Source organism: Chamaea fasciata, unplaced genomic scaffold, assembly GCF_029207755.1.
Source record: "Chamaea fasciata isolate MVZ Bird 193981 ecotype frontalis unplaced genomic scaffold, bChaFas1.0.hap1 SCAF_5, whole genome shotgun sequence".
Lineage (NCBI taxonomy): Eukaryota > Metazoa > Chordata > Aves > Passeriformes > Sylviidae > Chamaea > Chamaea fasciata.
The window spans coordinates 60,014,148-60,086,236 of NW_027094090.1; the positions used below are offsets into that span (position 1 = coordinate 60,014,148).

General features: G+C 36.7%; 1 protein-coding gene and 1 long non-coding RNA gene across 3 annotated transcripts; one reads left to right on the forward strand and one right to left on the reverse strand.

The window, feature by feature from the left end:
- Positions 1–931: 931 nt before the first annotated feature.
- Positions 932–48,674, reverse strand: IGF1 (insulin like growth factor 1). 2 transcript variants are annotated; one of them, XM_066183928.1, is made up of 5 exons: positions 48,450–48,492; positions 46,003–46,073; positions 44,091–44,247; positions 8,680–8,861; positions 932–1,867 (listed from the first exon to the last, which is right to left on the reverse strand). In XM_066183928.1, the coding sequence occupies exons 3-5, from the start codon at positions 44,239–44,241 to the stop codon at positions 1,808–1,810; spliced, it is 393 nt and encodes a 130-aa protein (XP_066040025.1). In that variant the 5' UTR covers positions 44,242–44,247; positions 46,003–46,073; positions 48,450–48,492; the 3' UTR covers positions 932–1,807. The 2 variants fall into 2 exon arrangements, with proteins under 2 accessions (XP_066040025.1, XP_066040024.1); XM_066183927.1 differs by lacking the exon at positions 46,003–46,073 and having other exon boundaries at positions 48,450–48,674.
- LOC136289791 (uncharacterized) lies at positions 7,175–21,989 on the forward strand. Its single transcript, XR_010720874.1, has 3 exons — positions 7,175–7,321; positions 9,753–9,860; positions 21,928–21,989. It is a non-coding gene; the product is annotated as an uncharacterized lncRNA (long non-coding RNA).
- Positions 48,675–72,089: the final 23,415 nt, after the last annotated feature.

Here is a 72,089-nt window from a genome sequence, read left to right on the forward strand (position 1 = left end):
ATAGATATCCTTTATAGATATAATCTACCACCCCCTAACTGCTCCCTTCATACACTATTTTGCAGGCCCCCTTTGGAGCTGAGCAAGAGTTGCTTCATCCCTTGCCTGAGCCTACCACATGCAGCATGGTGAGGGGAAGAAGTTGAATGGGACCACATTGGAGTTCTTGGACAGGGTGGAACAGTGTGTTCTCCTCTGCCTTCTCTCACACACAAGTTTAATGCTCACTTTGGGACACTGTTGGCTGCTTATCCCCCTTCGCTGCTTGGCCAACCTACACTGGGCTGATTTACAAAAATGCAGCAGAGGACACTGCATTATTCAAGGTAGAACCACTGCAGGGCCTGTCAAAGTTACATGGCAGGGGTTGTCTGGGGATCTTTGTCTCCCACAGGAGCGCATGAATGGCTATTGTCATTAAGAGTGTAAGGGTGCTGTGGTTAATCGCTTCTCGAGGACTCATTCTACACTATTGGTGTAATTTGGTGATTAGATTAACTTTTCTGATTTACAGAGAAATGCAGCAGTCCAACTCACAGTTAGGTAAGCCACATCTGATTGTGGGAAGAATTAAAATGGAGGAGAACTTGAGTACCCCTTTATGACTGAAGAGAATGCTGATATTTCAGGAGCATTTAGGCCCTGGTGGACTACTCTTTGAAGTCACCTGAGGGTTGTTTTTCAAATTGTCTTCTCTGGGCCTAGACATCTATGAGTTTGTGTTCCACATAATCAGATGTCAAAACACCATCTTTCAAATATCTAAAAGTATCAGAATTTTCTTTTGAAGATGATAAAATTACGTTTATGTTGAAATCTGAAGTCATTTTAGTTGATTTCAGCTGAATATTTTTGAAAGTATTTTGTTATTTAATCTTTGGCTCGGTCTTTCCATATTTGCTTTTACCTATTACCGTTTTGGCCAGACCCTTTCATGTAACAAACTATAAAATAGCACCGTTGTACTATAAAACAGATTTTTTACATACTGTTTGATATATGTGTATTGTTGATATGCTAAATTTTACATACTGCATTATATGGAGGAAGAAAGAAGTTACCTATACTGTTGCAAAATAATTACCTGGAAGAATCATTACTGGATCGAGAGCCTATGTATGCTTTAATTGCTTTTAAAAATCTTTTGTCTCACAAATTGCAAAAAATTGCATGTTTGCAAGAGAAGGAAGAATAAAACTGTCTTAAAACAAATGCATCTATAACCCATATTTTGTCAAAATGCCACAGATGGAATTAATTGATGTTTAAAACTGTATATGTTACCTTACTGCTGCTGTTACTGGGAATGTCAAACTGTGCAAATATGAAGGGGTAGACAAACAATGTTTTCAGACACTGTAAAACAAACAGCCTGTTGCTTGTAAAGAAGTGCAAATAAAAAAACACCACTTAGACAAGGCTGATGAATGACTCCAGCAGCCAGTGTTCATAGGTTAATTTAGTGCAATTGGATCCATCAAAGGCCCATAAATTTGTAGGCTTTTGAGGGGCACAAGACTTTAAGAGTTTTCGTGCAGGACATTTAAAACAGGTTAACAAACAGCAATATATCAACCACAGAATTTTTTAGCTCTGGGCTGGTTAAAATGTTCTGTTCTCTAAAGACTTAATATTGGAATGTTTAGTTGCATTGTTCACTGAGAGAATGCCCATTGGTTGAAATTGCATCAAGCTTTTTAAAACAAAGGGTTTTTTTAAGTCTTCCAATGTTTAACAAATAATTTATTTACAGCAAAGTATCCTGCAGATGGCACATTCATTCTTCATTCTTGTGGATGGCATGTTCTTACATTCTGTAGTTTCTGTTTCCTGTGTTCCCTCTACTTGTGTTCTTCAAATGCAGTTCCTGAAAGTTTAGAAAGAAACATTTATTACAGGTAGGCTTAGATACATTTTATGATCACAAAACTTATAAGAGTGGGAAAACAGTTGTCCAGTTTTGTTTTAATCAATAATTCAGTTATCTATAGAGAACTTAACTATGCAGAACTTCTGTACTTGAAATTCCCTGTTCTCCTAGACATAAACACTTTGACTGCTGTCATTCTTGATCTTGGCAGAGATGTCTGCTTCTAAAACCTGGATGGGCTTAGGTACCACAGATTTCCTTTCTTTCCCGAAGACATTTGCAAAAGCAGGATGTATAGGGGCCAGGGAACTTTCAAGTTGTAACCGCAGGATTTATAGAATCTCTTGGGCTTTGATACCACGTATTTTCAAAATTGCTCTGCTAACTATGTATTGCATAGATGGCATATTAGATGTGTTGGATAAGGCCTTGAGGAGGAAAAAACCTGTGGGTTAGCTGTAGGAGCTGCAGCCATATGATTTGTATTTTCCAAACAGACAAGGTGATGTGCCAGGCAAATCAAGAGAGCTTTGGAATGAATAACGCCCTTAGTTCTCTGTCATCCCAGGCACAGGCCAGTCTTCTTCAGCAGCAGTGATGGGGGTGGTATATACATTTCAGTATGATTTCCTTGTTTGCCACTCTAGTAAATATTAGCCAGACCCAAGACTGCATATTCTCTCTCAGACTAAAGCCAGAATTTTTAAGTTGACTCTTTGTGTATATAATACTCATTAGAAGCCAAATTCATAGTAAAGTGAAATTATGGGTTTTTTTTCCAGGGGAAACAAGAAATAAAATTTAAAAAACCTCTGTAAAAGGTGAAGCATGTGTACAAAGCTCTACCACTGCATTAGCTGTTATTTCAGCCCTAAGAATAAGGAGCCTCTAAAATTTGAAAGGTATTAACATTTTCTTGCTTTTCTAATGGACAAAAATAAAATGGAAGCTAATTTGGTGCATTGGTTTTGTGGGGTTTTTTAGTGATTTCCCATAGAAAATACTATTTTACAGATAACCTTTCCATTTCCCTCCAGTATCCATTAAAAATAAAATCAGAAATTAAATTAAAAAGAAAAATCAGAAACTTTCAAATTATCACAAAACTTGAACTCATAGAGAGCTTATTAATTTTCCCTGGATTTTTATTGGCTTCTGATGGATATGAGAGGAATTATTATTTAACTATGTAAAATAAAAATTAGGCAGTAATTGCTAAATTAATTATACCACCTTCAAGTATAAAACATTAGGTCAGACTGGGATTTATCATCACTGACAAGCCAAAGTTGTTAACAGCAAAAAAGTCATAATGAAGAGATGTTTTTTGTTAGGAACATGCCATTATAGACTAGATTAATCATCTAGTCACTGTTCCTGTGAACAATTCAAAAGGATACTGGTTGTCCTAATCCAGTTTTGCTAATATTGCTGTAGAATAGCATCAGTCAAATATAGAATCAGAAATATAATCAGAATTCTGCTCATCCTTAAATTATAAAATATATTTTGCTTTTCATTGCCTGTTTCTCTTTTCCAAAGCTACCTTTGCTGTCTTTACTTTTTTCTAAGTTATACCCTAGTTTTCACCCTGAAGAGCTCATTCTGAGTGAGCACCTAAATTTTCACTGATTTTCATTAAAATCGTCATTGCAGCATTTCACAGGAGCCTGCCAACACTAAGGATCCTGCCTTAGTCTACAAGTGCTTATATTGGTTACAATGAGCTAAGAAAATAGGAATTTCTTTACTCATTTGCCCAGTTTTTTTCTTTCTACACAGCAACAAAACAAAATATTCTCCTCAGTGCTAACCCTAGGTGTTTCTCCTTGAAGCGAGTTTACCAGCATATAGCAAAAGCTATAGGCTACATTTTATTTGCCAAAAGTCCTATATTAAAGATTACAAACTCTTGATCTAAAAAATGGACAGTGAGAGCCTTTAAATGAAACAACAGCCATTTTTCGTTGCAGTGACTTTCAAAGTATATTTAGCTTGAAAATTAGCTGTATGTTTCCCAAATGACAATATAAATTTTGTCTGCTACTGTTGTTGTCTGACTTTAAAATGGCTTTATCATTCAACTAAAGCAGGTACCAAGATGCAGGAGTGTTTATCTTACAGATTCTAATACTGACATGTAGGTGGAAGAAGATTTGTCATGATATAGACTAGCTTTGAAATTGAAGGAAGATGGCAGGTTGCTTTTAGAACACTTCCTTCTCCAGAATCAGCATTTTGATAAATAACTACCAATAAGTCTACTGGTAGTAGCATGCATGCCAGAAAATGCTTTGACCCCCATAACACATTTTTTTTCAAGTATGAAATGCTGAGAGCACTGGGGGAAAAGCAACAGACCCCAAAACCACATGTGAATGCCTGGATTAGATTCTCAGACCTGCATTTGTACTGGTATAGAAAAGTTTGGTTTGTTTCTCAACTCACTGAGAAGAAGATAGTTAGAAATAAAACTGCTCTGAGGTGGTATTCAGACCCAGACAAAGACAATCATAATTTTTAGATTAGAGATGTGCAATGTACAAGTCAGCTAAAGAACAGCAAAACAGACTTCTAGCCCATCACCTTCAGCATGGATCTTTGGAGATAAGGCATCATTCCCAGTAGGTTAACAACTACCTTGGTGATGGTCATTTGACTGAGATGGAAGAGTATTGGGAAGCCCGCAGCAGGATTCTTATCCTGTTAGGGCAGACATTCAAACCTCATATTGGCATTGAAAGTTCTCTTGATCTACTGGTAATAAATGGAAATTCTAATGTTTGTAGTAACAGGCAGGATACCTTAGCTATGAATTCTCTGGGGTCTCTTTGAAATCTTTCTAGTTCTGTGGGCAGTGTGATCACTGACGTAAAAACAGGGCTTCAAAGTAAACAATGGGAGAAAATAATTCTCTGAAAAGGCCAAGTCTTTCTATCTGTTACACCTAAAAGTTCACTCATTGGCTTGGTAATGTGGCGTGGCTTCCATAGAAATTAGGATTGGTGCCATGGTGCATATTTTGGCCTATGAATGTATCTGAGTTGATAATAAGCCAATTGCAAAAGAATCTGCCAGTCTTAGAAAAATTAATGAGAAATAATGCAATACTTTTTCTGTTTTCTTAATGGCATTTTCTTAAACTAAAAATACTAATGTCTTTTCCCTTTCTCTTAGTCCCACTCAGCGTTTATTTAAATTTTGAAGATTAGATAAAACATGAACAGTATTTTTGAGAAAATCCACTTCCTATTCATACTTTGTTGGTGTATATATGTATGTGCATTTTTCACACATGAGGCCTAAAGAAGAAAAAGGACTCTAAATCTGAGGAAGAGAAAAATTTTATCTAGTTCTGCACCTCTCTTGCCCTTTTGCTCAGGTTGCAAGGACATGGCATGGCACTATGTCCATGGACATGTTCAAGTTGTGCCAAGGTTGGTGTAGCTTGGATGGCAGGAAAACATTTCACAGAAAACATTGTCAAGCACTGAAAAAGGCTTCCTAAGGAAGTTGTGGAGTCGTTATCCCTGGAGTTATTTAAAATATATGAAGATGTGGCACTTATGACAGGGTTTACTATTGGACTTGGCAGTGCTGAGTTAATGGCTGGACTCAATGTTCTTAGAGTTCTTTTCCAGCCTAACTGATTGTATGATTCTTTTTTACTGGATTTCAAAATCAGCCTTACCAGCCTTCACATTCAGTAGTAATTTTCAAGGTACCTTGTAATCTTGAACTTATAAGAACATTGTGACATTGTTTGTGATGCTTCTTCATTTGAAAAGGCCACAATCTTCCCTCATGTGTAGTTTTGGAAATTGCTTAGTTGTTTCCCCTGGTAAGGCAATTGTTTTTCAAAGAGATACTTAATAGTTTTCCAAATTGCTCTTAAAATTTAATTCACTGAAGGGTAATTGACTAAACTTTTAGCATTTTTCAGAAAAGAAAGAAACAAAAAGAAAAGCTAGATCATACCATGATGCCAAAGACAGGATTTAAACTCCCCTTCTTGCTCTTGTTTTGCACTTTAAAACTCTAAATATAGTGTAAAACTAGGAGAAACAATTACTTTGTTTTCCAGCAAAAAATACTGAAACTGTAAATAAGAGAAGATTCCTACTCCACTGAACTAAGATAATCTACCAAATTGTGCTTGGCAGGAACCATCTGCCCAAGGAACTGGGGAAATAGACCACTTACTTAAGCCCTAGAAACACTGAGACAGACCCCCAAATCCTGGATTTGTCATTTGAAAAGAGTATGAGGAGATGCTGAACGAAGACTATCAGATGTCTTAATGCATAAGAAACTGATTCTCTATGAAATCTGAGAGGAAGAGATCTGTACAACATCTTATATATTGCACCTAGATCTACCTTACACCTTGCATCTAAATATGAAAATGAAGAGATGGTATAAATATAACCATAGGTCTATATATTCACACCTTCTATGAATAGGATATAGATCTCATATATAACATACCATATTGAGAGAAACAAATTGTTTAACAAAAATAATTTAAGTGCATCTATTATTCTTTTTTAAATCAGTGACATATCAACACTATGAAGTATCTAGATACATTCATCTTAGGAGAGTTTGTCCAAAAAAAGTTTGAACATAGTTTTCTTTCTTAATGGTGGCATGTACAACAGACTGCAAAAAGAAAAGAGAAAAAAAATTAAATGAGAATATGGACCAGTTTTTCCTACTGAATTCCGCTTCTCTTCCCTCCAGTGTACTTTCCTTTTATCTGTCAAAAATCCGAATAATTGTTTCTCCTACACATTCTGTATTTTCATTTCCTCAATCTAATTTTCTCCATCCACAGATAAAAATGAATATTTGTTTGTATTTCCCATCAGATCTGTTATTTTCTTACCAAGTTCCTATTGAGAAGCATTTATTCTTCTATTCTGTTCAACATGCTCCTTTTCACATTTCTTTAAAGGTGTTTCTTTAATATTAGTTTGTCTCTAATTTAATTTTCTCTCCCATTTTCTAAAAATTCCATCATTTATTTGTGATGCATGTTGTTTCGTTCAGTTTTGCAATATTTTACATCTTCTTGACCTCTTTGATCTGATTGCCTCACCCCTTTTTTTTTCTTTTTCTTTTTTTCTTTTTTTTTTTTTTTTTGTGCTCCTCATTGTCCTTTTACTGTCCTTTTCACTTCTTGACTTTTTTCCCTTTTTAATTTCTGGGATGATTTTTTCAGCAGCTATGCTCTCTCAATTACTTCTTCTATTTTTTTTCCTTCTTCCAGCACCCCTCCTGAGTGCTACCTCCCCTGATGCTGCAGAAAGACACAAGGTCTTTCAGTCTGCAAAAAACAGTGCTCTCCTGCCTGTGTTTTGAACTGGGAAGAGGACAGCTGCCTAAAGATGACATCATTCCTTAGTCCTCCAAGGAAAGTGGTGTGGAGATCCATCAAAGAGCTGGCAGGTATCTTGTCTCCTTTACTCCAGTGTTTTATCCATTGCCTTAGCAACAAGCATGGGAAGGAGAGCACGAATTCCTGGCCAAGCCTGTTTTCTTCTTTTCCAGCAAGCCTTAAGTTTGTGTTCCCAGATAGGAAAGAACCCAAAGCAGGGGTTTCTTGTCTGCAGTTGAGCTCCACCTGAAGAAGTCTTCACTTGCTGCCCTGTGTGCCCTTTGAGGTCTCAAGGTGGTACTTCCCTGGAAGGATCATACAGACACTGATTTTTGGAAAACTCTTGAGGAAGAAGGGGGAAAGGATTCCATTCTATGGATTGACTTATGTAAAAGAATGGATGCTGGAATGATTACAATAGTTCTTTTCATAAAGTTGATATTAAGGAGTTTAATATACAGCACTGGTTTCCTGACTTCCTATGAAATCTTAGGTTCCAGGTCTTGTAAGCAAAAGTTTTCAGATAACTGCAGGAGTGGTGCCAACATGTGTGTAGGACAGACAGGGTCAACAGCAATAAAATAAATCACAAGAGACTTACAGCAGAAGACAGATAATATGTAAAACAGATGTCCAGACCTCAAATGGCAGAGACAGTTGAACATGAGATTAATTGTAGCCTAGTCTAAGACAGGTTTTCTGAACTATAGGCTCTGTTGATACATTTATGTACAGTATATCTGGTATAAGAGGAACAAAAATCTGGACACTCAGAACTCCGCAACTATATAAATATTATCAATCAGTATTGGAAGTGGCTTGGAGAAATAAATATTGAACTTTAAATAGTTAAAATGAAGTATGCAATGATTGCAGTAACTATCCATTTAATTTAGTTCTGACTAAAAAAGGGCAAAAAAATGAAGAAAAATAATTTGTTCATTTAAATATTAAAAGAATACCAGAATGTCTGATTTCCTTCTTAAGCACTCACTCTATCTCTGCCTTAAAGGGGAGGATGAGTAAAGGGATTCTGGATAGATGACTTGTTAAACATTCAGTGTTTAGTTTCTCTTTTGAAAGAAATCTTAGATGGTATTTATCATTGGATGATGTGGGTACTTATCACTTACTACCCTATGGCAGGACAAGACCTCACAACTACTAGTTAAGCAATTCCATATTTTATTCAGTGTTCTAAGAGAAGAGATGGAACACCCCACTTCCCACTTATTTCCTACCTTGGCAACTATTTTCCAAAGTTCCGCTAAATCTAATAGGCAGAACACATCAATTGTTTTCTGTGTTACCAGCCTTGATAGAATTTCCCTTCCCTAAAATATGTCAGGTTTGTTTGGTTGGTTCTTTTTTTGTTGATCTGGTTTGGTTGGTTTGTTGGTCGTCGTGAACTTTTCCCAGCCTGGCCTACCTTTTGTGCTTTTGGCATGTCAGTGTGGCGCTGGGCGCGTACGGACCGTGCGGATTTAGGCGGTTTTATTGGAGCACAATACATCTCCAGCCTCCTCAGGTCGCAACTCTGGAAGCAGCATTCATCCACTATTCCCTTGTGGTGTAAGCGTCTACTGCTGGATCCATACCCTGTGGGCTTACCTATTCAAAACACAAAGGGAAAGATTTTATGTTAGAAAGGAAATGCAAAGATCTCAGTAGCAGTCGTATTATTAAGACGTATTATGTTAACTGAATCACCAATGACCATTGAAGAGGCTGCCTGTGTGTATCTATTCTATGACCCTGTTCTCAGATATACCTTTGAATATTCCTTTCCAGATATTCCTGGAAATGGACAGCTTTGGTCTCTGTCTCTGTGTGGTTGCTATTTAAGCATTTGAACAAATTCATGACTTCTTAGAAAAGTATTATTAAAATATTTTCTTGAGCTGCATTAGCCTGAAAAATGGAGAATGAGGAAGCTGAAATCTGACATTTAGGCACCTTACAAAGGAAATTTGCCTTTTAGCTTTTGTACAAAAACTGATTGTTGATCCAACTGAGGTAGCTAGTGCATATAAACCATTGATCATGACTGTATTGTAGACAAATATTTCCTAATAAAAAAGGATACACAGAGGTACTGTGTGAAGTCAGAGTGTGTTCCAAAAGGGAAAATAGATACTGTGTACCACTGCACAGGCTGTAAGATCTGGAACCTCAAAAGTGGGAAACAGGAATCAAAGTAACAAAGCAACTGATGAAATAGGAAGGTAGAAGGAACAGATAAAAGTGGAAGATTTCTATATTCCATAGATCTGCACAAGATAAGAAATGGGACTGATATAGCATGGCTTTCCTGTGCTTTGCATTTGCACCAGGCATCTATGGAAAATACTCAATTGGCAAATATTTTGCAGTTTTCACTCAGCTCCAGTAAAGGCCAATATTTTCATTCACACAACTCTTACACACTTATATTTTTGTATTTTTCCCCCTGTAGTTTATGACTTCCTTAGTAACTGCTGAATTCTCTGCTGTCCTTCACAGAGATTAAAGGCCCATTATTTCCTGGGATTGTTTGTAGACAACTAAGTCAGATGTGCAGTTGCCCTGTTATGACTAACGAGAAATGACGGAACAATAAATTCACAAAAAGTAAGTAGTTGCTTACTTACTAAATCTATTTTAAAATTCTGGTAGAATTTTATTTTAGACAATAAAATTCTGAAAAGATTAAATGTTTTGTTTTGACATTTTCAGCATTAAATATTTCCATTTACAGAATGATCCACATTGGTTAAGAACTGAAAAATATGGAAAAAAAGACAAATATGCAAAGAGCCAAAAAGTGAAGTAACTCAATTCAGTCAGCTCTACCAATTTCTTTTCTTGCCTTTTTTTTTCTTTTTTCCTTCTCAGTTATATCACTGAAACAAAAAATCTGTTATTCATAGTTTGGCAGGAGTTTACATTTTAAGAATTAATCAAGTTAAATAAAGGTTAAGGATATCAAAAAAGATTAATATTCAATTTCTCTTTGAGAAATTATTGCCCCAATGCTTTTACATCAAGTGTAGGTTGATATCCATGTGTTTGTCCTGCAGTTGTCAACTTGAAAAGACAGCACTATGTTTTACCGTTCCCTGTGATTAAAACATGTATCCACCGATGAAGAACCCTTGAGGGCTTAGAACATCAGTAAATGAAAAGACCCCTAGTGGTACAGTATTTAGCAAGCAATTCAGCCAGTTAAGAACTAACTATCCCTATGAGGTTTGTAACTCAGAAAACAGGTTTTTTAATAACCCTCCCTCCCCCCCTCCCCCGGGACTATAAATTAAACAAAAAGAAAAAATGCTTACTTAGGATATTGCAATCCACTTGGGGTCTCTATATTGCCTGGTAAATTATTTGTTTCATAAGACTAAGCAGTACAGCAAGCCAGCAGTAGATTACAGTAATATTTTGGTTTGTCTGTTTGTATGTGTGTGTGGGTTTTTTTATGTGTATCACTGAAAAGTATTACAAATACTAAGATGTGGAGTTTGGTTTGGTTTTTTTCCCCAGACTATTTTCCCTCATTGAGTTGCATGAAATGCAAGCTTTTCTTTGGAGATTTTTCCTGAAATATGTTAATCTGGTTGTTTTAGCCTAATACTTTTAAAATTTAGCACTCCTGATAAAGTGTGGAGTGTCATTACTTTGCAGTATACCCATGCCTGTGCCACATTTTGTCTTGCTCCTGTTTAAAGCATGGAAGGGCAAATTCTGTTCCTGGATATGCAGGTGTGACTCTTCATAAAAGATCCAGCTGAACTGTAGGTACAAGAACTGATTAGTTAACCTTCATTTTCTTTTATCAGTCTGTCAATTTTTCGTAAGCAAGTATACTTTAAAAGCTTCTGCTTATTTTATGCTTCAGCATCCGAATTTAATCATTTATAAAGTTGATAAAATACCTTTACTAACCTATGTCTGCTGTCTGTTTTACTTAGTATTCAGAAGCAGCATTTTTCCACACTGTCATAAATATGCATAAATAATTAATACAAATCCTGAGTCCTAGAATCTTTCTGGTGAAAATCTCAGAGTACTTCAAAATCATATTTAGTGTAGCCAAACCAAAGATATCTATGTGTTATTTTTCTTTCTTAGAGAATAATAGTTTTATGAAGGAATATATAATGCCTAATAACTCTTTAAAAAGCCTTCATGGTACATGTAACAAGATGGGAATGGAATCTATCATATCAGTGATGGTGTCAGCTATGAAACATGACATTAACTTATTTGTAGGCTTAAATATTTGTGCATTATATATCACATGGCATAATAAATGCTCATCCTTTATATAAAGATAACATTAGTATTGACAAGTCAGAATTTTTTCTTTCAAGAAATGTTTTCCCAAGGCTTTCAAAAAGACCTAAGCAATCAAGTATACTTAAAATTTGTGTGATGTAGAAAGTAATATTGCCTAAAGTGCTGTACAACAGAGAGAGCAAATTAACAGAAAAAAATATTTCTTTTCAGTAATCATGATCCACAGTCACAATTGAGAAGTATCTGATGACTGAAGTAATTTTAAAGCAATAGATTTTAAATTGCTGCTGACCTCTTAAGTGCTGCAGTATACAAAAATGCTATCACAGAGAAGATGAGATAAAGAATTACAAGGGGATATCACCACTTCTACAGATGTTATCACTGTTTGGCCCATCTGTTCTGGCAGGACTGCAGGATCAGATGGTCCCAGTTCATCAAGTTACCAAAGTATGCACTTAGATCTAGGCAAATGTTCAAGCTCCTATGTGGTGTGTTGGATTAAATCACACATTAAACAGTGAGCGCATGCCTGAGTGCTCTCCTACGTAGGGACTGATGTAATTAAGCACTTCAGTTACTTTCTAGACAAAAATCCATATTGGCAAATTAATGGCTGGTAGTTCTGCATTTTTAATATAATTTCTCCTTCTTCTTCTTCTTTTTTTTTAATACTGTTGCCTTCAGTGTGGACTGCACCTTCTGTGTCCCTGTACTGGAAACCCATAAAGTTCTTTCTCATCTTTCTGACATAATTTGAGTGCTGCCTTCCAGCTGTTATCAAAAGTTTCTCATATTTACTCAACCTTCAAAGTGCTGCCTGTGGACATACAACAGTCAAGGAATTCCTTTTTGGTGATGTACACTGAATTCCTTGGAGGTTTCTTTCCTTTTTTGTCAGTTGCTAGCTCAACAGAATTTCATATCATGTAGGTCAGAGTTTACTTAATAGAATATTTGGCACTTAATTAATCTATCAAATCTGCGGATGTTTCTTTCAGTGTGCGACAAGCAGGTATAAAGTCTAGTCACAGTGATGTCCCCTGGAAGCAGGCCAATGTATAGGATTTCAGGAGTTAAACAGATGGCTTCTGCACTAACAGCTCTTCCCCTTAAATGATGCAAAGTCAGTGGAGTAATTCAGCAGGACTTGTTTATACTTGGTTTCTTTCTGTTCTTCCTCATGCCTCCAAAATATCCCACTGTTACTGCCGCTGGTTCTGCTCTACCAGTGGTTTCAGTGTGAGAAGAACTGGTGTAGGTGGATTGCAGGAGTTGCAGCTGTCAAGTTATCTAGGCATTCTGTGTAGAATCATAACCTACTGTAGTAGTATTAAAATTAGAAATTACATGAGAAATAGCCCAGGATAAATGCAAAGCTCATCTGCTCTAGGACTCTAGGAAAGAACTGGGGTTATGTGTCCTGGGACCTTAATGTGACTTTTTGTATTTGCTGTTGTGTCTTTTTTAGCCAAGAAGTAGAACTCAATAGTGTCCTGTAGACTCTAATTTAGAAATATATCATAAATCTGAAAAACAGTGGACTTCATCCTAATCTAGTATTAGAGTCAAATTTTCAGCTACAACTGCAACTTTTAAAGTATGGTGAAAGGCCATTGACCTATTAGAGTGCTGTCGTCTTGTAGCGAGAAACTCAAAATGTTTCCATCAAAACATCGGGGTAAGGTACAGTTTGGAAGCATTGACAACAGCTCGCAGTATCAGGATGTATGGGAACATCCTGTAAAGCAGCAGGTCAGTCAGACAGGATTTTCCTGTAGCCTGCACAACAGGCTGAGAGTTTGTGGTGCTATATTTCAGGACAGTAATTGAACAAGCACATCCTGTGTGCTAAATCCAGGCTGGGAGTTAGTGGTTGGAGAGGTTTTGAGTTGCATGTCCTGTGTGCCTTATGGTGGCACAGAAGGCTAGGGATGCTGAGTTTGAGATTCATCTTGGTCTCTGAAAATTAGGGATCTAGTTTAAGACAGTGAAGTCAACAGACAGGTGTATATGGAGGGTGAATTATTCCTGGTTGAATGCTTTGCTTAAATTTATTCTTGCCCTCTGAAGGAAACCGTGTTCTTTCATCAAGTACAGATAAAACTAGTTGATCTAGTCTTAGCATATAAGCACAGCTGCTCCTAGGAAACTGAACTCAAGGAAAATGAATTAAATTAAAAACTATTTGTCCTAGATTACAGAATATATGTCTCTGGTGGAGTACAAAGCTGTTCCCTTTCATTTCCAGTTTAACAATTAAATATAATGACAAATTGTTCTAAAGGACATGCCAGACAGTGTGCTGTTTAATTATGTACCTCAACTACATTCTGTATGTTACTCTAGTGCTGTCTGTTTTTGCATTATAAATGTCTGCATATGCAAAATAAAAGACTGTTGATATCACTTTTCATCTCCTTGTAATCAAAGAAATGGATTAGTGTTATATTGATAATACTTTGTGAGGGTGCTCTGGAATTTCTCATCTGTATTTGAAAAATTATGAGTCAATGTTCCATCAGCAGGAAATGCCTGGGTTTTGATACTCCTATGAAGTGTTAAACAAGCAAGCAAATAAACAAACAAGCAAATAACAAGTCTAGGAGATTGTTGTTAAGTTCCTTACCAGAAATACCTCAAGGTTTAAATGTGCAAAGTAGGCAATTTGATTTTCATGTAAATAAGTTGCATGCATTTTGAAGTGACAATATTTAATATTTAGTTTCCATTTTCCTTCAATGTTTTGTCAATGCAAAAAAATTATTATGCTTAGACTGATTTTTGTTTGTATTCATCAAATGAGCATATATTAGCATTTATAAATGCTCAATGAATGGATGCCCTAGCTCTGAAATCTAATTTAATATGCATGAGAATGAAGGATAAGCTTTATCAGTATGCACAAGTAAAATCTTTCTGAAGGCATCTGCATTTGTTAATATTGAGATACTGCACTACAGTTACTGCTTTGTGGAATACTAGATTGTATTAACTACTGAGTCCAAAGCAAGAGGATGTTTGCCCTTGGCTCTGAAATCCTGAGCAAGTAAGACTGTGAAAACATGGACACACTGTTAGTATTGATCTATAAGAGAAATCTCTCAAGACTTCACATAGTGTCTTGCCTGAATAAGTGAGATTTATAAACTTCATCTTTTGAAAAGAAGATAGCTCTTTGATATTTCAAATGTAGAGTAAAATAACTATTTCACTTCTTTAAGATCAGTGAGATAAGTGTAGCTTTATTCCAGATGATCTTGATTTGTAATTTGTATGACTGTTCATTTAGTCTGTCACATAGTTGAATTTTTTTTTTTCTTCGAGAAATATCCTTTCAGAAACATTTTTTTCCTTCATCGTAGAATTGGGAAGGAATTCTTCTCTTCCCATAAACTTGTTTCCAAAGTACAGCACTTGTAACATTTTCCTCTCACATACAGGACTGCAGTACTCTGCCCTTGCTATGGAATAACTGTTTTGGAGGCCACCAAGTATATTAAGCATGTGATAGAGCCATTATGCTTCACACAGTAATTCCCAAGCTATTTGCAATGTGTGAAGAGAAAGCGCTATAGTTTTGAGTGTTGTGCTGGGATATGAAGCGAGAATTTCAGTGTTTAGATATTTTTGAGGAAAAAAAAATGGAAAAAGAATGGGAAACAATTTTCTTATTTTCACACCAGTTCAGTGCTCTGGAGGGTGAAAACCTTGCCGACCTAGCACAATTTGCAAGCCTACATCAGATTCCAGGTCTGGAAAGTGCCAGATGCTGCCAAAAAATATATACTTTGGCAAGGGAAATGCTTTGCTGAAGAGAAATTCACTCTTGTAAGAATAGCCAGGTTGATCAGGGTTTAGGACAAGATAATTAGAAGCCAGTAGGTCATTGTTACATCTGAATATTGCCCCTTAAAGCCCATTGAGTAGGGCAATGATAATACAGATATCCATCCTTAATGAAAATATATCCTCTCCCCTTCTTATACATGCTCTCACAGGAAATAATTGCTGCTTACCCTTGTGTGTGATGGAGGTAGGCACAGTCATGATAGAACTTTTCATTTCCTTCTTATCTCAAGCCAAAGTAAAACTGCATTTTATTTCGATTACCAAACTAATAACAATGAAATCCTGTAACTGGGTGAAATTGTAGCATTGCTGAAGTCACTGGTAAATATTTTAGTGCAGCCAGGATTATGTCTTGATGAATCAGATTCCAGAAGTTACTTATATATAACCTGATCCAAGGTCTACTAAAATCAATGAAAAATTATCTGTTGTCCTTAGTAGGCTTTTCAACATGCTGGTGTTGAACACTTGCTTTTTCTTCCAACCTTACAGTTCAATAAATAAATATTGTCTTAGAGACATCTAAAGAGATTGCAAGGAATGGACGTGATGAGATTCCTTGAAGGACGTAAGAAGAAGAGGATACTGATGGATAGTGTGAAGCAGAATGACAGATATGTGGTTAATGCCACTGACCACATAACAAGCAGTACATTGCTTTGTACTTTGTAATCAGAAATTTCAGCTGTATGCTGAGAAATGAAAGCTAATAGCAAATGACAAACATGGCACTCTTGCTCTTGCATTTTGGTATCATCATCTGATTAGAGGTAGATGGTGGGAATGGCTGTTCCAAGTCCCATCTAATACATTTGCCATTCTCCAGGAGTGCATGTATTGACACACATTACAATTTTTATTTTTACGGAATAGTTGTTATAGGAGGATAAGTAGGTGAGCGCAGGCCAATGTCACATACCAGAGAGGTAGACAATTTTCATTCCCTTATTAGAAACAAGTACTGGTTGACAGCAGCTGAACATGAGCCAGCAGTGGGCCCAGGTGGCCAAGAGGGCCAATGGCATCCTGGCTTGTATCAGCAGCAGTGTGGCCAGCAGGACCAGGGCAGTGATGGTCCCTCTGTTCTTGGTTCTGGTGAGGTCACACTTTGAGTGCTGTGTTCAGTTTGGGGCCCCTCACAACAAGGAAGACATTGAGGTGGTGTCCAGAGAAGGAGTTGGTGAAGGGTCTGGAGCACAAGTCTGATGAGGAGTAGCTGAGGGAGCTGGGAATGTTTAGCCTGGAGAAAACGAGGCTCAGGGGAGACCTTATGACTCTCTACAACCACCTGAAATGAGGCTGTTTTGAGATGAGGGTTGGTTGATTTTTACTTCTTCCAAGTAAAAAGTGATAGGAAAAGGGGAAATGGTCTCAAGTAGTGCCAAGGGAGGTTCAGGTGGGATATCAGGAAAAATTTCTTCGCTAAAAGGGTGGTCAAGTGTTGTAACAGGCTGATCAGGGGAGTGGTTGAGTCACCACCCCTGGAAGTGCTCAAAAAAACCTGTCAGCACTTTGTGATATGGTTTAGTGGGCAAGGTGGTGTTCAATCAAACGCTGGACTCAATGGTCTTGTGTCGCCCTGATTTTTCAGCCTTCTGATGTTTTTACATTTCTACACTGGAGTTCTCACGCTTGTAACATAAACAAAGACTGATGTTTAGTAAATAATACATTCATTTCCAAGGAAGAAAACAAATTAATAAACTTCTAATTTGACCAGTGGGGTCACAAAAGTGTCAACCTCATCTCCCAGTCGCTAGTCAAAGTCCAAATCCTATTTAAACCCCAAACAAAAATAAACAACCTTCTTTTCTCGTCTCACAACCTTAACTGTAAGTGTAATCTTTTCATATCCATCTAGTAACAATCTTGTAGTTCTTTTCCTACCTTGATGGTTCTGTAGGTGTGGCAATAGAAGAGAAAGTAGGAGGGGGAAAGAAGGTAAGGCCGGTAAGGGTCTGACTCACTCCTCATTGACACCATTAACTTTAGTGGGTTTGCTCTAAACTCTGTCTAGTAAGATCTCATATCATTGCCAAGGGCTTTGCCAGTGAAAAGCATCCAGCCTTGTACAATGATGCAGAAGCAGAGCCTAAAGAATAAACAAGATTCAGTTTTGTACCTATGAAGTGCTGAATCTTCTTTAGACTTTCAGTTATTGAACCTTTCTGTACAATGACATTAGTCCAAAAGTTACTTTAAGCACGGTCAGATGACTTTATGCTTTTGGTGAAAGTCCAGCATGTAGCTTTCCTTACAGCCAACACTTTAGATGTGAATCATTTCCCAGAAAAATTATTTTTTGTTGTCTGCTACTTTTGCCATATTGGGATGCTTTTACTTGTGAAGATTGACCTGCAAGGTTCCTGATTAGAAAGTACAAATTAACCACTACATTCAGAAGGGAAATTAAGACAGAAAGATTAGGAGACAGACTCTTTTATCTTTTCTGATGCGAAACAGTACTGTATCCTAAATTACAAGAGCTCTTTGCAGAGAAAGATAAGAACTTAGTTTGAGTAATATTTATGGATTCTAACTATCAATTATTAGCACAGGAGAAGGGATCTGTGTTAGTGTTGGGATCTGAACCTACATGAACAGAAGCACCAGGCTTTAGCTATATACCTGTCTTTTTTTAACTGTATTTTTGAGTCAGTAGGACATGTAAAAATATAATCTTGAAATGAAACATTCATTTGAGGTCATGATGCTCTTGTTAAATTTGTCAAAGGAGATAAAAGAAAAGTGAAACTTTCCAGAGGAGTACAAAGTCATTAGGGAGTGAGGATGAGATCACTGGGATGAGAAAGGGACAGTGCGTTGTGGCTGGAAACAAAACCAGAACTAAAACTAGCTAAAATATTGTTACTTTTGATTCACCTTTCACTCACACTGGTTTTCTACCAGTTGTAGCTCCATCCTTTAGTGATTCAGTTTTGCAAGTAGGAGCTAGGAGAATCAATTCTAGTTAAAGGAACATAAAGAAAAAGAAGTCAGTGATGAATAACAGATGAAACTATGGTTGCTCTCCTTGTCCTTCCAGCTCACCTTATTATTGGTGAAGACATTCAGGGAGATTATAAGGGAACACTGGTATTGTGCAGGGAGAAATTAGTTCCAATATAACACCTTAAATACCAAACTACAGTTTCTGTAGAATCCTTGAAAATGGAAGTGCTTGTAAGCAGTGAAGCTGTTTTATGAAACAAAGAGGATGCAATCCTTCTTTTATGGGGCTGACAATGCCCTCTGCGGTCACGGTTTTTGAAACAGAATGTAATTTGAGTAAATTTTTTTTTAAGTTCTCACTTGCTAAATTTCAGTGGCCTTTTCAGGGAAGTTCAAAGGTTTTAAAGGTTAATTTCCATTAAAGGAGAAGTTTTTCTAAGTAACCAGAATTATTCCTTTCTTTTATTATTTCCTTTTCAACTTGTTTAAGTTTGATTAATGATTGAAACTTTTGCATCACTTAAAGATGTTTTTGAATGGCTTCTCTTATTTTTCAATCCTGCTGTCCTTTTGCTTCATTAGGCTTCTCTGGGTCATGTGGGAATACTATAAACTTTGAAAGGGCTGTGGCAATGTTGATCTGGCCTTCAAATTTTAGGTACTCACTGACTTTTTTTGAGCCACAGCATCCACAATTATTCAAGCAAGTGAATCCAATTCAGCAGAAAAACAGAAGGATGAATAAATATTCTTAAAATTCTGTAGAGTTTTAATTTTTTTCCATGGGTGCAAGCTTAATTGTGACTCTAAAAATCCTGTTAGATGCACTTTGCAAAATCATTCTTCCCTGTGCTGGGTGAATGTTTTTCACATCCTGTCATCCATTTCATCAGTTTGAGCCTTGCCCTGCTCAGGATCTATGGTGATTATTTTAAAAAAAAAAAAAAATTGTGGAAAAAATACTTGTCTTAGGCATCATTAGCCAGTGGAGGGCTTACATGGTATCAGACCAAATGAGAAAGTAGTACCAAGTCGTTCCAATAAAATGCGTTTCTAAAGGATCTCTTTTTATTGCCATGTTGGTTATTAAAAATCACAGCCCTTTTTAATTCTCAGATCTTTAACACCTATCACTCACTTTTTATTCCTTTACACGCTAATAAATCTCAGAACTTGGAGGACTTTGAAGAAATCTTTTGATCATCTGAAAGCAGAGATTCTTGGTTTTGTCTTGGACATAGGCATCGGTATGAATATCTTCGGTGTGAGTCTTTAGATATTTAGTTCTGTGGTTACAAGTTACTTAGCTGTATTTCAGATTAAGAACCTAGTATTCCAATTAAAAGTTAAGATGCAGAAAGGAAAATTATGTTCAGGCATATCCTGTTGGAACCCAGAATTTGACTTAATAAGATCATAAATATTTTCAAATAACTAGCCTTAAGTAGTTAATTGTAGTTAATCCTACAGTTATATCTAGTACTATTTGATTCAGTACATAAACTAAATCAAATAGCATAGAAAACAAAGTTTCCACACAAGAAAGTCGCCTAAACACCAAAATCCTTGTAATTTTTCATCTTTGCTTCTTCTATCTGATTTAGTACGACTAAAGGAGTTGGAGAATGTCCAGGTGAGGTTAAATAATTTTTCAGATATTTTAGATATGTAGTTGAAGAGATTTTCATTTAATAATATATCCAAATCAGCTTTTTCATTATCCATTCAAATGTCATTGAAAAAATGAAAAAAAAAAATACTTGCAACCTCCTGCACTATTAGTATTTATACAGTTTTAGTGAGGCTATAGATGCCAGCAGTTCAATGTTTCTTTCTTTTAGGTCTTCTGTAGCAAAACCTTTTAGAGTTCTTTCCATCAAGAGTGATTTTTTGGATAAAATATGACCAATGCTCTCACTGAAACTTTGGGCAAAATGTATCCCTAATTAAATTGAATTTTTTGTGGTTTGGGAAAGTTGGATTAATTTTTTCCCTTGTTTTTTTTTCTTTTAAATTCCTCTTAACTCCTCATTGCTTGCCAGAAAAGGAGGTGCAAAAATAACCCAAGAAGGCTGTGCAGCCTCTCCAGAAGTGAGAAGTACAGCAAGTTTAGTGAGAGTGCCTGTCCACTTTTTTTTCCCATTTGTGAAATTTAGAAAAGTTTCATGTCTGCATCCAGGATAAAATCCTAAATGGAAGTACAATGAAGTCACTTTCACAATTCTTCTTGTCTAAAATGGGTCTGAGTTTTCCCTTCTTTTTTTCTAAATGATTACCTAAACTGAATCTCTTGTGATTTGGCTTAATTGTTTGCAATTTCTCATCATCTGTTAGTTGCTTATGTCTCTCGTATGTTCCTTCTTGACTTTTTCTGATACCACTTCATAACTTTTCTAGTGAATTTCCTAAACTCATTCCAGCATTCTAGGTGTTCTTTGTTTATCCCTCTAGCAGTTAGACAGCAGGGCATTAAATACATTGCTATCAATTTAAACTTCATAGTTGTTTTGACTTTCCATTCAGCATCATAAAACTATGCAATGATTGCTATGCAATCAACTGTGATCACTCTAAAGTCAAAACCCACAAAAAATAAATTATTACATATGGTTTTCTCTATGCAACTTCAGAACAGTGTTGCTTTAAACCAGATATATTTAATGTACGTCTCATTTAGAATTGGTGACAATAAAATAAACAACGTCCTTGATGGTTTTCTTTTTTCTAACCTTAGTGATACAAAGCATAAACCAAAAGGTTTTTATGCAGAAATAGCTGCATATTATGGACCTGTGTGGGACTGAATATCTTTCTCTCTTTGTGTCTTTCTCTCTCTACTTGCATGGCTGTGATCTTTTGCCATACTACCACTTGCAAATAGATCTGACCGCTGGAATCTCCTGGATATGGTTCTATTATAGTGCAAACTGGCTATGTCTCTGGAAGATCTGAATGATTCTGTGATAACTGATAAATTTTATCCTAGTACATAAGGTTTAAGAAAAGGCTTTCTGTCCTTTAAATGGCTCATATCAACTGTTCTTAAAGTCACGGTCTATTGAAATATTTAAACAAAATATTTATCTGACAAGGGTCAAAGTTTATTTCTACATTACTCTCAAGTTTTTGAGATTTTTTTTTCAATTAAGATGGTCTTTATGGTCAGTCATACATTAGCCCTGAAATTGCAATATGACACGTATGTTTGTTTGTTTGACTTCAGTGTTGAGATCCAGGAGGCTTTGTAATTGTTGAATCTCCTGGGCAGTGTGTGTGCTGTTGAAGTGCCTGAAGACTGGCAGTGACATTGTTTGTAGTCATTATTCTCCTGTGTCATTTGCGTGCAAGTTATGGTCTGTAGGTCCATTTCTTATTCACACTAGAGGGCTCCTTCACACTTGCTTAGCAGTGTGGAAGCAGCTACAAGTCAGAGCATGGGAAACACACTGCAGTGCAAAGGTTTGCCTGCATTTCAGGACATAACAGGCTCCTGTGTCTTTCTCACAGAAATTGCTTCTGCATATTGTAACACTGTCACCTCATAAGTGGTGTCAGAATGGCCTGTGATAATTTTCTCTCCTTCTTACCACATAAGGTGGGAAGAACAGAAATACTACAGAACTATTTCTGAATGAAGAGAAGTTGAGATTTTCTCCCCGTTGAGCCTAAAGGTACTCATGAGAGTAATAAATGTCACAATCAAGCCAGCTGATAAACGGGAAATTTTACCTTGAATGTTTCCTAAAACTGGGTAAGATTGTTGGAGACTATTGAAAATCATGTGGCCTTGTCCTTCTGCCTTTGGAGTGGAGGAGTTGATTTAATTTCAGTACTGGGGACCAGTGTTTTTACAGGTCGGGGAAAATGCTTGTGCTAACTCTGCATGTAGCAGTACTCTTTACTGTCAGTATTTGTATCTTGGACTACAGTAGGTCAGATAACAGAAAAAAGTAGAAAATTAGAAGAAAGCTTAACTGTTGGAAGAAGGCACCCCCATGTGATAGCTACTCTTGACCTTTTTTTAGACTAGAATTTCAGATCATTTTGGCCTATAAATACAGTTCTAAAATTTGAAAACTAACTTGGTAGAGAAGATGTGTAAATCAGGAAGCAAATAACTTCTCAAATAGCTGTCCTGTTTTCTGTTATCTGTCCTCTTTTTCACAATAGTAATAGTTTTCTTAATTTTCTGAACAGAAATTTCTTAGTATTAATCAGATTGGGCTTTCTTAATGTCTTATTAAATGGAGTATTATGGCAGAAAAACCTGAAATTTACTGACAAAATAGTTGTGTGCTATAGTCCAGTAACCTTTTAATTTTCTAAAATAACTGAATTCTCTCCAGTGTGAGAGGCTATGTAGTAAACAGTGTCTATTCAAGTAACAATATTGGAAATTGTTCCCAAAACACTGAGTTGTATGGTATTTTAAAACATTGCTACTGTTTTCCACAGCTTCGGCACTTAAGCTCTGCCCTGCTCTTTGTCAGCATCATGCTTGGGAAATGTCACTGGAGTGACAGCTGGTGAGTGAAGGCAAAGAGCGGAGAAGAAGCACAGAAAAAGGCAAAGAGCGAAGAAGAAGCACAGTAAAAGGCAAAGAGCAGAGACAAAGCACTGAAAAAACGCTTGGAACGTGTTCCTGTGTTGTAGGTAGAAAGGATGCCAGAAATAAAGAAAGCAGCACATGGGTTTTAATATGCACAACATGTTCCATGCTATGTAAAAGACTGTTCAGTGATGGTTGCATTTAAACATCCATGCAGCACGTTTGTCAGGACTCCTTGCTGTTCTTCAATAATGCAGCAACTAGGAAGATTATCTTTCTCCTACTCCAGGATGACGTCACTGCACCGCTAAGTAGGACTTAGAAAAGGTTTATGTTCTTAGCACTAGATTTAAAGAATATAATGCTCCTTTTAATATAGTAATTTCTAGCTCTACTAATTTTCAATGTTTATCTTGCAAGATCATTAGGAAATTCAGAAATCATTTCTCTGGTTGGAAAGGAAAAGAGTGGGGTGATCTAAGGATAAATAACCTCTCTGCTGTAGAGTTCCTTTACCACTGTATCACATCTGGCAAGTATCCACAAGGTCTTTCAAAGTGATATGCTGTAGAATTGCTAAAAATGAAGTCTTTAAAATCTCAAAATATTGTTAATTTTTTTTGTTGAAGTTGGAAGTAGTTATTGAGTACTTGTTTCCTAATAGAACAGACATTTTAATTTATTTTTTCACATTTAAAACTTTCACATGAGACACCATACTGTATCAAGAGAAAGTATCAGTGACAAAACACTTGTTCTTTCCTTTTAATCAAAAGAAAATAGATATTATTTGACTATATCATGCATCATGCTCAGGTTCATTTTGACTCATTTCCTTACAGAAATTGCTGAAAACTCTCCAGAGTTCTTCATGGACAATTCATTCATTATTGTCTCATTGTTCTGGCACAATTACATTAAGTTGTATTTAGTGGACGAATAAAAAGAAAGATGAAGAGTTAGCTCTTCTGGATGGGCTATATGGCGTCTGCTATAGCTCAAACTAGAGTCAGTGGGGGGCAGCCCAGTCCCTAAAGAACAATTCATCCTGAGTTATTGCACAAAGTGCATATAAGTGTTTGAGAATGAAATACTTCTGCAAAAGCAAACTAAATATCCATTATCATCAACTGAGCAACAGAACACAAAGTTTGGTAATCATACACATAAATTCTGATTGTTTGGCATGGTGATGTTGCCACTAATTGTTGAAGCAGGTAATGACACATAATCTTCAGATTGTCTGACATTTTCTAATTTTAATCTCTGCCTTAATGTTTTTATAACTTAACCAAACCTTAAGTGTCTGAGTTTCAGGTTTTATGAGTTGTGCATATCCTATAGGTTTGTGAGGCATTCTGTTTTCCTCTTGTAGAGGAGTTGGAAAGAAAAAGGTGCAACTAAAACTATTGAGTCATTTTTGACAGTAAGATTGGAAGATATATGATTTTACCCCTGTTAAAAAGTAACCTACTTTTCCCTGAAGTGTAGGCTTGTTTTACTGAATAACTTTTGTGCTTCCACCATGTGAAGGTGGAATTTGGGGAAGAGGCAAAAAGGAATCATCGTTTGGGTTGGAAGGGACCTTAAAGATCATCTAGTTCCAACCCCCCTGGAGATTACTTTGGTTCAGATGTTTTTCTTGTTATACTCCCCTCATGAGAATTTCAAGGAGTTGTCGTTTAGGAACTTTCCTGCTGTTTAGCATGTCTGCTATAATTTGTTACTGCTGCCATAGGTGAACCTGCTGTCTGATATTGACATTTCCCCATCTGTACATTGCCGTGAGGTTTCTCTTAAAGACATTTTTCTTGGAATCAACTGATATTGAAGTTAAACAAGGTGGCTGCTTTGTGGTCAGGTGGGTTGGTGTGGGTGTTTCTGTAGAAATGCTTCACAGTCTGCAATAACCAGGACTGCAAAATCGATATTCATGTACATGTCCAGTGACATGCAATGGCTACTACACGGGGCAGTCACTGCCCAACCCAGATCTGGTAAGAAAAATGTGACAAGGTTGCATGTGCTGCGCGTTTGTCAGAGGAGAACTGTCCTTGAAACCTGGTTCAAACATGATTCACCCTCAAAGGAGTCAAAGTCCTAGTTCAGGTAAGGTAGCTGCCAAACACAGAACTTTGTTAGCAACTTTTAAAGGCTCCTCTGTCTTAAATTATATTTTCTTCTGATGCATCGTTTTCACCTCATTCTAGATGAGGTTTTTCTGCCTTTTCTGTAACACCTTTCTCTTATTGCTAATTCTCACCTTCTTTTCTCCTTGATGCAATTCTGTTGCATAATGAATGTTTTTAAAGAAATATACTAGAGTATTGACTCCTTTAAATTCCTGATGGATATCTCAAAACTCAGACTAAGGCTATTTTTCTTTTTTCTATTGGTTCTACATTAAGAATACTGGAAACTTTTGACCAGAGTTTCTATTAAATTTGAAAGAGTACAACTTTTCGCAAGTGATTTTTTTCCAAGGCAAAATTACTTAGCAGTTCTGAAAAATGATGCCTTCACAGCTCATCAGCACAGTATTGACCCAGAACTGACAGATGTCCCAACTACAAGGAAGTCACTGACTTCAGAAAATTAACCTCATGGGAATACTGATAGAAATGGGACTAGGAAAAGAGCACGCAAGGCAAGTGTGCTCTTCTCTGAGGTAGCTCTTTTGATTTACTGGCAGAATGTTGCGGAAAATAAAAGAAATTGCTTACTAGGCTCTACCACTTTGTTGGGAGGATGCGAAGGAAGTGTGAAAAGTGGAATGTGGGGAATTAGAGTGAGAGCACAGTATTTAGTATTTTGCTGCCGGCAGATGTGTGCTAGGCTTCACCATTTTACTGGGGTGGTACAATTTAGTTGTTATGACACATCCAGGAAGAAAAACAGAAAACACGAGCTGGAGGCTTGGAGAAAATTAAATGATGATGACTCAGAACTTACACCCTAAAGTAAAATGAAATTGAAACACTGCACCAATTTGTTTAGAAGAGAAATCTGATGCAAACGTGAACAAAAGAGCTTCCTTCAGGTTATTGAAGCTTTGCACTGATCTTCAGATGAGGAGGGTAATATTAGAAAGTTAGCATCAAGGTGAAAGGCAAGGATGGTTACAGATAAACTGCAAACTGGGCTTATATCTTTGCTGTCATTTTCTTTTCGAAGTGTTTTCTTTGTTCATTGTGCAGTCAGCCCCACATCTGCTTCTGCTGAAAACTGAGGAAAAGGGTTTCAGTGCCTAAAAGTGTTATTGTTTGACTTGTTTGGCTGGGAGAATGAGTCTCAAGTAACCTATGAACTCTGTGCCATATTCCTGCAGTAAGCAGAGGGCCTGCTGGGGTGATCTACTTAACTTGCCATTAAGTTTTATGTAAACTGTTATAACATTGTTTAAAAACGGTTTGCGGGATTCTCTGCAGTAATATGGCATATATTAACTTCTAGACTGAAAGTAGTAGCCAATTTGTATCCCTTTCGTAAACAGATCTCTTTTTCTTTCTTTGTATTTACCGAACTGTCTTCCTAAGTTTGATAGACTATTACCTATAATTTATCATCAGTACTGCAGTGTGACACTTTGCTTAAAACTTTAACCCTCGCAGTATTTGGATTATATGTCGGTGAGGTTCTAAAAACCAGTATTTCGTTGGACCTGAATTGTTATCCGACTCAGGGGATTTCAAAAGCAGTTTTAAAAGGTGAATAAACATAATTGCCTCATTTTCACACATGGTGAAAGTAAGACAAATACAGATAAAATTAGTTGGTTCAAGGTTATGTAAACCAGTTAGTCCCACAGACAGAAATAGTCCTAGCCCTCCCACCTGCTTACTTTTTATCTATTTTCTATCTAAAGAAAAACACTTTGTCTGTTCTCTGAAAGGTAGAAGATAGGAGATAGGCTTCTCATATTAGAAAGTCTAATTTCTGCATTCTTGGAATGCACAGAATGGGACTGTGCTAGTCATAATTGCATACTGCTGGACTCCTACATTTCAACATCTCATAATTTCTTTTTTATAATTGCAACATTTATAATTAAATTTTCTATACGTGTGAGAAATTGTCTAGCAACAAGATCATCTTATGCAGCATGTCAATCGAGTGACTGTGAGTTTAGTTCTGTAAGTAACCTGTGTCCAGAAGTCTTGCGCACTTTAAGTAGCATTTATAATTGCCTGGTGTTGAAAGGCGAGATGGTGGTCTGGTTACCAGAGAAATTCAGGGTTTTTTTTATTTTTGCCAAAGAAGCTATAATACTGTCTACCCCAGATGATGATGTTGCATGTAACACATCATCCCTTATCTTCTGAAAGCGTAGCCTCAAATCTCACTGAATACAGGGCAGCCTAAGGGCCACAGTGAGCTTTTATTTTGTATTTTCATGCATCATAATGACAGTGCTAGTGTTCTCCTTGATGGATTATCAGGAGGGCAAAGGCTACGTTACACCCCTGCTGCTGACTATGCTCACAGAAAGGCACAATCAGACCGACATTAGTTCCTCTGGCTTATAGCTCCAACATGCTGATATTCTAAAAGGACAGAAAATAAATATCACCAGCGACTCCGCACCACATGTCACCAGAGGCAAAGGGTACGAGTCATTCCCTTTACTAGTACCTGGCAATACTGAGCTCTGTTTATCACCAGCCACTTGGCAACATGGACTATTCTTGGTCAGGGCTTTGCTGTTGCCCTGCAGAGCAGCTACTCTGGAATTTCTACAGTTCACAGGAATGAGGCAATTTCTGTTGTTTCAGTGAGAGCAGGAATAGGCAAATGATTCTTTGGAAGGGCATTTAATGTTGAAATAAAGGAGAGGAGGATTACACTGCCAATTTCTGTTACATGCTATTCTCCATTGCTTGTAGTTGTTGGACCAAACCTGTATTAAGTTCACTTGGGCTGATACCTGCACCATTTCCTCAGCAATTCAGGTGTGCTATGTATATATATCTATTAATTGACTGCATACATTTTGGTGCATTTTGGCCCATTTTTAATGTAAAAGCCCAAGTGTATTGCTGTCCATTAAAATGATCACGATTCGCTCTCTTACTAGACTATATCATTGTGAGTTAGATTGGTGATGGAACATATTCTTACTGTGTCTGTTGTCTGAATCCAAACTTCCAGTGTTAGCATTGGCTTAACAAGCTCTATATTTTCTCTTTCCTTTATAAAAAAATACAAAGAGCTCATATTTCAAAATAAGTCTCCTGAACTGTACTTTCTTTAACAGCTGACACAGCTGAGATTTTAAGCAGTTGAATGCACATATAGCGCATTTTAAGAAGTGACATTGCTATGGTTATGAGTTACACAACAATATGATGTCAGCCCTCTGATTGGTGCCATGGTATTTAGCAATGCCACTTGGACAGGAAAGTTCACACAGAAGCCTGTCCAACAGTTCTAAGAATTTTATATCTTTTGAAGTATTCAATATATTTCTTTATGTGTTGAAGCACTGGCCTTCCAAAACCCTTGTTTTCATTTTCCAGCAAACTCAGTGAACTTGGGGTCATTGGATAGTTTGCTTTCTCACTGGCTGCACTGAAATCAAGCAGCCATCAGCTAAATTGCTATAGCTTGAATGTGTCTAAAAAGAATTCAAAACAGACCTTTAAGACAGTGTTATGACTATGCATTTAATTTAGTATGAGGATATAATACAAACTTAAGAGGTAGAGGCAGTTCAAAGGAAAGGTGGATTTTTAGTACTGGTTCAAAATAAGAAATGATGGAACTTTCAGATTTCAGCTGCATGCTTCAGTTTTCTGTGATTCTAGCTGTTCCAGCAAGAAAACAATCTACTTTTGATACTAATTAAGTTTCAGTTTTCTAAGTCATCTCTCCATCTCCTGAGACTATAGGGAAACACAAAAATGAAAATTTTAGCAAGATATCACTCTATACCGGCATTTTGGCGATGATAGATTATCAATTCGTCTGGGGAAAACAAAAACAAAAACAAAACAAAAACCCAAACAAACAAAAAAAAACTGAACAAATTGCGGCCAGTTAAAAAAGACTTGACCAAAAAAATCATATTTATCTGTTTAGGTTGCTCAGAACCACCAGTTTTCCAAGTGTTGTGTACAATATAGTGATGCAGAATGGAAAAAGAAGGAAGAAAACCAGGTGACATACCAAGTGGCTTTTTATTTAGTAGATTACTGTTCATTGCAAGCAAGACTTGGTGTGCGAAAAACACTGACTTTTTATGGTAACTGTGGAGAAATGCACTGGTGGTCTCTGCTAAATACTCACATCATAAAATCACTTGAATGGATGCTCATCTAGTTGGTAGTTTCAACTGACTACCTGTGTGGATAAGCCTAATTCATGTCGCTATGGATGAGAGGAAATTGCTGAAGGTTCAGTAGGAAACTATCAGCTGGCAGTTTGCCCTTGCATTCAGGAGGGCCAATGGTATCCTGGGGTACGTTGGGAAGAGTGTAGCCAGCAGGTCAAGGGAGCAGATCTTCCCCCTCTACTCGGCCCTGGTGAGGCACGTCTGGAGTGCTGAGTACGGTTCTGGGCTCCTCAGCACAAATGAGATGAGGAGCTACTGGAGAGGGTGCAGTGGAGGGTGACAAAGATGATGCAGGGTCTGGAGCATCTCTCTTATGAGACACTTTGGGAACTGGGTCTGTTTATTCTAGAGAAGACTGTGGGGGGATCTCATTAATGCTAATGAATACTTGGCCAAGAAAGTGCCAGACTCTTATCAGTGGTGCCCAGCGACAGGATGAGGAGCAAAGGCCATAAACTGAAACACAAGAAGTTTCATCTCAACATGAGGAAGAACTTCTTTCTATTGAGGATGGCAGAGCACTGGAACAGTCTGCCCAGGGAGGTCGTGGAATCTCCCTCTTTGGAGATATTCCAAACCTATCTGGACTCGTTCCTGTGTCACCTGCTCTAGGTGACCTTGCCTTGGCAGGGGGCTTGGACTGCATCATTTCCAGAAGTCCCGTCCAACCCTTACAGTTCTGTGATTCTATGAACTCTGAGAAGTGTTAATAGAATTACAGTACTTGATGAACTTTTAGTGAACAGATTTAGGGGCTTCCTGTACCACTGTTCATGGGGTCATTCATTAGCTGAAAAGAAAATTTAATTATTTTATGTTCTCTCTTAATTGCTTTTAACCTGTTCATCTAAAATCAGATCTCTTGACCAAGAGATTTCAATAATTTAAAACTTTAAATATTTTTTCCACTGACTTCTATTTATCACCAGCCATTTGGCAGCAAATCTTGTTCTTGGTCAGAGCTTTGCTGCTGTCCTGCATAGGAGGTGCTCTGGAACTTCTGCAGCTCACCAGAATGAGGCAATTTCTGTCAGTCCAATTAAAGTAGAAAGAATCTAATGAGCTTTTGGAAAGGTGTTTGGATTTGAAAAAAACAGAGCAGGATTACGTTGCTTTTTTTCCAGTTCTTTTGGCAAAAGTGCTTTGTTAGTCCAGGTTGGATAGGGTATATGCTGAAGCTGCTTTTGAGGAAGGGTCACACTTGCAGCTTTGGTTTTGCCTTTATCCTTCATTGTTCCCTGTATAAAGGGAAAGTACTACTTCACTTTACGGCTATGTTAAATTGATTGACATTTGTATTCTACTTTGAACATGCAAAATTTTAGCAGAAATATATAAATCATTTTAGGAAATAAAAGTTCTTGCCATCTCCACTTGGATGTGCAATCACTAGGGCAAAAAAACCTTACAAATATTCAGAGGAATAGGGTATTTCCTGGGATATTGTAGTGTATAATGTATTTGTCTGAAGGCTGCAATCACATACTTCTACGATAAGCACTTTAGAGGAGTTTATGAGGAAAATATTAATTTTTATTGTCCACAGTGTTTTGATCTCGGAAGTCAATAAGACATGAGACCACCTGTTACATATTGAAAACACTGATCCTTTTCCTTCTCCCAAGTAGTGTGTATTCTGTGTAACTATGGATACAATTTTTTTGTTAAAGGCTTTAGTCATTTAATGATGGGCTGTGCATCATAATGTAAAATTCATAGGCCTGTGACCAAAATTAAGGCTAATATTCTCCGATTTTAAGGAATTCCTCAAGACACATCAGTTACTGGTTCTTCCATTAAACTCTTCTGTTTGCATTGCAGCATGCAATGAGTCAGCTTAATTTATGTATTCCTGTATTATTTGTTGTTACACAAAGTAATAGTTTTTAATAATACTTATTCCTTATATTACAATATACTTTGCATTATTGCAGTAAATTTAGATACTGTCACATAGTCGCATTGCAGGGGAGACAAATATCTGAAACTCCTAAATAAGACGTCCTAAAGAATTTTGTGAGAACTGAAATTCAATTTTCCTGGTTAGAAGACAAAGAAAATGATAAGATGTGCATTGTCTCCAACTTTCTACAGTGATTATAATTTTTTCTCATGTTTGGTTTTCATACAGTATTGTTTGTGGTGCATGTTTTAGGCTTTGGCATCTTGCAAATGAGGTTAGTAGAAAGGTAGCATTTACAGTACTTATTAACCACTGTCTGTTCCAGAATACCTCTTAGAATATTTATTAAAATTCAGCCATCATTATTTTTAGCTTGCTTGGGAAATTATTAGCTTTCATCTGATGTCTCAAATATTTATGCTAGAAATAAGAAGATTTCATACTAAGCGTATTAGTGTGTTTAACGTCAGAGAGGAAGCCAAGTCATTATGACAATTCTTATTTTGAAGAGCTTTTAATAGTGATAGCTTTTTCACAAGTAGTCAATAAAGTCCAAAAGCAAAATTTAGACAAGTATCTAAGGACCCTGACTTGTATTTCCAAAGATGCTGAGGCCACTGAAAACACAGGCGTATGCCTAGAATGATTAAAAAAAACCCCACAATGAAAAAAAAAAACCTGCCTAGGTTCACCTATCATTGATTTTAGTGGATATTAGATACATGACTGCTTTGGAAAAATCTCTTGATTGTCCATCTGCCTCTTCAGTGCCTTAAAACCTGATTCATATGCCTTTAGGAGCTTCAGAGGTATCACTGGCTATTCATGAAGCTCATACTGATTTTTGAAAATAGAGTAGCACTTCTTAAGAGTTAGTTTTCAATCTTTTACATGTAGCCATCTACCTGCCAAAAAATTGAGACTAATTTAGGCACTTTAGCAAACCATTATGTACAAACTTTGACAAATTTGAGAGATGGCCAATCACCAACTACGTGAAGTTGAACAAGGGTAAGTGCTGGACTCTGTACCCAGGATGGCGCAACTCCGGTTGTGTGAATAGACTGGGGAATGAGAGGCTGGAGAGCAGAAAGGGGCCTGGGGATCCTGATCCATGTCATGTTGAACATGGGTCAGCAATGCCTGGCAGCCAGGAGGGTCACCCATGTCCTGGGGGACATCAGGCCCAGCATCACCAGCCAGGCAAGGGAGAGGATTGTCCTGCTCTGCTCTGCACTGAGGCGGCCTCACCTCCATTGTTTGGGGCAGTTCTGGGTGCCACAATATAAAACAGACATTGAGCTGTTAGTGAGTGTTCAGAGGAGGTCACGGGAATGGTGAAAGACCTTGAGGGGAAGCTGTATGAGAAGTGACTGAGGGCACTTTGTCTGTTCAGCCTGGAGAAGAGGAGACTGAGGGGAGACCTCATTGTGGCCTACAAAGTCCTTGTCAGGGGAAGAGGAGGGGCAGGTACTGATCTCTTCTCTGTGGTGACAGTGACAGGACTTGAGGAATCAATATGAAATTGAGTAGAGGGAGGTTTAGGCTGGATATTTGGGAAAGGTTCTTCACCCAGTGGGTGGTTGGGCACTGGAACAGGCTCCCCAGAGAAGGGGTCACAGCACCAAGCCTACAGAGTTCAAGAAGTATTTGGAAAACAATCTCAGGCACACGGTGTGGCTCTTGGAGTGTCCTCTGCAGGGCCTGGAGTTGGATTCCATGATCCTGATGGGTTTGTTCCGAACAGCGCATTCTGTGAGTCTATGAAGAACTGAATGGTAGATGATCTTTAAAATTACACTACAAATCTTTCAGGTTGGTCTGAATCATGTTAAAGATGAGGAATTTTTTGATATGCTTGTACCCTTTTCAAATCAGGAGCAAATAGTATCTATGGATTGCTAAAGGAGACTTTATTTGCTGTATTTATGCACAGAAAGAAAAACACCAAAAGTTCAATGTGTAGTTCTTAGGAAAAATAGGTGACTAGTAAGAAAACAATGGGAATCCAGTCAAGGGAAAATATTTGTGGTGTAATGACACTTATGGCCAAAAGACCTAGTAATATCGATGATCAGTATTTTCTTTAGTGAGCATAACACAGAGAACTCATGAAATAGAATTCCTCAGACTAACTCCTACTATCCCCAATGAGCTGAGCTAAAGCCATGTGAAGTTAACAGATAACCTTGAGGGAGTAAACATGGACTCATAATTTAGGATTATGAAAAAACTCCTTGCCAGGGCCAGCCTGGATTATTAACATTACTATTTTCTCCTTCTCTGTCATTGGCTTTGTCCTTTCTTTATTATAGTACATATCAGATTCTCCATAACTTTGCCACGTGAAAAAGGAGAAATATACCTTAAAAATATTACATCCTAAAATAAAAAATAAACAAAGCACTTCCACCTGTTTCATAATTCAAATATAATCATTTTGCATTCAAAATCTGTTGCAGATTATTTGATTCTTGATGGGGCAAGGAAAACCTTATTTATTAAAAAAGGTTTGTTCTTTTTTCACAGATCTGAATTTTATCTGTTTCATATCAGAATATAAACCTCTATTTGAAAAGAACGGCAGACGGTAAGTATGTCGCCACTTACAAATTCTTCTCATTTTATTAGTTTTCATCTTAGTGATAACAGGAAATAGTTGTACTTTATGGCATCAAGTCCTACTGCTTTCAAAAACTAAAATGGAATGACTAGGAAAGAAAAATTAGGGGAGTTGACTTAATGCCATTGTAGCTGCAGTTGTAGAATTTCATTCCATTTTTTTGCAAAAAGAAAGACGGGTGAAATTCTGCAAAATATCTTCCTTTTTTTTTTTTATTAACACATTTTCTTGACCATTTCACTTTTAAAATGTTTGTATCTTGGAATATCTATATTAAATCTAGTGTGTGCAATTCCTGAAATAGTGGTGGAACTCCTTAAGTATATGAAATAATTTTCGTGTCTTATACGAGAACACCTTTTATGTCTTTTAAATGCAGAAGCAAACGTGAAGTGAGAGCCTCATTTCTACCCCATTTTCCTCAAGCCAAACTCGCTGGGAATAGTACAATCCACAATGCTAAGAGCACCTTGAAATAAGCGAAGTCATATACATATTTATTTGTAGCAAGAATAAATAATTCTTTCTTGTTTTTAGTGCTTGTTTTTACTCTGCTTCAAAACAATGCATTTACTGAGAGAGGATTATCAATGTCCGAACAACCTAAAGAACAGTTCCTATCCCCATAGATGGTTTGGAAATTTTAACTACTGTAATTACTGTTCCCTGCAGAGGGATCACTTTAAAGAAGATCATGAAATGCGAATGTGGTTCTGTGGATCTTTGCTTTTCTATATTGCCTTGGCTGAAGAGGGGTACTGGAGTGAGGAAGGTAGAGATTCTTTGTGGTGTTGTTTCAACTCACTGAATGGCTTACAGCCTCGGGTGGGATTCTTTTCTCAGTCACATTACTGCTTTTATAGGTGACTTCATTGGGTAACCAGAAGCTAAATTTTAAATATTCCAACTGATAGAATTGTTTGGGTTGGAAGAGACCTTTGAAGATCACGTAATCCAATCCCCTGCAATTAGCAAGAACATCTTCAACTAGATCAGGTTTCTCAGAGCTGCATCCAACCTGACTTTGAATGTTTCATTGACTGAAAGTACCTCAAAACTGTACTTGAGCATCATTCTGTGTTCTTTCTCTGTGACAATACCATGATAGAAGGCACAGCCCTCTAACAGAGAAAATCCTTCTTTAATGACATTGGATATTTACCTGTCTCTGTAGGTTATAAATATTATTATTGTGGTGATTTCTTAAAAGACTGCTGGGAAATGAATATTCATAGGAATAGAAATGATCTTGTGTGAACAGCAGTGTAAAAACCAGCTTCATTACTTATGCATGGAAAAGTGCACCTTATTTTGCAGGAATGAAACGTAAAGGAGTTTTACTTGTTATAACATGTAAGGGTGTATCCTTCATATTATATCCAGAAAGAAAAGATAGACAAGCTTTTTGCGTTTCACTTTTACTGTGTCTGACTGAAGTGCCTTCTCCAACAAGATTCACACTTAGACTAAAGCCTGGGAGCTCTAACTGGTGTTACCTGCATAAGGCACTTTCTGTGTCTTTCCTTAACTGTATTATACCATAGCAGCTAAAATAAGCTTGGACTTGCTTTGATCTAAAATGGGATCTGTATGAGTGCATCCTTACCTCTACTTGGAAGTTCATTGTGTGGTTTTAAACAGATTCATTCCACCAAAATTTAGGCTCCTAATGGAGGGTCCTTACTCTGACTTAACGAGCATAAGAATACAATTGCTACACCTTCCTTGCTTAATTTAGTGGAGGAGGAAAAGTATGTCCTAGGGGAAATTCATAACTTAATAGGAGCCCTGAAAATTTTTTAGTCCTCTCACTGACTGCAGAATGAGCTTGCGTAGACTCCTAACTCAGAATCCTAATTTAAGTGTCCAAAAGTAGATGGACTGAATCTGAACCAGAGTCTCCTTATTTCAGGTCACACACTGTTCAGTGTTAATCATTCAGCAAATTCGTTCTGTTTGTGGACAAATTAAAATGATGTATGTCTAGAAAGGCCTGAATTTAAAAGTCTTTGGTCTGAAAAGACATGAAAGGAACAGTATAGTCAATAATAAAATACAAATGAGATATTTTTGAATATATCTATCCTTCTCTGTATAAATCATGGAGGTATAATAACATCACCTATTCCTACACCTCTATCTTCTGTTGAAAAGAATGAAAAAACCCAAAAAAACCACGACCAAAAAACATCATAAGGAATGCTTTTATATTACTGAATTCCAAAATATAAGTAGGATTGTAATGCAAATTGTTTCAACTAGTGCCTCTGTTTTTCATTCAGTGCCCATTGATTTAGAGTAAAATGCCAGACACAATTAAGAAAAAATCCAGAAGTGTTCTAAAAGCAAATATATATGGTGTTTTTGCTTTTACTCTTAGCTATATATTTCAGAAATAAACATGGCTTTTATTCAGGACATGTATTTGCCAATAATACATTTGATTAAACTAGGAAAATTAGACATATTATCAGTAGCTTGCTCCCAAATTACACAAGAAGAAATTAGATACATTTTCAGTAGCTTGCTCTCAAATTTCTACAGTCTATGAGTCACCAGATTCTTCCTGCCAAACTAAATATGTCTGTGAAAGGCTGGAAACTTTAATGGAAAGAAACATAAAACTTGAAATACGTAGGAAAAACTAAGGGGTTTTTTTTTAATGGAAGACCTGTTGACTAGTAATTCAGAAATTTGGGGGATGTAGAAATGAATTATTGCAACAATATTATTATTTGTCCACAGAAGTTTCAAGGTAAGAAGTGTATTCAATTTAAACCTGCTACGTTAACCTAAAATAGATACCCTTATTAGCTTTCATGTAATCTGAAGTAATCAATGACGACTTACAAAAAGAAGCTGTAAAACCTTCAATTTAAGAGTAGAAATTCATATCCACTCATTTGGATGGGGCTGAGTTTAAAGAAATCTTCAGGATAGTTAATGCAAGTCTGAAAAAAAATCTCTCTTGTACATTTGATTTATTATGAGTTGTCTGGAACAGCCATCAAACATAATTACGAATGTACTCATCTTTTCAGATCCACAAGCAGAATGACATCTTCCCTACAATATTCCCCATGACGCTCAAACATCTTATACCTTTACATAAATGATACATTTAAAAATTTTCTTTAGAATGCAGAGTTTGTGAGCATAATTTAAGATTTTATCCATTTCCTTGGAAGGATATGGCTGTTAATGAACCTTCTTTTGAAGTCAATCCAATTTTCAGTATCATTTGTTTTACTTCGAGCCTGCTCTTTATAGGATTTGGGGGTATTAAGTGTTTACTTTTTTGGGGATAGAAATAGTGTTCCTAGAATATTTATTTTCAGAAAGAAAACAGTTCACTGAGGTGGATTGAATCAGAATGGTCTGAGCCAAACCCTTATTTTTTCTGCATACTCAGCCTTGTGTAAATTTCTGCCCAACACACAAAGACACAAACAATATAAACAAATAGTTCTGTGTAAAAATATCATGATTTCAGATTTGTGTGAGTCATCACTTCCCAAAGGAAATGCTTTAACAGGACATTCTTTCCCTACTTCCACAATTTTTGTGGGCACATAAGGAAGCAGAAGGGCCTGCTGTCTGGAAGCATCCTCTTATTCTAGAGATATATTACATAAATGGGAAGACTGGGATCACAGCTGAATTTTAAAATAGGATGGGAAATATTTAAATATGCTGCAGACTCAAAAAAAAAAAAAAAAAAAAAAAGCAGCAAGAGACAAATGAGCACTCCTAGAAAGTTTTATTGATAAAAGGAAGCTATTCCAGTTTTCACTAGCAAAGGATTAAACATGACGTAAGCAAACACATTCTGCTCTGCCTATTAAGAGCAAGGACACTGAAAACACGTAATTTCTCTGTGAATGGGATTCAGTCAGAAAACACAGCAGGTATCTCAGTATCCCAGACTTAGGGCTGGATTTTTGTAGGAATTTAAGTAACTTTCCACAGGCTGGATTCACCCACTGGTCATTATACGGTATGCCCCTCCGAAGACTATGGATATGTTAGAATTTTTGTTCTCAGAATGTCATTTACTGATGCAAACATGAAATATGCCTGTCATTACCTAAAAGTTAGACCCAGCATTTGGGCTTTATCTTTCGCAATGGTTTTGCACTAAATGCACCACATAAAAAGTAGGAATTAATCTCTTTTCCTTCTTCTCGACATTGAAGTTCCTGTGGTTATTACCAGAGATAAATTTAGCATAATTTCTTCAATAAGTATACATTTGTGGTATTTCTTTTATCTTGGTTTCTAGACTGAGAAATTACTTAACTGTTGGTTATCCCTTGCATTTGTTGTCATATTTTTAAACAATTAAGCTTGTGTCCCAGGGAAATACTGACATGAGGATATGGTTCAATAAACAAGCCCAGATCCATCCTTTTTTAACAAAGCTCTGAGGTGGCTTTAAGTCTCTGATTTTCAGTGATGTGAAAGGGTTTCAAACATGCCAAAGAGCTAAAGTGCTGAATAAGCCCTAGAGTTTTGGCTCCGTGAATTCCTGCCTTTGAATGAGCACTGTGTATAGAATGCCCTTCATGCACAGGTAGAAAATGCAAAAGATTTTCATGTACAGAACATGTGGTTCTGCCAAACTGAATGATTTGCTTTGTGACTCCTACTGCTGTTGATCACGAATCACAAATGCCTTATTGATACCAGAAAAAACAAAGGGGTCCATACGCAAAGGTTTTGGCTGATTGCATAGAGCATATGCCAGAGTCGAAGTCAGGGAAGGGTTTTTCTCGGTATTTAAGATTCAGTGGAAAAGTAAGAGGGGCAGCTATGCCAAGAATTAATGTTGATCTTGCCAAGAGTTTCTTTGAGTGACTTTATCCAACATGAGACTAAACAATGTATTAAATACACATATAGCAGTTAGGGAATCAAATGTCAAGTAACAGCTTTCTGTTATTTGAGACCAAATTTGAAGCTTGGTCTAGTGCATTAAAATAAGGTAAACATCACAAAGTGCATCTCTAATATCTACCAGCTAGTAAGGATGCATATAAATTACACTTCTGGAGAAAATGTACTTATTTGGTTTTGATAGTAGGCACTTTTTGCAGAAATGTTTCTTGTTGAAATTTTGATCAAGGCTTTGTTTCCAGTCACTTCATTAAAATTATCATGACTACTGCAGTCCCTCTTAAGGAAAAGGTTGAAAAATCATAAAATCCTTGGTGACCTGAGAAATCAGCTGTAGAGGAGACCTGTTTGCAGGAACTAAATTTAGTGTATATCAGAGTCTAAATCCTCCTAGACTTACTCTGCAATCCACGGAGAAAGAAGACACAACCTCTCTCTCTGTCGTTAAAGATAAACCTCACCAAACTAAGGTTAGCCTTTATGAACAACTTCTTACCCTTACTTAATGTGGTAAAAAATGAGAAAATTCTTTCAAAGACTGGCTTATTTTCAGAGAACTTCCTCGGTGTTTACTACCAGTGGCAACAAAGCCCACTTCAAACTTGTGTCAGCTGACTATACAGTAATAACATTTCAGAAGTCAGAGCTGTTTTCTTTCTTATACAGATACATCAGTAGCCGTGCCTATAGTTCTGGTTCCCTGAGCACTGACCCTACAGACCTGGCTAAAGCACATCTGAACTCCTTTCCAGGTTAGCTTTCTTATAAGAAGTGAGGAACCTAGGGATAGATAGAGGAATACGCTCAAATCTTCCATAGGTACCGTTATTTGGGCATGAATGGGGCATGTAGCCAGAGCAAGGAACTTAAAAACACTCATCTTGCTGCGTGAACACAGCTGAGATAACCAGCATCTGTTTGCAAAGATTTGTAAGACTGTCAGTGGCACCAGAGTCTGTGTGTGTCCATGGCAGCTTTTCAGCATGCCTCTGCTGGGCTTCTAACATTAACATTCCTTTCAATCCGGGATGCAGAGAGGAGCTAATGACTCATAGCTCCTACAGGTATGGAGTACTTAAAGAACTAAGTGCCATGCCATCTCTTGTAATTATGCTGATAGGTTTGACAGGCCTAAAAACTTTAATAACATCTTAAAAGCAGACTTCCTGAAGTAAACAAGAAGCTCTTAACTAGAGGGAAACGGGAGAAGCAAAACGGGAGATGTAGCAGAGCCTATTGCTCTGCTGCTTGTTTCCTCATTGCTAAGGCTGCAATTCCTCCACGTATACCTTTGTTCTACAAAGCAATGAGATCTCATAACAGCTCTCATTACCCAAAATTATGTTCATGGGCTTATCCTGATTTTCTGATGATTATAAACTAACAGTCTTACATTGTGCACAGCTGGGGATTTTCCCAAGGACAACACACAATTTTGATTGTCTTAGTGGACAAAAGATGTGGCAAAAATCTGCAGTAATTCTCCACAAAGCAGTTGACACAGGGAACATTAAGCTGGATGCCAGAAAAACCCATCTCTTATAGGATTCACTGCTTTACACATGGAAGTATGTGCTAGGTCATTCTCCATTCTCTGAAAAATATCAGAGGAACTCCAGTGTCTCAGGTATCTAAATTCAGCTCTTTTCTCTTTTGTGGAAGTGATGGTTCAGAAGATTCACAAGACTAAAGCAATGGTTTTTAGCAGAAAAAAAGGTGGAGTTTTAATTAATGAAGTTGATTGTCATAGTTTCAAATAAGTGTTACCATCTAACTTGGGCTTTAGAAATTAGAAGACTGAAAATGTCTACGGAATTAAGAAATCTGTTTCTTTATTGGCACTTATGTATTTGGCAAGACTGCTATGTATTTATTGTAAAAGGAATAGGTATCTGTTCAAAGGAGAAGAAACTAGATAAAAAAAGAATATAGCATTTTCTCCTTAGAGCAAGCTACTGGATCTCATGGTAGTAATAGCCCTCAGAAAACAGCATGAGCAAGAATGAATTATTGTTCAGCAAATTCAACATTCATGAGGAATTTTTTTTTTCCTTTCTTTCTTCTTTGACTAATCTACAAAGAAAATTCCTATGATAAGACTAGACTCTTCCAAGGAAAATTTTCCCCCTCTCAGGCTTTCACTTTTGTAACTTTCCTGTAATTTCCCCTTTAAGTTTTTTGATGATTCTCTGCTCTCAGTGTTATTTTGTAATAAGCATACCATGCTAGACCTTTCTGGACATTAAAATTCAAGTGAACGTTGAAGCCATCCCACTTGGCTTCATGATTGTTGGATCCAGAGGTTTCGAGATTGGAGAAGCATTGAGAAAAGCTGTGTTTAAGTGTAGCCACTTTTGTAGCTGTGGCCAGGTTTTCTGTCACTTTCTCCTAACAAAACCTAACACACAGCAACCTGAGGGGCCAAAGTTCTCCTAGAGACATGTCCCTAGAAAAAAGGTGGCAAAAATGAGCTTTTCTCTGATACATCATGGGAGACAAAAAGCTGTCTGAAGAGTAGCCAGTGCTGGTTGGAGCTAAATGTGACCAGGGAAAAAATGGAAATGCCCAATCTGGGGATTTGTGCTGTGTTTTCCCCTAAAAATTTTTGAAAAATACTCCTTGTCAGTTTATCTCAAGACAAAAGAGAGTGGTAGAAATGACATTTGGCTTTCTCTTGAAGTGTGTACTTCTCTTTGTGTGTGGTAAGCAGCTGGGGCATCTCCTCAGAAGCAGTAAAGAGTTTTCTTTTATAGTTAGAAAGTTGGGCAGAATAGACTACATAAAGAAAAATTTTTTGTCTTCTAGTCCTAGCCATAGATAGAGCCTTGTGGTTGGGAAGTACAGAGTTTCAACAGAAAGTAATACAATTATTTCTATCTTCACTTCCACCCACAACTCCCAAGGAATAGTCAGAAGATTTGACCTTGACTCTGAACCAGGAATTCCAGCTCAGCCAAAAGGTATTCTTTATATTTAGAGTCTCTAGTGAAATACAGAATGATGGAAGAAAAAAAATTTCCTCACAGCTATTTCCTGTGCAATTTAAAGGCAAATACTACCATTGATTATACTTTATTTAAAGGAACCAGAGTATGAGAATAGAAGGCTTAAAGAACTACTTTTATTGGCATATTATTTACAACAAAAGAAAACTTTCCTTAGGCTTTTACCTCTGCAAATGATATGGCATTCTTAAAAAGTCCCAAGAAATCAAGCAACATTTTTAACCTTTGATAGTATGCTGCATTCTGTAGTACATTTGAAATGAGGATCTCAATTTGTTTTACCAGTTTTACTGGGCTTTTTTTTTTTTTTTCTAGTTTTGTATTTTAGATTGAACTCTAAAAAATAAGAGGGAGAAGGTTAAAACAGATTAAATTTCTTCCTCATGAATAAGAAGTAGCCAGGTAGAGCTCACACATTACTTGGCATCCAAGGGGCTGCATATATATCAACTTCATAACATTCCTGCTGAATGACGCAACTGCAGTCTATTGATTACAACTGTGCAACACTTTCCTAAAACAGGGTGGTCACTCACAAGTAAAACCTTCCATACTTTTCCATATAAAACAAGGTCGACATTTATGGTGGTGTCACATTATTTCAAGTGAAAACTCAGAATGTCAGAAAACAACAAAGACTAGACAGAAAGTCTAAGCTGACAGCAGATAAAGATCAAGATTGCAAAGGTAATGATCTCCTTTGAAACATTGGGAGCCCATCCTAGTATTTTAAATTAAGGATGACCTAGCTTAGGGTAGAGATTTGAAACAGATTGTGAAACCTTGGAATAATTGAGATTGAAACCAAAGAGACTTACTGCTAATGATTAGCATTTCACATGACCTCTTACCTTGAGGATCACAAAGTACACCTAACAGTAGGTCTGATTGCTGGACAGTAACAGCTACTCTTGTGGAAAGCAAGCGTGAGAGGTCTCTGAAACAGCAGCAAACATTTTGCTGGGAGAGAAACACCTGAGATACATACACAGTAAAAGAATAATTGCTCTGCTGTTCTAAGGATGTATTGTCTCATTGTTTTCTGGTGTGAAAGCAAGAGTGAGTGATGACAGTCTTTACATGCACTCCAGCAATAAAACATTTGTAGGACACTCACATAATCCCTACTCTGCTGCTAATTAATGCAACAGACTTTGGTGTATAAATGAACACCTGACAAGTTCGTAGGATAATGTAAATTCCAGTGTGAGAGATTCCAGTACTTTTAATACTGTGTTTAACACCAGAATACTAAGCTAAACAGCACCCCGGAGTAGGTGCTCATCAACAAGTGTTGAGGTGATAAATAGAGAAAAGAAGGGTTCTTTGTGAATAGCGGTTTACTTTGCATATGTAAAACTAAGGTTTCAAAAGTGAACTTTAATAAAATGTGCCAAGAAGATAGTGAAAATCTCTGCAATTTGATATGTTGAGGAAATTAGGATTTTCTGTTATTTAGAAGTGCAAGAGTCTGAACTTCTGGTTTTATTGCGAGCAAGGAAGCAAGGTGAAAACATTGAAAGCAATGACTCCATGAATAGAAATAAATAGAAATAGGGTGGGTATGATCAGAAAACCAAAACATGGCAGCTTAAAAGGCAAGGGGCTTCAGCCCGGAAGGAATATCAAGAATATCAGAGAAGCACATATTGTTATTAAAAGTATGTTATTAAATTCTAGCTTCAGAGGCTACAAGAGCACAAATTCTATAATGTTTTGAAAAAAATATATTAATGAATGTATTCAGAATGAATATATTCATAGCTAAAAGTTTCATTAGCTTTGTTATTTAAGTGGCAAATAGCTGAAAATCAGAAATAGATTTCTATTAGATAAAAGTACAGTATTTATTGATCCTGACTATTGCAGAGTTAATTTTATCTGTTGTCTGTTCTAGTGTTAGTCTTTATTTTCTCACTATGCATGAATTTTCCTCTGCTGTTAGTTAAATGATGAAGCATGTAGATACCTGGATGTGGTAACTTTCTACTTGCTGCCTTCCAGCTCTTTTTTTCAAACCAGATGTTGAAGCTTAGTGTGTTTTTACTATGATACAGTGTGTACTTTAAATGTTTACTAGTAGTCTGTCATAACAGGTACATGTAGCTCTGCTTTGTGAGTATGTTTGGTTTAGGATGTGCCCTTCAGTGACAGGTCAGTGGAAAGCAGTAATACAGCAGGTGGAATAGCAACAGCTGGAAAGTGATGAAAAACAATAGCAAGTCTGAAAATGAAATTTTTTCAGAAACTCAGAGAGGTTGAACACAGGCACAACTTTATTCTTTACTGAGGCTTCATGGTAACTGAAGGCTTCAACATCTTCCAGATATAGGATACCAGTCCTAGTCGACAGCCTGGATGATCATAGCTAAGCTCATTTACAGCAGTTGCAGACTCCAGTGGATTACATGAAAGTGTTTAGCAGTTAAATGAAAGAAAGGGTGGACTTACTGAAATAAAAGCCTCTGTCTCCACATACGAACTGAAGAGCATCAACCAGCTCAGCACCACAGAGTGTTTCCGGGCCAGCAGCAACAGAACTGGTTAAGGTAAGCAAACATAGGCCAAGGTAGAAGAAATGGATGTAGGACACAGTGTGCATCTTCACCTGCCAAGGAAGCAAAAGCAGTGTCAGAATTCCCCAAAGAGTCTTACAAAAAATGACTCCTGCACCATTCTGAATGAGAATGAATATGTACTGTGATTTCTTGGACAATACACATGGTATCAGGAAATGTCTCACCATAATTTTGCAACTGTCTACATGTTCTAATCCATGTGTTTTGGAAACTGATTATTCTGGTGAATACTCACAATCACATCTAGTTAGGGAACCCTGTAGTAACTATGACTTATATTTGCTTTTGGAAATCAAAACATGGAAGAGTGGAATAGACAGACAAAGGGAAGCCTGAAATAATAGGAATAAGGAAAACAATCTTGAATTCATTTGTCTCAGACCAGACAAGCTAAGAGGGAATAAGACAGGGGCCTGCCAATGTACTGTGGAAAATGAGGGTGGCATATGATGGAGAAGAGCTAATTAAACTAAACCCAGCATTGTCACAAGAATATTTGGCTCTAAACTTGCTGTAAGGAAATTTGGTCCAATAGAAAAAGAGCTCATTATTAGTACTCCACCGTTCTCCAGCCACCTTAGAAAGGAATACCAGGACAAACCAAAAATGTTGCAAGGTTCCACTTGCCGAAGTTACAGGAGTTGATGTAGGATCTTCCGTAGCAGAAGACTACATTCAGTGACTCTTACAGTCCCCTGTTACTAGCAGGCAAACGTTGTGGAAATACTTGACAAATTAACAGGAGCGTGAGTTTTAATCCATTCAAGATTTGTATTTTTCCTTGTTGCAAGCTACTATACTTCATTGACCTTCATAATACCCTCTTAGGCAGCTGTGGCCAGGAGGTTTACACAGAGGTGATAATTCTTTTCCCTTTTACATTTGGTTACAAAGTACCTTTTTCCTGTACTTTAACGAAAGGTCAGTCGTGGATGGGTGTAAAATTGCACCAATCCATTTATCCACTTCTTTTTGTATCCCTTTATGTCCACCTAATTTTTTTCCCAACATGCATAGAAGATAGCTTTTTCTTTTAATACTAGGAAAAATTATACATGTATAGTAGCAGGACACTGAGTAATGTGCTTAATGAACATTCTGAACTTTAGATCACTTGCCAAAAATGATAGTTTTGAAAGGTGTAAATCTGCATTTAATTTCATTCTCTTTCAAGGTAGACATTAACATTGCAGTCAGGTAAGAAGTTACAAATCTGTCTTCCACACACAGTTAAACTTGGCTTAAAACTGCTTTCTGTTAGCAGTTTAGAGCAAAGTAGTTGAAGAAAAATGATTAATCTTCCCTAAAGTTTCTTTCAGGGTTTCAGGGACCATTTAATCATTAATATTTCCTCACTGAACTCTTGAAAAAAAGATGAAGCTATCTGTTTTCTGATCAATTGGGATCTGATCCAGTGGGGTATTGAGCCTTTTTTAGTCAATATTTTTTAAGAATTCTTATTTTCTTGGCAAGAGATCTTAGTGCCTTGCTGGATGAGTCCCTATTTCCACCGTGAAAATAATGAACAATTTAATCCCATGAGATATCATAAAAGAAAGAATAATTATTTTCCCATACACAAATGTCATTAGCCAACTTTGCCATGCAAACCCCAACAATCTTGAATGCATGGACAAAACTTCAATGGCAGATGGAAAAAGGTCAGGTTATAAATGAATGATGATAATATGAGGCACTATTTCCTGTTAATGATTCCATATCTTAACAACAATTTCTTTCTTCCTTTGCCATATTTTTGAATTTATAAGATAAATGTGATGCACCTGCAGTTTAAGATGGTTCCCAGTTCTGAGGAGGTAAAGCAGAAATCTGTTTAGCACACTGCCTCAGAAAGCTGAAAGACATTACAAATACAAGAACATTATGTATTTAACAATTTGTTCTCGTATAACATTTGGTCCAGAAATAAACATAAATTTTAGACATTTAACAATTCTTTATTTTTCAAGACTTCTCAGCTGGCCTGCATTTTCAGATAAATATCAGCACTGAACTATGACAAAACAGATTATCTACTGTTTTTCCTTTAGTGGATGCCAAAAAAGGCTGCACGGTATAAACCACAGAGAAATTCTAACTTTATCTCCAAATTTAACAACAGTCAAGAACTTTCAAACAAGTAAAAACTTTGCAGAAAAGAAAACAGGCTCACATGGTCTAGGGTTCCATCAATTATTTGATAAATTAAGTACTGTTTCATCAAAGTATATTCCAAAACATAGTTTAAAACTTTACTTCATCATTTTAATTAAACACAACATTAATTGATCCAATATGTTTGTGATAAAATCAAAGTACCCCTTTATAACGGAGGGGAATATTCTTAAGAAAATACAAAGTTGTAATCCAATATTGCTTTAGGTTCTCTACAATCAAGCAGAGTACTTACATTATCCCCAATTTGACTAGAAAGTTGAGAGCTTAAAAGAAAACGCTTTGGCGTGTGGGTGGGGTTTATCGAAGCATCTAATTACATTAGGAAATTGAATACAGGTTCAAGATGAGCCTGGTTAAGCACTTCTTTTAGTTGCATAGAATGACTGACCATATTTTCACAGCTGGAATTTCCTCTTTTTTCAGTAAAATAGCCAGCTTTTGCTACATTCCTCTTTTAGTAGTCCAGAAAAGTAGCACCACAAAGGAATGTCATATTTGAACACTCTCCATCTCATTTACTCCTTAATTCTTCTATGTAAGTCCCCTTCATTTAATAAACTATCACTAAGTTGTGCATAAGAATCCTTCACATGCTTGGTCATTTTAATAATATGTAAGAACATCTGCAAGAATTATAAGTATCTTGAAGGAGACAACATTTTTTTGGAAAGCATATGCTACAGTAAGAAATCAAGAGTTATATATTCAGAATTACATTTTATTCCAGAAATGTGCAATTATTATGAAATATCAGTATTCACTAGTAATTTTTATATAAATAAAGCATATATACTCTAGAATGCATCGAGGCTTAAATACTGTTAACTTTGAGCAAAGAATCTGGGCTACATGCTAACCTAAATCAATATGTTCCATTGATTCCAAGGAAGCTTGGCAGGATGCACAGCTGAGGAACTAGCACATTACTTTTATGTCTCTTAGTGCCTTGCTCAATACTTAAAAAAACCCAACCCTTCATCTCTCAAGTATATTGGAAAGGATGCCCATTTATACATTAAGGGAATGATTTCATCTCTTCCAATTATAGACCTGTAATTAGGTCATTAAGGAATGGGATAAGTGTGTTTTAAGTCTAAGACCAACTAAAAAAAAGAATTAGACCCTAAACCATTAAAATAACATAATTCTTTCAGCTACATGAAAGTCCTTGCAAAATATTAAGGGGGAAAAAAAGTTCTTGAAGGATTTAAATTTGCAGATAATGGAAAGTTGGACTGGAGCCAACTGACAGAAACAGAGGTCAATGCACCTACTGAAGTCAAATTTACCTTAAGACAGTTTATAATATTGTCCAGAAATTATAGGATCATAACATCAAACTTCACATTCAAACTTTCCTGAAAAAGCCCTCCCTAGAAAGGAAAACTTGGAGATGAGCATGTAAGGGAATTTCCATTTTCTTTATGTACAATTGCTTAAGCTGTACAAATATGCAAGGTCAGCAAGAGTCGCAGCTGGTTTCTAACGTAGAAAACAAACTGAACTTCTCATTTACTTTTAATTTATGAAAGCAAAAACCAAGTAAATGCCACGATGCTGCCAGAAAATTGCAGCAGTGACAACATCCTTTAAAAGTTTCCTTGTGAAAGCATGAACATTTTCTCTATAATTGTGTCTAATAAAACTGCAGAAACTTAACATGTGAATAATACCTTTTTCCTATAAAACCCTGCACCTGCAAAAAAACAGCTAAAAGTTCTTGTATTCAGAAGCATTCATTAACAATATAGACAATGATGTAAGTGGACCTTTTAATAATGACATAACTGAAATATTACAAAGTTCCCTGAATAGAAGTGAAATTTAAGACATGTATTTGCAAGAGTTTTCCCTCACAGTTATCTATGTAATTGCAACTATTACATACAGCCATTTTCCAGATCACATAAAATTGCATGTTCAGCAATTTATAAATAATTCTCAGTTCTAAAATAATGTTATTGAAAAGTGCACAATACTCCTCAAGCCAGCAGCAGACAATACACAGCAAAATAGAACTAAAAAATTATTTGAAATAGTAATAAAGATTTACCTTCAAGAAATCACACAAGCAGCACTTAACTAATTGTGTTGAAAGACTGTTGATTTTTTCCATTGCTTCTTGAAAGTGCAAAGTCTGGAAATGAATTTGTTAGCAGTAATGATGAGAAAAAAGAAATCCAGAGAGATGTGAGATGTTGAGAGCAATGTCACATTTCAATATTGAGGACTTTATTCCATTGCGCAGGCTCTATCTGCTCTGATTTTAGCAGTGACAGTGAGATTTAGCAAACAGAAGAGGGATTTAGAGAAAATCCTCACATTTATCTACATTACACAGACACTGTAGACAGGAAACAGCTGGGGGAGCATTTGCCTCTCTCTCTCTCCCTCTTCTGGCAAAGTTACCGAGTAAGGACTTTTTTGGGCATGGTGACAAATAACATCATACCTTTGCATTTTAAAACTAGAGCACAGAAGCATATTTTTTTCCCTTTAAAAGAATGTGAATTTGTGACTGAGGGGTTAGCAGACAAAAAGAGCTTGTGCTGCCATGAAAAATAAGAAAATGTATTCTCATTAACTTTCAGGTAGCTGTGCGTGCATTTGTATTTATGTGTGCGTGTCTGCATTTCAAATATATAAAAATTTAATATGTATGGGTAATGTTTGTGTATGTATATACATACCTTTGTGTATATATATATATACATATATATACACACAAGCATTTTATTTATGCATAGCAGCATAGATATTTTATTTATACAGCACTACAGTACGGTAAGGCAGGCAGGCAAGCAGTTATCTACTTTTTCCTTAATGTGTCTTTACGTTATTAAACTTGGCACGCCTATATGCTGAGTACCAATTAAAACCTTCAACTCTCTCTGCGATTAACCCTAAAATAGCAGTTTGTAATTTGCTAAAAATAACAGAATAGTTGAGAACTATTTGTAAATAGGACAAAATAGCTTTGTGATCTTTCAGCAACCACACAGGAGAAATCATCTAATTTCCTAGAACTTACAGTACTATGAGTATAGTAACACAAGTAGCCCGTTTTGGGGGGCTTTCATGACATTTATCTTAAATCTGCTGTTGTAATTATGAAGTGATTACCCTCCCCCCTTTTAGTAATAATCTTCAAATTTCTCTTGATAACAATTTAAATGACATTGGAAAGAGAGAATTCAACTTTATTAGTTCTGCAATACCTAACTTCTGCCTTTTTATTTTTCCTCAATTATGAGTATATTATAAATAACACCAGCTGGCCAGCAACATGCTCTCACGGGTTATGATGTCATTCAAATCCCTCAACTGTGTTAGTGGCTTGCAATGTGCTCCAAGCCAGCTGTTTTTCTATTTATAATGTATGCTTGCATTTCAATACTTAGCTATTGAGGATAAAGTTGTGATGTTGTTTTATAGACACAGTTTATACTTGTTGCCCTTTGGGTTTGGAAGATGGCATTTAAAAGTAGAGGATTAAATAAGGCTGCAGCTCCAGAGACCAAACTCATGTCACAAGCAGTGTATGATTTCCATAAAAGCTGTTTCAGAGCATTGCATTTTGTCCCTGTCCGCTTCCACTAAGTGAGAGTTGCATGCTGAGGTGATAGCTGTACTTTATTATTGAAAATAACATTTGAGATCATGTTGGCCCAGATCTGTTCCCTGTTTCCAGATCCACCTTGAACTGGAGGGTGCTTGCCAGGCGGAAAGGACACACTTAGTTATTTGTATCATCTATGAATGGTTCTGTGCAGTTTTAAACAGTGTATGGTAAGATATGATGATTAATTTTTGGAAGGGATTCCTTCTAGTGTACCATAATGGCAGAAGCACAGGGCACTTTGAGGTAGGTTTGCTTAGTTCAGATAATACTAATATTTCAAGTATTCTGATATGCATTTGTACTGCAGGTGCTGTATTTTAATGTTCTGGTCTGTTTTATTCTCCCCTCTGCATTTCAGAAGCCACTGAATGGTGGCACCCTTCTGCACATACCTCGATGGAGCCTGCTGCAGCTCATAGGACACGTATCACTTATTCCACTAGCCTTAGAGAAGAATGTGGGAAGACAAATTAGAAAGCTCTGATAATCTTTATCTTTCTGGGTTTTTTTTCCCTTTACAGTACTAGAGGTGGGTGCACACCCTTCTGCCTTTTTCTTCTTAAATAAGAGAAGAAATACACTCCTTCATACCCTTCTGGCTGCCCAGGCCTCAAATGCTCTTCTCACTCCTCACTGCTTGCTTTCTCCTAGGTTTCACCAGGCCTCTCTTGGTCATGAGAGCAACATGCAGTAGAAGATTCAGCTTTGGGCTGCCAGGGTAATCAGAGAATCATAGTGCTTCTAAACACCTGGTAATTCTGGCTCTTTCCGCAGAGCCATTCTCAATGCCTTTCCTCAATGCACCTGACCAACCTAAGGTCCTGTTGCATTTTTCTTCTTTCTTTTGGATCTTGTTTTAAAGTGGTATTGTGAAAAGGCAGGAAAACAAAAGAGAGTCAAAAAAGGTTTCCATTAGGGATTTTTAGTCTTAGTGGAGTGCTTTTCTTCACTAAGAAGTTATTCCATTTTTTTAAACAGAAAATTAAAAATCTCTTAGGTCATCCTGATCTGGGGATCACTAGTTTCCTAAAATATAACTTGTATGCTGGTGATAATATTCTAGTCAGTGTAGCAGTCAGTTAACTATTGAAAATTGGTTCATTTTTCCATTGTTAAATATAATAACTTTTTAAACCACTTAGAATAAAGTACTGTATGACCTCATGCTTATGCAGTTGTTTACATTCCCCTAAATAAAATGCACCTGTAAACTTCAGAGTTTATGGCAGTTTCCAAAGTATTTACAAGAGATATACAGACCAGAAAAGTTTTCTAATTGCAACGTGTGCAGCTATTCTACCTTAAAAGGCAATAGCATATATATCCTTGTTTGGCTTCTTAAGTGTAACTTTCAGTATTAAAGTAGCCACAAAGACACATGAAATGTGTGAGAGATGGAATCAGGTATTTAGGAATTCATGTGTCCTGATCCACATCTTTTGTACTTAATGACTTCACTAACATGCTCTAATGTTATAGACCTCGTATGTCAGTTTTTTCCAGGGCCAACTCTGTTTTACAGAAGATAGCAAATACACAAATATGCAATTATCCTAATTAATATATTGTGCCTACTTAAATCCTTTCTTACAAGGTAGGAACGTTGCCACAATGCCTGAAAATGCCTGAAAAAGTATGACTTTGTCTTGTGTTCTTCACTGTTAGATCACTCTAACCAAATGCAATTATTTGTCGCTGTTGTTTGGTGTTTTTTACACTGGAATTACAAGTTTTCTGATAGAAAACCAAGACAGAACCACTCTAGTAGATAGAACCACTGTAATAGAGATCACCACTCTGACAGGTATCACTGAGGGGGTGATAGGGAGAGAGAGCATGGTTTAGGAAAGGATGGAAGAAGGCAGTAAACACAATGGCTGGCAAACAGCTGTTCTTCATTATATAAAATAGCAGAGACAAGTTTGTCTTTGGAGGCAGAGATGAAGGGGAGTATTTTATTAGTGTGGAATTTTGTGTTGAAGATAGTGATTAGTCAAGTATATGGTGGAAAATTCCTTTCATTAAATTAAAAGTTGCGAAGTCAAGAAAAAAAATCATTTTGCTAATTGATTTGAGCTGAAGAACTTTTTTTATAAAGAAGCCTCAAACACCTTTTGTCATGGTGACATAAGCAGCATCATCACTAGATGAAATACAAGTAACAAATCTGATGGGAAGGATGAGGGCATGCAGTCTGAGCTGTCATTACTTTGTCAGTATTGTAGAGACACCAAGGAGAGAGCAGTGCCATGAGAAACACTCTCTCATTTAGGCAAAACAGGGAGAGTGCAAGCTTCATGATTAAGTTTTAGAGGATCACATAACTTGAAATCCTTTGTATTTGCTGATCAAGAAAACATGGGTGTTTCAAGAGCAGGTTGGAGGTGTGAGAATGTCCAGAAATATGGCACTGGTAGAAAAAATTGTTGTTAGTAACAGCCCAAAATTAATCCGTGGACTTGTAAACTGGTGGTGTATGGTAAAAGTTCTGTGATGAATCAGATAAAATTACTTCAAAATTTTAATGTATAGCATTAATTGGAGTAGCTACTGTTTTGAATATCTTTATATTAACGTGGGGTTTTCCTTGGTTTTTGAAACAAAGGTGCAGACAGTAATACAAAAGCTAATATTAATCTTATTTTCCTACTCAAATGAAATACACATCAACTATTGGATACAATTGATCACAATTTGAACAATTAAATTTTTTAAAATTATTGTATATTATGGAAGTTATACATTAATTAAGTGAATGAGATGAGCAATATTTATGACTGTAAATAAACCCAAAATGTTAAAATTAATACTAAATAAATAAAATAAAAAAGCTCAAACAAAATGTGTTTCAACATTTTTGAAAGCATTTTTTTAGTTTTTTTTTTAAATTTCTGCTTTGTGGGAAATTTTGAAATAGTTTGTTCTGATTCAGAATAATCAAAATACCAGCCTTTTCCATTAAACTGGAAATTCCCAGTTTTAGCTATTTGTAGTCTTGCTCTCACTTTCCCAATATTAAATCCTGAATAGGTCATCTTTGCTCAAAAAAGTTGCTTATTTTCTTATTCCTAAATGCAGCAAAAAGTCAAAATTAGGAAAGAAAGAAATTTAGGATGTATGACTGCATAAGTTCTATCCTTGCACGCATTGAAAGAAGGTAAAATAAGTGGGAATTGGGATGGGCAACCATTAACATATATGTGTATGAAGGGTGATTTCTATGAGTCATTTAAGTCCTCTGTCACAGAAAGAAAAATGCATAACCTTAGATATTCCCCTAATTTCCTGGACTGTTTCTTCCACTTTTAGGTGAAATGTAGAGACATATTATTTTTTTTCCTGAGTCATCATTAGCATCAAGGCTGTATCTGTGCTCATAAATTTTTATAAAATAGGGTCTAGCACATATGTTTAACGGTATTTTGCTTTTTCTGTAAGTTAGACACATGAATGTAAATGCCTATGTGTGATTTTTTTTATTTGCTGACTTGGAAAAAAACTGCAAAGAGAACTGACTACTGTAAATTTTATTACAAGCAGGTTTTGTATGTCCATACAAAGCAAACAGTGTAAGAAAATGGCCCATCCACTTTATCTTTGCCTGAAGCATACTTGCATGAGTTGCACACTTCAGAAACTATTCGTTATTTAACTTATAATCAAACTCTATTTGGAGATGAAATAAGATGTGTCTAAACAAAAAACCCATCTGCTTTGACCATTTAAAATTTATTTAATTTACAATTAATCTGGTTCTTATTGTATGTTAGGATTATTTCTTCTGGGTTCATTTCACTGTCGTGATTTACTACTCAGAAGGGGCTTATCCCATTAAATTTATATAGTGTTTTGTGGACTGAAGCCAATATATTCTACATGTTCAAATAATGAGCTCTGTCACTGACATTTTTCTGTATATTTTCTTCAAATAGAAGTTGCACATAAATCAGTCATCTCTAGTTTGGCTTATTGATACAGTGATACTCTGTTTTATTTTGAACAAAACATTAAAAGCTAATGGAAAAAAAAATTAACCCAAACCCATAAACAACCTCATCTAATTTTGACTCTTTGATTTTGGTCAACTATGCTTTCATCAAGAAACTACTGAATAATTTAAGTACTAAAAAGGACCCACAGAATGACAGAGTTGCTCCAAATAAAAGCTATATTGACTCTGATCCATGAGTGCTTCTCTGTAACAGACTTCACTGTCAGTTTGAACAGAATTATCTGATCAAATAACCAATTCTGATTTCTTTTCCCTATTTTATCTTAAAATATGAAGTAGGTTGAACTATAGCAGAATGATCTTTACCAATCCACGGATTTTGTGGTTCTGAGCAGGATCTGCTTAGTAAGCTTGATGTATTTTACACCCTTTATTTTTATCAGCTTTGCTTTGATAATGTTATTGTGTCATTGGAAGTGGTTTTAGGTTTTCTGACAGGCAGTGGCAGCTTAGGCCATTGAGACCAATTTTGCAAACCTGTGGTTCTGGGCATCCTGTATGTAAATGAATTAAAACAAGCAAAATTGCACCTTTGATCTCTAACAGATATTAAATATGGTTTCATTGAACTTGGTTCTTATTATAATTTCTACTTTTGAATGACTTGATCCACTTGAGTAATTTCTCCAACCAGTTCCATGCTTTCCTGTTCGTGAGATAGGAATAATAGTTACTTTAGGTAGTTTGTGCATCATAGAAGGAAAGCAGAGCAAGCCATATTATGTATTTTTTGGAAAATGTTATCATGGCTGAAGGAACACTTCTGTATGTTTATAGGAAGTGACAAGCTACTGTGTTAGCCTTGCACATTTTGTGTCTCTGTCATCTTCCAAATGTGTTAAGCACAGCTGGAAGAATTCCCAACAGATGCTTCCTTTTACTTATTTTCTTTTTTTTTTTCTTTTTTTTTTCTTTTTTCTATTACACCATTCATAAGTGTTCTTGTCAAAGATCTACTTCATAAAACGTTTTCTGGAATGATTGTTGTACAGTGCAAGTACAATCAGGTATGATAAATGTTCATGCTTCATTATGATGCTGCTTAAAAAAAACCAAGGCTTTTATTTAAAAGAGAGGAGTAAGAGAGGAGTAGTGGAGCAAGAGAGGAGTAACATCTCTAAAAACAGTGAAATGTAACTGGAAAGGGGATTGCATCCCATAAAGTGGCAGACACCAATACCTAGCTTATGTGTTACTTAGGATGTAAGGGAACAATTTATTAACTAAGTCCTAGTCTAAATATGGACACTTGACTGGTTTTTAGAATAAGGTCCTGATTCTACAGACTCATGAGCCTGACATTTTTTCCAGTCTCTGAACCTGCCTATGAGTTGAGCCATGCCCCTGTGCAGAAGAAAACCCTTTCTGGCAAGGTTACTGGCTGGGATGCTTTTCAGTGGTAATGAGCACCTGCAGTGCTAATAGGTGGTAACTACTCTTTAAGACTGGCAAGATCATTTTGAATCCTATGCACGCTTTCAGTTATAGTTCAACCTCTTTTCCTTCAGTGTTGTGTAGAATTTTAGATGAAAAAAAAAAGTAAAAAATCATGAATATGATATGTTTTGTTATATGAAAAAAGAAAGAAGAAAGTAAGAATACATGCTTTAACTTTGTTAAAGAATGACAAGTCCTGTGAAAAGTATCATGGGCTAGAAGTTTAAATGATGAAGAGAAATAAATCTTAAGCTGTTTTCTTTCATTGCTTGGAATTTTTGCTTTTCTCACAAAAGATTAAGAGAGGGAGAGCACATTTACTTTGTATTCTGTGTTATCTGTTTAAACAGGACTTTTCTGTTTCTGTGTCTACTTTACAGCTCTCATATTTCAGTTTCCTTAGTCTTTATTTGTCTTTCTTGTTGTGGTGTTTTTATTTTTGTTTTGTTTGTTTGTTTTTGGTTTATTTTATTTTATTGTTTTGGGTTTTTTTGTTGCATATCAAAGATTATTATTGCTTCTTTAAAAAAATTTTACCTTTTGAGAACTTTTTTAATGGGCAAGAGCATCAGCATTATGGTAGAATTGAATATTGGTGCAGTTTTGAGATCATCACACATCACCAATGTTTCAAAACACTCTGAGATTTGAAAAGCCTAGCAGGCTGTGTAGCAGATTTTATCAGTGGAGCAAAAATCTTTGCTTAGTATTTGATTTTAAAGGTTTCCAATTCTTTATAAATTTCTATTTCCATTCTTTTTCCTTTTGACATAAAAGAAAGTGTACATGCAAGCACAGTATCTACCTGTATTTTGCAACGCTTGTATTTATTTGGGATTTTTTATGCTTTTTCTGTCTTTTGATGAATGATTCATATTTTAACAGACCTTTTTTTTCTCTGGCTATAGTCATTGTAGTGGATCTGTATGAGACGAGGTCATTCAGAATCATAAGTCTGAGCCGGATCAGCTGTGAACACAAGATCACATTTCAGCTAATAAGGCAGAGCAGAATTCAGCGTTGATGTGGTTTTGTGCTGGTTGCAGAAGGAGACATGGTATTTCATTCTTCATAACATTATAGGGGCGAAGGCAATTGTTATGTGAGCTGGCATAAAGACTGCAGGTACAGACTTAACCTGTCAAAACTCAAGCAAATTTTAACAGGCACACCGAGTTTTGTTTGAAGCTTTGTGTCATGTGTGCTTGAAATAATTTTATCTAGCATTAGGAGCCCTAAAATTCAGAACCAGTAATTGAACTGTGGACTCTAGCAGGATTGGAACATAATGGCTTGGAATCAGTTGAGTTTTTAAAATTCTAGAAATATATTTGATACTCTTTATAGAATATTACATTATTCTGATAGGTGCGTTAAGTTTGTTTCTTTTATTCTAATATTTACTGATAATTTTTATCACTTTATTCTAGTCTTATTCCAGAAACATTGTTTACAGGGAAACAAAGAGTATGCTAGGTTCTTTTCTGCCTACTTTTTGTTGTGATAGCTATATATGATTCTAGTCATATTGCAATAGATGTAAACTTACTGTTCCGTTCATTCCTGGAAAAATATTTGTCTATTTTACCAGTATTTCTTCCATCATGAGAATCCATAATATTTCTACTGCATAAGGATAACATCCCTTTCACTCTAAATTAAGTAATGGGATTTTATGTTTGAAAAATCAAGCACAGGATATGGTAAGAATAGGATACAGTTGCACCTGAACACTTTCATCAGTCCCCACTGTGTATTCAGCTTCTTTCCTGAATGAAAATTGAATGTTTTTGGGGAAATACTCTGTAGCTAGGTAATAGGATAAAAAGTTATGGACTCAAAGCTATCTGAGTGAGCACACGTTTAGCATCTCCAAGACCACTTTCCAGGCTTGCAAAACATCCGTCTGAATAGCAAGCATACAATTTCTTTGGCTTTGAGTATGGAACTCACCCTTTTCTTCACAGTTTACTCCTCCTGCCAAAAAAATGGTATCTCATTACTATTTGGTAAAATTACTATTGCTTCTCTATGGGTGCACATGGCATGCAGTGCCCAAAGACTGGAAAACCATCCTGTATTGTTTTATTCAGTGCCATCGCTACCAAGAATATTGGGTTTGGGGGCTGTGCCTACACTTCACTGGGCAGACAACCCAGGCACCACCATTGTTTGGAAATCACAGCAGAGAAGGTGTCACGGTGTTCTCAGGTATTGACTCAAGGCTCAAAATGCATATCTCAGCTAGAGAACTCAGAAGTCCTTCTCAGTTTCACTGTCCTCATGTAGTCACAGGAAACTCACTGACTAAAGATTGCCTGAGAAATAGCCTCCTGTAATTTTTATGTGCCTGAGTTTTCCTGGAGACAACCATTTCACGACCTTGCACATCAATAAATCCAATGTGATCCAGATGCATTGTGTACTAATTACTTGTATTTGCTAACTACTACTGGGTTTTCTTGGCTTTCAGGTGAGCTGAGAAGTCTAGAGCAATCTTCATTCCAAATGCATGAAATGCTTTCATAGCTCAGCAAGCACATGGCCTTTGGCTATCTCACTACTACATGTGACAAATTAATCATGGTGTTCTCATGATGTAGCTGGGAAGCTCTGTCAAGAAGGTTTGCCTCCTAAAAACAAATGGCTTAACCAACAATTTTATTCTCCCTAAAGGTGTGAAGGCATACACTGATGCCAAAAGCAGATGTTAATGACAGGTACTAGGTCCCCCATATTATCCTTATAGTTGCAGATGGCTGTTTTTTATTTTCCTTCTTGTCTTTTGCTGGTACATCAAGCTGTGCATAGTGAAAAAGGAGCTGTCATGTTCCACTTGGGTTTTATACAGGGAGATATTTTTAGCTTTCTGACGTAATCAAATCTAATGAAGTCTGTATTTGATTTTTTGTCACGTGTGCCTCTTTTTAAATGACATTGTTTGAATAACAGGTGAGACAATGGTTTAACAAAAAGAAAAATAATATTTTCTCTTCATTCAAAGTGGTTGCTGGCTTCTTTACTACCTGCAGAATTGTAAACATGTTTACATGTGAGCTTAAATGCTGTTCAGTGTTATATGAGTTGTGAAATCTGTCCTCAAAACAACTTCTGGAACTGGTAAGTAATTCTCATATTAATGAAAATGTTCTCAGAATCTTGTCTTACAATACAGTATTTTAAATATGTATATGTGTACACGTTTGGCTTGAGTTGATTCTGTATTATAAGAACCAGCTGAAGTTCATGATGTAACCATGTTAACACTTTTTAATAGCTTTTTGAGAACGCAACACAATTGTGTTAATGATAATCAGTTAAAGACTCTATTTGTTCCAGATGTTACTTTTCTAGGCAAAAAAAAAAAAGTAAAAAAAAAATTCTTCTATATCCCTGCTTAATATCAGGTAGTCAGAAAAGTCCTAATGTGAACCTTATCTCTTTCTTTAGATAACATACTACTGAGCCATAACTTGAATTGAATATGTGAATACAATTGTAAAAGAAACATAGATGCCTAGAAAAGCTTTTTTTTCTTTTTTTTTTCCTTTTTTCTTTTTTTTTTTTTCTGGCATGGATCTTTAGTTCCCAGTGGCCTAAAGTCCCACACCACAAATCACTATAATTGGCATGGCTGGCAACTTCTTCTCTCATTGTCAAACAGATCTTTTACAGTAAATTTGTAGGAACTCTGAAATTAAGCTAATACCAGAAGTATCAAAAGAGAAAAAAAGAAAGCAAACCACACACAGATTCAAGCATACCATTATATGACTGACTTTTGATAAACTGTACTATTAAGTGACCTATATTAACAAAAAAAGAAACATTTATTTATTAGTTGCTTACGTTTCAAAGGGTCATCCAAGATAAACTTGACATTTAATTCTTCATCAATAAGAAGGGTACATTTTACTAGACTTATAATAAATAGACATTTCCAGGCTTGTTACTAATGTTAAATAAACGTTTATCTTAAAGAATAAATCTCCAGGAAAGAAAAGAATCTGGAACTTTGGAGGTGGGGAAACCTTATGCATGTAAGTCTATGCTGCAGTAGTAGCTGGAAAATATCTTTAGTCATTACAGTAGACTGCAAGAAATACCTTCTTCTAGGATGTTTCATTCTTGCATAAAATAGGAATAGGTTTGATGGCCCAGAAGTTCTCCTGCACTAGGACAAAGAAAGAAAGGAAGTTCATTCTGGGTTCTAGATTCCTACAGTTATGTACTTCTCTCCATTGTTCCAGAGGATCTCTGCAATGAAGATATCTCAGGCAGAGGACATATACAAGACCATATGAATGTGTGACTGCATGAGGTGACCACATGAGATGACCACATGACTTTCAGCAGTGCCATTCATGTTCACAGAATGTCCTTGTCATGCAGTCACCTCTCGTAAGGAGGTACTTCCTTGCTGTACTTCCTTCTGTACTTCCTCCTTTCTTTGCTCTATGCCATAAACACTCTGTGATCCATCACGCTGCTTTTCAAAAATGAGCCTTCTCATTGCTGCCCTTCAACATTGCCATTGGCCCTTCTGCGGCTGTGTGTTACTGGCCATGGCATTGAAGAAGAGTGAGGAAGGAAGAAGGAGGCTCCAAGGAAGGAGCTGACCCTACTGCCCGGAAGGAAAGCAGTATTGTTCTGCCTTGGCACTAGTCTTTCTGGGCCTTCTTTGTCAGTATCCCTGGTCCTACCCAATGAGGTGACTACAAGGAATTTACCTACATCGAACAGGTTCCACATTTGCTGAGATTTCCTCTAATTTAGTTAAAGAACAAAGGCATAGCCTGTGAAGCAGGTGGACTGGCAGTGTGGAGAGTGCTGTAAGGATCACTCAGGACTATAGAGCTCTTCAAAATGCCTGTGGGGAGAGTATAGATTGTCACTGTTTATATGAATACAGGGAAGACCTTGACCTTGGTGGATACTGCTCTTGCAAGGTAAGGGAAATATACCATCTGTATCAACATATATTGGGCATTAGGCCAAAGAAATAGTGTCTTTGCAAACAGCAAAATCATTTTTTTTGGTCAAGTGTAAAAGTCACTTCTGTTTTGCAATTCCACTTCTGTTTTACAATTTAAGATGATTTTATTAGCCTTACATGGAGAAAAGAGTTGTAAAATATAGTAAAGTCTGAAAGACAGGCCTTTTTTTCTCAGTTGTTAAATACAAACAGTCTTCCCCAAAAGGCATAGAATTATTTTTGCCAATAAAGACAGAATCTATATAAAAAGGCTACATGTATTGATCACAGATTAAGCACTGACTTTTTTTAGAAGCACTATAACATGTTTATGCCCTTGATGGGCTGCCTTATTTTGATGTTTTTACAGTGTTAGCAAATTTTGCAGTTCAGGGAAAACCAGAAAATTGAAATTCCAGTCATGCAACAACAAGGTTGTTTTTTTCCAAAGTATTTCAGAAAAAAAATTCATCCCCTAACAGTCGTATGTGTTTGTGAAAGAACAATGGGCAACGAGTGAGTGCCACTAGCCTTCTCTGTTAGGCTCTTGAATTCTCCACTTAGTGTTCATTAAAAAATATCTGTTATCACATTTTCTGTATATGACTGTGAACAGAATGTCCTGTGTAGGGAACAGTGACCATGTAGACATGAGAGATGTTCCACTGCCTTTAACTGCATCCTCATAACTACAGACCTGGATATCTGATTCACTGAATTTCCTCTCCCAGGGAATTATGTACTCTACTTCCTCTTACTTGTCCCAGATACCATGGTCACACCTTCTCTCCAAAGGGGAAAAAATGCCTGCAGTGAGTTTGGTCCATTCAGCAGGGTTTTGGAAAGGACATATCTTAGGTAGAGCTACAGGGGTTAAGCAGTCTGATATGATATGGGGGCAGGATGGGCTGTGCTGTGTTAGGCGTGATGTTTTGGAATACTAGGGTGGGCTGGCAGGAATGCGGATCATCTAAGCTGTGTAAGGAATTCAGAGCATGCTGGAGGAAAATTCTCTTAAGGTTTATTTCTTGACATTAAAACTGAAATGCTCTCAGTTTCACATAAAGGAGATGTGAAGTGCTAGACAATGTGGGCAGTCAGAGAGTCTGGTCTTGAGTGTGTTGCTGAAACTGTAACAAGGCAAACTGTAACTGCAACACAGCAGTTGACTTGACTCGTTCTGGCCATAGCCCTGGCATGGGTGTTTTAACATGTGCCAAGCTGATTATAGTCTGCAGGAGACTATGTGCCAACTGAGAATTGCTGGAAGGCAGGCCAACATCAAAACAGTTAGAGGGTAAACTGCTTGTTGACTTTGAGTGACTTCTGGGAAGAGGGGCAGCCTCTGGCAGCCTCTGAAATTGCTGAGAATGGAAGGAAGTAGTGTCCTCTCAGAAATGCATTTTAGGCTGGTTATGAGAAAAAATAACCCTTGAACTTCTCTGAGACAAGAGTTGTGGGAAAGATAAAGTGAGTGCATGGACTCAGTGTGGGGGAAGGGAATGAAGAAACTTGCTGGGTTTGGTAGCAAATTGGTTCGTTTTGCCTTGTTCACTCTAGCTCAGTCTGGAGGATTGGGACCCTGTATCAGCCAGTGAAGTCAGGAGGGTTTGGAACTCATCAGTTCTTATTTGCCACAGAGGCCAAAAAGAGAATGTATATAAGTACAGGATTAAAAAAAAAAAAAAAATGGGCACACATCGTGCAGATACTCTTGTACTTTACTCTTTCTGCTGGTAATAGGTTGACCAACACCCCTCAGTTTATCCTTGCCAGTTTTCTTAATAGGGACTGAAATTCATAAGTCATAGCTGTATTTCTTGGCTTTGGTCTGTTCTTAAAATCACTGCAGATGGAGCAGGAGTGGATTGGTAAACTTGTGGCACTTAAATCCAGGCATTTATTCATGATAAATTGCATTTAGTTCATTAGATCAATCTCTCTGAGTATTTTTTCTTCTGCCCTCAATTCCCTGTATAGCTAGAACCAAAGGGAGTTGTAGTGTCTGCATGTTTTTAAAATAAACAGAAAAATCCTTGATGGTGCTGGACTAGATGTTCCTGATAACATGTTGCCAATAGAAAAGTTCTCATCCTTGAAGAAAGTTTTTCAAGTGGTCATGACACTCTCAGTCGTGTAAGTCTCTCTTCAGAACAGACATTCGGTGCCCTCAAATGACTCTTCAGACTTGGCTCAGAAACAGGCTGACACAAAAGGGGCTAATTAACACACACATTTTCATGTGGAGGAATCTGGTTTCCAAACAGATTTTTACCAGTAATATAGCTGACAAGCTGAATCTGCTAGGACTGTTTCTTCCGTCCAATTTGAATGAAAATGGGAAAAAGGGATAGGAGAAAGAAATATTTCATTCCAGTGATGGTTACGGACATGATGAATTCCTTTGAGCCCAACTTCTGTCACGTTTTATTTCTTCTTAAATGGAGCAATGCACAAAACATAAGAGGAAACAAATTAAAATACAGATAAATATTGCATGTACCGTGTACTATCCACAGAAAATGTGGGTATGAACATTTCAGGAGTATGTATGCATTTATGGAGAAGAAACAACAGGGATAAAAAGGTGGTTCTACATTATAGCACTGGCACACTATAAACTCCATTTTTCACTTCTGATATACACTTCAGTTCCCATAATTCCCTTTTAACGGTTGCAGCAGTATAGCCCTACTCTGCACAAAATATTTTAAAACTGTCTGTGTGTCTCTCCAGACAATTCTAACAGGTCTTTGAGGCAAAACAGTGCAATTAGTAGAACCCAAAATTCAAACACTTCCTCTACTCTCTCATGCTCCCCCAACACCAGTTAGGTGAACACATCTTTAATGTGCAGGGCCTTCGGCTGTCCTACTTATTGTCATATTCTCTCTGTTCCACCTAGATTGATTCTGAACCAGTTATTATTTTACTGTCACCTTTATGGGAAGTTATACATATATCTCTCTCCCACCATAAAAGCAACTAGCAAGTGTTGACAGCTAATTGCTCCAGACTAATCCACTGCCTGTGCCCCTGTATCTGGCAGAGTGTTGTAGCGGCTTCTAGTAAAGGGCTCTGGAGATAAGAACAGATTTTCACATGTTTTGGTGAAACTCACATTGTAATGTTGTGCCCTTTGGATTAAGATTAAAGAAATTACTTTTTTGTCAGTTTATCAAAGGAAAATTAAAGTCCCTTAGACATCAGTTGCATTGAACCTGAGCCTTTAATCATACTGACAAGAAGAGATAGAGAATTTGAGCTAAAGAATGTGTTCATAGCCTTAACCTTGGATGGTTGATATTTAACTCTGTGTAAACTACTGAATTTAGTGGGAAGAGTTTTAACTCACCCAAGTTATGTACTTCTGTATCATTTCAGTTTAAAGTATTCTACCCTGTATCACCCTATACATTTATCCCATATGGTGGACTGGATCACTCCAAAGACTATTAGATAAAATTCTGGAAATACTCCATTCACAAACCTGTTTGGTTTGTATCCAGCAATACAAGGAACTTGAGCAGAATTTTAGGGGGGGAAAAAAGTTGTGGTTCTCAATGACACTGCCTGGGCAGTCTTTATTCCATGTGAAACTGTATTTGCAGTATTACCAAATATTAATATACCGAAAGCTGTTATAAATGGGTGCTGGAACAAATGCCAGAAAAACCTTTAGGAAATGCCTAATGAAAAAAAGTGTTGAACTTGAGGCTTTTCTTCGAGAAAGTAAGAGATTGCTAAGTAGAAATGATATGTAAACAGAAGATGATCTGGTTAATACATGAATTACCATGCAGTTATTTCAAATTACAGGCTTTTCCACATCTGACGAGTAGAAAAATGTACAAGTAAGTTATAATTCAAGAAAGAAAACCTCCTGGACAAACAGCTGGGGGTAATTATGAGACCGTGACCAAGCCATCAACAGTTTAGGTGTTACTTTCAGTTTGGAGCCAAAGGGAAAAGGAGGCAGTTAAAAAAGTTCCCTGGGGAGGAGTAGGATAGAGTTGTAAATACAATAACAAAGAGGGACCACCTTAAAAAATAGTAGTAGCAGTAGAGAGCATACAAGGAATTAAAAATATACCTATTCAAAAGAAAAACAGATTTTTAGAAGCAGGAAAGTGGAGAAATAGCTTAGGAGTTGTCCAAAGTCAAGCTGAATCAGATGTTACAACCCCCCTCCAGCTCCCACCAAAACCTAAATAAAAAATGTATCTGATTTTCTTTTCTACTCTTCCTCGAGTAGGTTTGTGACACTTTTTTCTCTTGCCCTGTAGTTTTCTCTCCTTCTAAATAATTTGCAGTGCACCACAAGTTTTATGTTTCCTCTGTGTTATGTGATATTCTTCACTTTTATTAATGTTCACTTTCCTGGATTTTATGAATCTTTAGCTTTAATTTGTCTTTTCACTGCTATTTACTAACTCCACCATACTGAGGATTTGGGACTATGAATTTCAGGTCGAATGAGGTATACTGGAGGCTTCATTACAAGCAAAGCTTTTCTTAAGAAAAACGTTTTTCTTTTTTTCAATTTTTGCTGTGAGGGTTGTCCAATCATCAAATGCCATAGATGTATCTTCTGCCATATAATGTGAATAGACTGGAAGTCTAACATTGTGGACAGATACAGTAATCTACTTTACTTTTCTCATGGCCTTTACTCAACAGAACAGTGTTAAAATCAGTATTGCTAAATGGCTGAGTGACTGGAATTGTAGGTTCTACAGTGATGTAAGATTCAGAAAGAGATTTATCAGTGTTGTTGATCCAGAAAGAGTAATTTTTCTTTCTGAACCCTTAAAAATGTAAGCAAGACTGACCAGTTCCAGGCCGTGGAGGAACTGTGAAATGAAATTCAGTCTCTCATTCAGAGCAAAGGAAAATAATTATGAGAAAAGGTCAGTATGCATTCATACAGAAAATAGGTAATGAGAATCAAAGAAGCTAAGTCCTGTCACCAAGTCTCATTTGAAACGCCTGGTGCAAGCAGATAAGTAGCTCCCTAGTTTTGTTACAACTTGATTGAAGTACAGCTGACTTTTTGGTAGATTTTGAATTACAGACTTTGCTATGTGTTCTACCTTCAAACTCATTCATTTTTTTCCATTTCATAAATTGCCTGTTCAGATTTTTTTACTTCCTTCTTGCCTTTGGCCCTACTGGTTAATGCTCTGAAATTCTGGTCTATAATTTGATTGACACTAAGAGCCACCAGGTACACCACATGTAGGTTTTGAGCATTTTTAAACCTAAGTTCTTGTAGGAAGTGCCATACAAGCACCAGAAAATCTTTGGACAAAAAATCTTGAAAGTGCCTGAAAGAAAATGTTGACCTATGAGAAACAAAAAAATGAAAAAGATGTAACTTTAACTTGTTATGTTGGTGTGGACTGAGCATGTATTCCACTGTTTGGGAGGTGTCAAGTTGAGCACGCTGTCTTAACCACAGCCCTTTATAGTGGTTGAGGTCTAAACTTGACCCAAGTGCATGTTTAGCCAGATGTCACTAGTGATTACAGGAATTTGGACTGACTTTCAGCTAAACCACAAACCTGGATGAATGAATGTTGTTCCAGATGCATTATCTCATAATCCTAAAGAAAATAACATCTTAGATGAAAGGACTATAGAACTTTCCTTTGTTTGAGCTTTGAAAGCTAAGGCTAATCCTGAGGTCATTGAAAAGGTTTAACCTACCACTGCATGAAATTTTAGCCAAACAGAACTTAAGAGCTCTAATACTTTTAGAATCCCCTCAAATTAGTAAAAGAATATTCAAAATTAATTGAACTGGAAACAGTGATCTTGAAATTTCTAACAATTTCTCCCTTTAAAACATTTCAATGCATGTATATGCTTGTTAGCTTACACAGTGCTAGTAACATCTCGATCATGCATGGAATATGCCTTATTGTGCGGAACTCTTTACACATACTATTATGCAGAAAGATCCCAGAGATAATATAATTCAATAACCATGGAATCTTTTAGGTTGGAAAAGATCTTTAAGATCATTGAGTCCAACCATTAACCCACTGTCAAGTCAAAATTTGTTGACATAAAGACTTGCATTGAATATCTGAAGAAAAAGGGACTGGGTGAAAGACAGCAAATTTTTTTGGAAACTCTAATCAATAAATAGTTACTGTACTGTTGTCTTTCTGCCCAACCTGGAAATGAAACTTGTGATAATTTTAGCAAGGAGGAAATATAAAAGAGGATCTTTAATGAAGGCCTTCAGAGGCAGTTATGGAAAGACGTCCACAAAAGCCCACCCCCACAGGGATGAGTACAAATTTATAGGTTTTAGGAAATTAGCATAATTGATAAAAAGCACCAATTAGGAGCACAAGTGTTCACACAATTTTCTCCCAGGTCAAGCCCCTTTTTCTGCACTAAAAATTTTGTCCATGAGAATGTATCTCAAAGAGTTTTTCTCAGCCTTGGTTCACAGGAAGAACCAAGATAGCACAAGGGCCTTCTACCTCCTGGGGCTTGGAGCTCTGTAAATTTTTTTCTCTCTCTGCTTAGGAAAAGGCCATGGAAAAGTACTGGGGAAGCTAGCTACTAATACAATGGGTGACAAAATTACAAATTTATGTGTGAAGAATACAGAGAACATATCAAAGAAAAAAGGCAAAACCCAAACAGCATCAGTACATTTCTAATCATATATGTGTATCTATATATATGATTAATATTGTCAATCTTACTCTTCTGTGTTTCAGAAGTCAGTCCAGGTTACTAATTTAGTTACTGGCTTTTATCTTAAGACTTTGGATGAAATCTTCCCCAGAAAATATTCCAGAAGACATGAAAATAAGCAGGGTTTTCAAACAGACATGTAATACCTGTATGTTCAGTGCACAGCTGAAGGTCCTCTGTAGTCAGTACTCTGCTATCAACCTGGATTTCAAATCAAGTTATGGTGTGTTAACATGCTGTCTTCTGTCAGCTGAAATATTGCAAATCTAAGTGGGTCTTAGCCTCTAGCATGAGCAGAAATGGGTCTCAGTTTTAGTTGTTTTCATTGTGAACTGATCTAAGTCACAGAAATTTCCCGTTGCTTCTGGCAAACAAAGATCATGTGTTGTACAATAATCTGCCTAGCAACTTGATGGTGTGTCTGAGTCTTTATTGAGACCTATCTGAGATATTCTAAAAAAAGTATGCCTGGTAAAACTTACAGAGCAAGCTGATTTATATGCAGATGTAATAATTAACAAAAGTAGGCCTGTTTTCTTAATGGTGGGCCAATGTGTTGGATTACTGTAATAACAGAATTAAACCAGGGAAAATAATGTGTATTTCCCTAAAAGACTGTGAGTATCACTGGTTGATTTCTTTGGTGTCACCAGAGTGGTTAATAGTTTTTGAACTCCATTTGCTGAAGCAGCCAGAAAATGAGTGCATATAGAGGTATGTGAAACACTGACATGAGTTAAACACACAAGAATTAGAAATCAGTTATGGTGAAGATATTGCTGTTTCACTACATATACCTTTGAGATGTATGTATTAAGCTAATGATTAAGGATTAGGTACTAAGTTAGGCAGCTAATTCATACATGCTTGTGTAAAAAAATTATATTCTTTTAGCTGGAATTTGACACCTTGTTGTAGATAATTTAGAGAGTATGAGTGTATCTTTCTGATGCTGAACAGAAATCTTCGATAATGGCCAGCAATGTTGTAATGAGCATCACAGATTTGAGTAGCTATTCCTTCCAAGTATACCCTTTTGTAATAGAAGAGAGAGTCTGCTGATATGATATTCATTTTTTTCCTTTTCTTCTTAAACCTGTGGCAGCCAAGTAGGTCTCTTCTCATTGACTGTTTACATAGGTAATCCTTTCCCACCATGGACAGTTTAAGATAAATGACACCTATTCAGTGAAATAAACTTGATTCTGCTTTTGTTTCATGATTTATTTAAACTCAGGTGATGCTTTTATCATCTTGGGAAGAAAAGAGAGATTAAGCAATTACTGGTTTTGCAAAGAATAGCCAGTGCAAGAATCACCCAAAGTAGATTTAAATTCTTTACCTGTGCAACATAAATCAGAAAACGCAGCTGTCACAAAATTCAAGGTTTGTTTTCCACACATGCATATAAATTAGCTACAGGAATGTTTTGATAGTGTTTTCTAAGTGTGGTGTAACACTGCTGAGGAAAAAATATTTAAGAGTGCTGAGGTAGCCATCCAATGTCATTGCAAGGGTGCTCTAAAAAAATCTTTGAAAAGTCATGGCAGTTGGGCAAAATTCTCAAGGACTGGCAGACAGTAAGAACACTCCTGTTTACAAAAAGGACAAAAAAAAAAAAAAAGCAGCTGATATTGTTTATTTTGACTTTTATAAGGCTTTCAACACTCCTATAAATCTCCTATAATATCTGCATAGACAAACTGGTGAAGTTTGGAGGACATAGTGAGGTGGATTGAAGACTGGTTGAACTGCTGGGATTAAAGGGAAGCAGCATGAAGTTGTACTAGAGGGTAGTCATGATTTGTGTGCTCCAAGACTGGGATGCTGGTGCTAAAACTGTTTAACATCTTCATTTGTGGTCTGGAAAAAGGGGCAGAGTGCGCACACAGCAAGTTTGTGGATGATGCAAAATTAGAATGATTAACACACTAAATGGTTGTGCTGCCTTTTAGAGAGACCTTGACAGGCTGGAGAAATGAGTCAACAGAAATCTCATGATTTCTAACAAAGAGAAATGTAAAGTCCTCTGGCGCTGTTGTACACCACAACGACACAAGACTCTGACTTCAGAAGGCTGAAAATTACTCCTTTATTTTTGGGATGTGTCTCCCTTATATACTTTTTTACACAGATCAATTTGATTGGTGACAGAAAGACAAACCTCTTCAATCACATTGGCCAGACCAGAGGGACATCAAGAAGTCCCTCCTAGGGAAAAAATGTAAACATAAGTACAGTTACAAAAACATGTCTCTTGTTTACAGAAAATTCCCTGGGAAAAGAATTTCAGAAAACCAAAACATCTCAGGCGTGAAACCAGGGCTACAGTCCTGTACCAGTGAAGCTTTGTGGTTTAGAAAAGATGCTCTCCAACTTAATTCTTCCCACTGAAAGCACTTCAAGATACTCACTTCTCGTTTGCTCCTTGCAAGGGGCTTTAGAGGAGAATGGTAGGCACAAAAGGTCAAGATCATAGGCTGAGATAAGAACAATTTACTGGAAGCATCAATGAAATTAGTAAACAAACAGTAACAGCAGAAATGCTAGTGATAGAGGATAGAAGAAAAGAAAATGCTATTGCTCACTGCAGCAACACCTGACCATAGACAACTCCAGATAGCTCCTGCTGCCGTGCTCCCACACTGCTCCCTCTGGGTCTAACAGGCCTACCACACAGCTCCCCCTGCCATGCTTTACCCCCTGGAAGGAGCCCCATCTCCCCAGAAGAGATTCCCTTCCCCACCTGGGGGGGTTTGGAATAACCACTGGGTCCTGCCCATTCCCCCTCCTGGCTACTGGAAAATTCAACCCTGTCTTGGGCAGAAGCAGAACAAAGGAATAACCGCATTCAGCAACACAGGCAGGAGACCAACCTGCTGGAAATCAGCTCTCCAGAAAAGAACTTTGTGCCCTGAGGATGCTGGTGGGCAAGTGGACCATGGGCTAAGATTGTGACCTTGTGGCAAAGAGGGCCTGCCAAATTCTGGGCTGTATTAGCCAAGTAATTTCCAGAGGACGGAGAGAAGTGTCCCTTTCCCTTTTTCCACTCCAGTCCTGTACTCCCCTATATACAACTGCCCTATATACTGGCATATACTGTGGTACATGCCAGTAAAGGACATGAAGATGATTTAGGGACTGGAGCATCTGACGTGGATGAGAGACAGAGAACTAGAATTTTTAAACCTAGAGAAGCCTTAGAGGGATATTTTCAAAGTGAAAAAGGAGGAGAAGGAGCAAGAATGAAGTTGGATTCTTCTCACTGATATCCTATTAAAAGATAGGAAGCAATGGAAACAAACTGAAACCAAATATATTTAGGTAAAACATAAGAGAAAGGTTTTCTGTGTGAGTGTGTTCAAAGGCTGAAGGAAGTTGCCCACAGAGATTGCAGAGTCTCTTCTTGGAGACATTCAAACCCCTGCCATGGACAGAGTATCAAACAAAGATCTTTAGTTGACCCTGCTCAAACCAAAAGGGTGGTGTGTGAGGGGAGAACAGCTGATATTTTTAGATGTTTGATAGACAATAGCCAGAGGTTGCTTCCAGTTCCAATGTTTCTATCATTCTGTGAAATGACTTGCAAGAACTACACTTTCTATGCATTCTTCACAAACTATGAAGTCTAGGGTGTCAGTGTACAACTGTCATGACTTACATGACCAAAACAGTAAGAAAATCTCTCCGATTAAGCAAAAATGTTGTTTTGTGGACCACAGTGCACAAGAATTTAACCTTGACCTTTTTCCTGTGATTGTCACAAATTGGTTGTGTACACAGGTAGCAAAGAACTACAACCAGGGTGGTTCTTTGAAAGAAGCCCATTTTGTTTCCACTTCTATAGAGCCCATGAGAAAGTTTTGACAGTTGTCTTGGCATTCAGTTGTTTACAGGAAACCATATACAGGACATGCAAAGCAAAAGTCTGAAAGAGTTGAGCATTCTTCACTTTTCATGAGACTATATTCCTACGTAAAAAGTAGACCACACATATTGACTTATTAATAAGATTGAGAATATTTTGTCTCTTAATAAATAAGACTTCTGCTAAAGTAACACCTCCCATTCCCTGTGAAATACCCTAAGGGGAATTTCAGAAATTGAATAGAGCTACATTTCAGGTTCTCAGTATTAACTTATTTGAGATAACAGTATTTTCTTGTATGGAGACAAATAGCTGGGTAAAGCATACTATTATTACTAATTTGGCTCAAGTCACAATTACAATGTTCAAAATTAGACAGTACTTCTACAAATACCTTGCTTTTTTTTTTCTGTCTGAAGTTTTATATTTTTAACTTTCAGCAGTACATGTGTCATTCATCCAGAAGCTTTATCCAAAAGTCGTAGTTGGCACACACTCCATTATACCAAATAATACTAAATAATGAAGAAGAATGGAGACTGATTATTAATGCAAAATGGCTTGAATAAGCGAATGAATAGAATGACAAAAATAGATTAAATAATTGAGTCTCAGAAAGGATGCTAAAATGTAAGTCTTACATAAATCAAAAATGAAGTGTGTACGGCACAGAATGAGTCATCCCGTGAATAAGAGGAAGATGAATTCAAACGTTTTTTGCCAGTAGTAATGGATGGTCCCACTCTGGTTCTGTCAATCTGCTAAATAATAAAGATGGACCTGATACAGGAAGTCAGTATGAGTTTTGCTTGGCTAAGGAATGTAGCATAGAGCACTAAGTAATGAACTTAAATATGAAATATCTGTTTTATTGGCCTATATTCTAATCCTGTCTCCAGTGAATCAACTAGCTAAATGTTTATTAGTGCACTGAGAACAGGAAAGGTCCCCCTTTCCTCTGGTAAAAATTAATTTCTTTGTTAGATGGAAACCAAAATTTAAAGTAATCTGCAAATTGCCTATAAAATGTTGATTTAGATCAAAATAGTAAAATCTTAAGAG

What these genes read in the sequence shown, in the direction of transcription:
- IGF1 (XM_066183927.1), bottom strand. Translation starts at nt 48,512, where the DNA reads ATGGAAAAAATCAACAGTCTTTCAACACAATTAGTTAAGTGCTGCTTG. An exon ending in GCTTGTGTGATTTCTTGAAG is followed by an intron (nt 44,248 to 48,449) that starts GTAAATCTTTAT and finishes CTTCCTTGGCAG; the next exon opens with GTGAAGATGCACACTGTGTC. An exon ending in ACATGCCAAAAGCACAAAAG is followed by an intron (nt 1,868 to 8,679) that starts GTAGGCCAGGCT and finishes CTAAACTTTCAG; the next exon opens with GAACTGCATTTGAAGAACAC.